Source organism: Phodopus roborovskii, unplaced genomic scaffold (assembly GCF_943737965.1).
Source record: "Phodopus roborovskii unplaced genomic scaffold, PHOROB, whole genome shotgun sequence".
NCBI classification, from domain to species: Eukaryota; Metazoa; Chordata; class Mammalia; order Rodentia; family Cricetidae; genus Phodopus; species Phodopus roborovskii.
In genome coordinates, this window is record NW_026126618.1 from 1,550,064 (window position 1) to 1,610,054 (window position 59,991).

Sequence of the window (59,991 nt, forward strand, 5' to 3'; positions counted from 1 at the left end):
TTAAAACCTGAAAAGCTATTTCTTTTTTTTCCCAAAAGTTACATAATTAGTAAAAAGCTTAATCGTGCTGTGCATAATCATTTAATGCAGAGAGAAATGAGATTCACTTTGATTACATAAATAGCCCTATTTCTAACAATTCTTTAAGTAGTAGTATTTAGCCAGTCTCTGTTTTCAAAGGTCATGCATTGTATGGTCATGTACAGAAAAGCTCAGCATGGGTGAGTCTATAATCAGGATGCATTATGTAATAAAAAATCTATTTTCAATGGAAGGAAACAAACAAACACTCTTGGTTTTCTTTAACGCTCCCAGATTTTCAGTCCCCACGCCCTGGAGTCAATGTTTGACCTAAATTATCCAATAGTCTCCTGGCAGGCCAGAGGCCAGATTCTCTTTGCCCAGAGCTGCACTCTGTCCATGCACTGACAATGGGAATGCTAACGTGAGCCACCCTAACTTCCAGCCAATCCCAGTGTTTTCCACCCTTCACCTCCCACTCTGTCCTCTTGAGGTGTGGTACCCGGTGCCTTCGAGTCTGCAGCTTTCCCCCTGGCTGTCACCTAAGACTTTGAGTCAGTTCCTCATAAGTCAGCTAAGAGTCACACATCCCCATAAAACATACTAAATATCACTCTTCTCCATGTGGTTTTTAGACTTTTAATTACAATTTTATAAAGCAGATGTAAATTCCTACATCTGATCTGTCGTGTTTAATAAGCCTACCTGGGTGACAGAATAATTCTCCATAAATACCATAGTGGATTTTGAAGAATGAGCCCACTGGGCACCCATACATGCTGCAGGACCTGTGACAAGTTATTTCTAACCCTGGATGCCTAAGGGGGGAAAAAAAAAAACTCAGTACCCACGGAAAATTTCATATATCCTTCCCACCTCCCTCTCTCCCCCAATCCCTCCCCATTTCAGGGTTAGCCCACCCCTCCCCCCATAACTACCGGGTACCCAGGAGAACAGGAAACAGGGGCCCCTGGTTCTCATTCCTGCCCAGCTGAGCGGTTGGTAAGGAGAGAAGACACTGGCTCAAGTGGTTTTCACCCATGCCTTCCCGAGGCCTGGGACAAACTGCCAGGCTCCCTCCTTCAGCTTTCTTCACTGAACACTAAAGTAAGCAGGGCTCTGTCCAGACTCTGAGAACACCACTGTCTGGAGTTACTACCACACAGGAGATGCTGAGGGGAACAAAGGAAAGACAAAGAGACACGCCGCAGATTCCGTTAAAATTACACTAAAATATGAACTTAACCTTAAATTCAATATTTAATTGGTTCACTCATTGGATGAAATCCTATTTAATTAGTTTGAATTAAGAATTAGGGCTGCTGTTTAATATAGCATTTGCTTGCCATTTAGGAGGTTCTACGTTACATCCAATCCTCAGCATAAAAAAATTAATGACTAGTTTATTAATTTTTAAAAGGTTGTTTGTTTCTGTGTTTACATATGAGCACCTGCATGTATGTATGTGTACGGTGTGTGTGCCTGGTGCCTTCAGAGGGTAAAAAACGGTGTTGGATCTGCTGGAGCTGAAGTCGCAGGAAATTGTGAGCCATGAAGGAGGGTGTTGAGAGCACTTGGTTCCCTGCAAGAGCAGTAAATGTTCCTAACATGGAGCCACATTTCTAGCCCAAAATGTATCGATCTTATGTGAAAAGTAAGGAATTAGACTGATGGTGGGTGTCTGTTATCCTAGCTTTCAGGAATCCGAGGCAGGAGGATCGCTATGTGTTCAAGACTAGAGTTGGCTACGGAGTGAGTATGAAGATTCCCAGGGCATTTTTCCCAGTAGCAGTGGAAAGGGTTCCTTCTGCCAGCGAGCGTCCTCACTGACATTTGATGGTTTTGATTGATTTCTCAATGACAGTCGTTCTGACCCTGTCCAGATAGAAGTCCAGGTGGCCTGGTTTCTCGTTGCCCTGATGGCTGATGACATGTTTCTTAGCCATTTGTGTTTCTTCTTTCCAGAACTCTCTTCAGACCTATGGCTCATTTTGTATTGAGTTGTTTGTTTTGCGATGCTTTTGTTTTAGTTTTTTGTATATTCTAGATATTGATAATGTATTGGATATAGAGCTGCCCTCAAATCCAATCAGAAAGCAGTTGGTTACCCCCAAATATTCATGTTTCTACTGCAGCAGTAGAGCATCTTCTTGGCAAAGTGAATTGGCTGTAAAAAGATACTCAGAGAGGTCTTTTAACAGTGTATACTTGTAGACAAATGCTGCTGGAAGCCTTAATCAAATAGACTTACCTCTGCAGTGAGTAGCAGTGAATGCAAAGACACCTGACTGTGAAAGATGCTGGCAATAAGTGAAGATGGAGCGCTCACCCATAAAGACATTCATACCACTCCTTCTAAAACTCATGAGACACTGTATGAGAGAGGGCAGGAAGGTTGTAAGAGCCAGATGATAGGAGGAAGGGCTACGGAATGCTGCCTTCTGGGCACAACAGCCATTCCAATCATGGACTCAAGTCAACTGTGGGCATAACAGCCATTCCAATCATGGACTCAAGTCAACTGTGCTTATCCACTGAGCCTGCTTTACAGTAGACTTGTCAACAGCCTACCAGCACTGGGGAGGAGCCCAAGAGACCCTAAAAAAGAAATGATTTAAGACATACTATTTTCAAAAGAATTCTCCAAAATGATTTCTGGATTTCATAATGCAATTTGTATACTGCGGCATCTCTATTGTTAATTTTTTTTTATTTTTAATTACCTGTCACTTCAGTGTACCACATTTTATTCATATCCATAAAGGGGAAATCAGTATTTTATATAAACACTAATAGAAATTGTCATACTGAGCAAAAAAAAATTTTATATATGGTTATACATGAAATACTTACGTTCTAGTGTTCTCCACTAATACACTATAAACACCACTTCATTTTTTTAAACCTTGTGCTGAGAATCAAACACAGGTCCTTGCTTACCTCTGAGTGATGTCCTCAACCCCAAAACACTGCTTTATTGTAGCCAATTATTTTAGAAGTAAATCCATAATTGCTTTGCTTTTCTCTATGGTGTAGCATGTTATTTTTAATATTCTTTTTATATTCATATTAATATATATATTAATATAATATAATATTCATATTAATATATGAAATAATTATTCTTAGAACTTTTAAAAATGTTACATATATCACTCTTTACATTCATTTTGTACATTAGAATTCCTTCCTCTGTCACAGATTATCTTTAACTGAAATAGAGCTTTTATTATTTTTATAATCACTACCACCCCATTTGCTTGCCTTTTTTTTTTCTCTCTCTCTCTCTTAGAATCTCAAATAAACATATTTTTTCTTTAAAAAAAAAAAATACAAGAGTAGAAATTTTGGCAGAACCAGAAATATTTTTAAGATGACAGCAGAAATAAGAGCCAAAACTTTCTAAAACTGAAAATAACTCAAATTAGAAACACAATGGAAGCGCTTGTAGCAGATTAGGTCTTATAAAAAAAAAAAAAAAAAAAAAAAAAAAAAAGTCAGAAGAAGATCTCCTGATTGACACATAAATAAGCAAAAGGTTCTGAAGAGAAGAGATGGAAAGAGTCTTGAGTTGAGAAAGCAGAAAGGAAACGTGTATGAGCGTATGCGACATGAAAGTGAGGGCGGTCCACGGAGAGAAATGCGTAAATGGTGAAGGGGAGGGAAAACAGAAATCGGGGAGCAAAGGGAAGGGTCAACTAACTAAGGAGGGATGGGAAAGCCATAAGGAAACCTGGTCCTTGGTAAGCTAATTTAAAAGTAAATTAAAGCAGGGTGTGCTGGCACAGGTCTTGTTAATCCTAGCACTCTGAAGGCAGAGGCAGTTAGCTAATTAATTGGAGTTTGAATAGAGATACCTTGCATTCCTAGATAAAGCTGATTGCTCTCCGATGTCATAAGTGAAAATTTCAGTGCTGGGTGGGCTACCTCCCGATGAGTTGCTGGTCAGGGAGCCCCCTGGGGTCTCTGAAACAGTACAATTTCACTGCTGCCAGGTACCCACCAAAGCTAGAAGGAAGACCCTATTGCCAAAGGTACCAACCACACGCACGGTCTCATCACAGGAAAAAAGATAGAAGCTTCCTCCTTTCAGGCTATCCTTCACAATGCTAGAACTTTCCGTGCGGCCTGCCTGCCGGTAGTGGGTGGGGTGGGTGAAGCATCGGGGACAGCTTTACACAGGTGTGAACCCTATGTCCTACCCTCAAACTGCCAGGCAAGATGTAGCCACTTGTGAAACACTGCTATGGCAGTTGCGAGGCAACCAGTAACTTTCTAGTTGGAACGGAGGGAAATTCGTGCCTTGTACTGTAAAACTGGTCACGAAATACAGGTCCTACTGAGGAAGCTACTGCTACTGTTTTGCTAAATGGAAGGATGTGTATTGCGAGGCAATCAAGATTCACTAGACTCAGTACAGGTTAAGAGAAGTTTATTAGGGGGAGAATGCACTTACACAAGAAGCTGCTGATCACAGCAAGTTCCAGCTCCAAGGATTCACCCTGGCTGCCCTCTGTGACCCTCAGAAATAAGAGAGAGCAGAGAGCTCTGGGGCCCCAGGACCCCAGACCTAGTCCTACCCTCCATCAAGTCCCACACCTGTGACCATGCCCAAATGGGCGTGGCCAGTGCTACAGGCATAGGGGTGGATATCTCACTACAGATGAGCCTATTAAATTGCCTCCCAAATCATGTGTATGCCTATAAATTAATGTAGCTGTCAGCTTTAATCAGAGAAGGTAACTTCAGAGATGCATTACTGATCAAGGTAACAGCTAAATGCTCAACCGTAAGTGTGACATCTCTATCGCCCTCTCCAAGACTTCAGGAACACTGTGGAAGAGGAGGTCGGGGTGCGGGGAAAGACCAAGGGGAACGAATAGAATTGTGGAATGTTATCTTCCAGGGATGCCATGGCTGTTGCACTCTCTGATTCACGGCTGCTGTGATTACCTGCAGGAGACCTGTACAAACGTAAGACAAATCCAACATCCTCCCCATTCACGCAGAGGGGAGGAACTCACAAGGCCCCACCCCTCCCTGGGGATCTACAAGTAGTTGAAGGTTGCTAAGGATAAAAGGATGTTTATAAGCACCACTGATAAGATGCTAGGCTCGTGTAAGCAAGCCTAATGAAAGCTGATGATCATAAAACAACAACAAAATAAATGTAGAAGGGGACTAGATGGGAAGTGACAAAGAGGGCCAAAAAGGGGGCGCCATATAATGGGGTGAACATGATCAAAAGACTTTGCATGTGTGTGTTCCTGAAACTGTCACAATGAACCCTACTATGAATAATTAATATATGCTAATGATTTTTAAATGAAACAGCATCTTGAGAGATGATGTGGAGTTCTCCGAAGCTGAGTCAGATATGGATCTATAGACAGAAAAAAATAAAGAAACCTGGCCAAGAGGGAGAGAGAGAGAAAGAGAGGGAGGGAGAGAGAGAGAGAGAACTCTGGAAATTGTAACGCAAAGACAGTTCTAAGAGATTTAGCTTGAACACAGGATAACATGCATACCCTCCCCCCAAAAAAAATGGAAAAGAAAGGAAAACAACTTTGTTGAGTTTGAAAGGCTGGGTATGAAATAGAAATATTGGGCTCCATATTGGATTTACATCCAGGAAAACATAATAGTCTGTTATTTTTAAGACATCATTAATCATTCTTCATCTCACTTTCAGAAATAGCAAAACTGCCACTGTTTGCAAAAGTGCAATCAAGACTTTATTTCAGTCACCCAGCATGCTCAGGACCCCTCCTGCTAGAATCAACACTCTGCCTGCAAAGGGTAGCTCTACAAATGGACAGCAAGAGGAAGACACACAAAACCGGTGAGTGTCACTTGTCAATGCTGTTCAAGTGTAGTTAGTGGCCCGGTGCAACCCGCATGGAAAGAACATCACACAAGGCAACATGTTTTATAATGTTTAATGCAATGGTCCAGCCCACCATTAAAAATATACTGTACGTGCAAGTTATAAGCAAAATGTATTTCTGCATAACATCAACACTAACAGTAGATTGGGTCACAATCTACAACTGCCTACATGATCATCATGAGGCTTTTTCATAATATAATTTTTATACTGTATTAACACACAAAGAAACACTGGTTGTTATTTTCTATTTTTTTAACTTAGAAAACAGTGCAATTTTCATAGTAAACTCTGTGGCCAATGGATGAAATGACACAGCATTTTTTTTGTTTACAAATGACATGATCTCAGAAGAATGAAAGATAAGGATGATGAGACAACTATTTCTTAAGTACTTCTGTATGCCAGGGAACTACATGGATTCACACAATGAGGAGATTTAACAACATCCGATAACACAAATTATATACAAGTAAAAGAAAGAATATTATTTAATGGGAAGTCAGGCATTCTCTCTTAAAATCTAACATTGGCCTTTTTATAAAGTACATTATAACTGCCTAAGTACAACAAGGGACCAGAAATGAAATGGGAAAATCTAGAGAACAAATAATATACTATAACATACTACAAGTAAATCTGTATTTTATCACCATATTAAGTTTCCTCCTAAAAATATAAACAAACTTTTCAAAACTATGGAACAGGAAAATAATTTTATCTTCTAATAACCTCTTACATGCCAACACTGCGTTTTTAATTGCATTTGAGAGTATCCATGTTATTGCCTAACACAATCACAGATGAAGTTTTCAACACCAGTTACAGGTCTGATTGCCTTGGACATTTTGACTGCAGTATTTCTCTATGAAACTATTGCTATCTTTTTATTTTCAGTGAACATTCCAGGTACAGTCATTATGAATATTTTGGTCATAATCTTATATCATCTGACCGTACTTCCTATTATACTACTGGCAGAGAAAGCTGGTAACACACACTTGTTTAAACAAGACTCTTTGAAGAGACTAGTAGCAAAAATTCTCCTGAGTCTAATTATTTGATTATTAAATGTCTTAGGGGCTACTAGTTAACTTGGGACATGGCTTAACCACATTCCGGGTGCTGTAGAGAGATTAAATTTAATAGTCAATCTTCATACACTTATTTTAAACCATTTCTGGAAATGGAGCTATCTTACTTAGCTTTATTTTATTTATTATTTCTTTTTGCTACTCTGTGACTTAAAAAAAAAAAAAACTATTGACTCACCAAATTGTTTGGTCCATCAAGTAATATAATATAGGATCTTAAGAGTTCTAAGTCCAGAATTTTATATGTTTGAATGTTGAATGCCCTCTGCCACATAGTCTAAATATTTACACACACACACACACACACACACACACACACACACACACACGCCCTTGACAAAATGGGAAATTACCCACAAGACAGCTGATTCCGTTTTTAGTTTTTGTCATTGAAGATGTCCCTACACTGAGCAGGACCCTTCTTTCCTAAAACAACCACTCATCTGCCAGTCTCAGTCTTGGCCCTGAGAGGACAACATTGGGTGGGTTATCCGGTTCCTTTAGTGTTCCTAACTGTAAAATGGGTACAATAACTATATGTAATAGGGAGTGGAAGTTAAATAAGTATGTTCATAAAGCACCTGGCACAACAGAGGGCCCTCTGTGAGTGGTTTCCCTTCATCAGGTTTAGGAAGCTTTCCTCTGCATGGGTATCTTAAGAGATGTGGTGACAGCTACGATGTACTCTTCTCCAGGCCAAAAAGGGATTTCTTTCAATGCTTATTTGAGCAATAAACTACTCCTTATTCTTCTAGTCATTTCTTTGTGAATAACTAGTTCTTTGAGAGAACGCTCAACAGCCAACACCCATCCTACCCCGCCCCAGGAAAGATATGATCAACTATTTTATCAACTGAGAGCAAGAGCCATACTCATATCTATGGAAGATGTTTCTCTCTCTTTTATCTGCTGTTGACTTAATCTCCTCCAGACACCTCCAGGGTCCCATGATCTGGCTCCCTGGCAAGCCAAGGTATGGAAAGTCAATGGGAATGGATACTTCTGCTTGTAAGTTGAGGAGAAAATGAGCATTAGGATGCTTCCGAGAAGTTTCCTTCTTCATTCTGGTAGGACAATGCCTCTTCCTCCTCGAAGGCAACTTCTCTCTGTTTTCTCCACCCACTCTTCTGGACCTCGAAATTCTGAGTGGTGGCGCCATAAGACATCTTCTTTCTGGGACTGATGATAGCCTCATGGTTGAGTTCTGTCTCCTCAGCTAATTCATCTTGGTCGATGATTCCACATTTCTCCTCAGAGAGACTCTCTGGATCAGCCCAGTCCTGTTTTTCCCCGGAAGCGAAGACCCCGTAGAAGATGACGCCACTGTAGTGGACCAGGGCTGCTATGAGGAACACGTTCTGCCATTCCTCACGGGTCTGACAAAGGAAATATCCAATTACGGTTTTGAGCAAAAACAGAAGTTAACGGTGAGCCCTAAAGTCCTCCGCTGGAGTGAAAATACCTGCCCCTCAAAGGCTACATTGTGCTTCCAGGTAGGACATAGGATAGGATCAATATCCAAAATCTATACTTAATTTGAGTGCTTGTAAATGAAAGTGAAACACTACATTGAATGCTATTTTGATATTTCAAAATAAGTATGTAAAAGGTACAGGTCACTTGTAGTTGAGGAGATGACTCAGGGTTAAGTCCCCTGGATGTTTTTACAGAGGACCCAGGTTCAATACCTAGCACTCATATGGTAGCTCACAACTATCTGCAACTCCATCTCCAAGGGACAGGATGCCCTTCTCTGCTCTGGCTTTCATGATATATATATATATATATATATATATATATATATATATATATATATGTAGTATACACATACTCAAGCAGACAAAACACTCACTCATGTAGAAGAAATATAAATACATTTTTAAAGATAAAAAATGAGTTTAAAATGCACAAAGGTTTCATAAAAACTAAGTACCACAGCCACGTGGGTACTGGGAACAGAACCCTGGTCCTCTCAAAGAGATCCTCCTTGGAACCATCTCTCCTGCCCCTTTGAGGGTTCTTTTTAAATTTATTTAAAAAAGTTTTTTTTTTTTTTTTGGTTTTTGGAGACAGGGTTTCTCTGTGGCTTTGGAGGCTGTTCTGGAACTAGGTCTGTAGACCAGGCTAGCCTTGAACTCACAGAGATCCTCTGCCTCTGCCTCCCAAGTACTGGGATTAAAGGTCTGTCTCGTTTGTTTTACATCTGACCACAGTTTCCCCTCCCTCCTCTCCTCCTATTCCCCTGCCCAACACACTCCTTCTCCTTCTCCATTCATAAAGGGGCAGGCCTCCACGGGCTTGAACAAAGCATGGTACATCAAGTTGAGGCAGGACCTAGCCCTTCCCCTTGCATCAAGGCTGGACAAGGTGGTTCTTAAGAAAGCCCATTAACGTGTTGTTTATTTTCTCCTAAACAAGGGGAAAGTTGCACCACTACTTTATGTGTGATGTCCTAAGTCTGGGCTGTCCTGTTTTAGCACGTAGAATCATAAAACAATCTTAAAACATTCATTCAGTCTCTATGGCCTTTACTTTTCTCCTCCAAACATTTATTATTCTTGGCTAAGAAGATGTGAACTAGATAACAACTGGTCCTGGTGCCACCAATAAACAAGAAAGCAGAAGGAGGGGAGGAAGGGGAAGAGGAGGAAGAAGAGGAGGAAGTTGTCCAAAACTCAACCAAGGACAAGGACACACTTAACACACAGGGGCTAAGTCACTGAGGTCTCGGTTTGTGCGATGCTTCTATCCTGACATTGTAGCCCACAGAGAGCATTACCTTGTGCTTGGTCATTGCTCCGACAATGAGGGGGCAGACCATCCCAGACAAGGTCCCCACTCCATTAGAAATCCCCATGAGAATGCTGGCGTAGCGTGGGGCAATGTCCAGGTGGTTGACATTAAAACCTATGGTAAAGCCAAAACCTCAGTGTCAGAGTTAAGAACGGAATCCCTAAAACCCTGTGGGAAATGTGTGGCTTGCCCCCCAAGGCTCACTAACCAGTCTGATCTTCTCTAGTACATGTTTAATGGATAGTCTACCTAGAAGGTCCAGCTGGACACTGCCAGGACAGGCTGTCCCTGAATAAAGCAGGACTGTCCATGCTGATCAGCAATGCTCCTATGGTAGTGAGAATTATAGAAAATATGTCCAGCAGATCTGGATCTCCAAACCCTAGATTGTATCTATTGAAAGCAAACAGTCAAACATTACAGAATAGAACCTTAACTTCTGATATGGCTTCTCCCAGCCCACCGCTAAAAGTCCTAAAAGTCCCCCATAGAGGAGTCTGCCTTGGTGGCCATTAAAAAGGGCATTTCCAACTATTTGCATAGACATAGACAGGACTCTCCATAATTTACAAATGGTTTTCATGTTTCAAATTGTATGTTCTGGGTTCAAATCTTATTTCCATCATGTAATCGAGTATAGGAATAATATTACTACTTATCTGTAACAGGTTCTGTGACATGAGAGAAATATAGACGTGAACACCTATGGTGAGCAGCTACACTATCCCAAACACACAGTTCCATGGTGAGCAGCTACGCTATTCTAACCACACAACAGCTGTTGGGCTTCTGCTATTACTGCTGTTCCAGGGAAGCATCCCCCTGTCTCCCTATCGTTAAGATCTTCTACCAGAGAACATGTTGCTGGATGAGGCATGATGGCAAAGTGCCCTGTCAGAAGGAAGGAGCAAATCAAGTGGAGGAGGAGGAGTGAGCGTAGCTAAGCATTGAAAGAAGCCCAAATCCCCATAAACCAGCTCTACCCATACAGCCTAGGGGTGCATTTTAGAATCAGATCTCAACCATGGTACCATAACTGAGATGCTATCTGGACTAAAGATGAAACTCTCTTGGCCCTCAGTTTCTTCCTCTATAAAATGGAGTGATCCTTCTTATAAACCCATTACAGGGATTAAACTAAATAATAATGGATGTTAAGTGAATGGTACCTAGAAGGGAAAGCCAGGTCCGTGCATTTCTACTTCTAATTCTTTTATTTTGCATTTTATTTATTTAGAGACAGTCTTAAACTCACAGACTTAGTTATCTTCCCGCCTTAGCCTCCTGAGAACCTGGGATCTCAGGTATACACAATGCCTAGCAACATGCATGGATGTGAGGTGTAGGCAGCCATCTGTCCTGTTGATCACTGTTTCCCCTGCACTGTCGAAGTGTGTGGCCCACAGGAATCACTCAAACGCCTGGTTTATTTACCAGCAAAGGATTATGGGTTTGGTTCAGTCATGCTTCTGCTTTGTGGGGTACATTTTTATATATTAAATTTGTCCTTGGACAATTTCTTTAAAAAAAAAAAACAGTTGAGTTATTTTCTTTCTGGTTATGTGTATGTGTGCATGTGTGCACACACAGTTACCTGCAGAGGCCAAAAGAGGGTGTCAGATCCCCTTGAACCCGAGTTTCGGAGGGTTATGAGGGTCCTGACGTGGGTATTATGGGTATTGGGAACAGAGCTCAGGTGCTCTGAAAAGCAGCAAGCACTCTTAACTGCTGAGCCATCGCTCCAAGCCCAGCCATGTTCTTTGACAATTTCATACATGTATATAACACGTACTGATTACTCTCTCCCCCCTACAGCCCTACCTACCTCCACACTCCTCTACAGAGCTTTCTCACATCCTTTGTCTTGCTTTTATGGCATGCTGTGTTTAAACAGGCTGCTGTCTATCTGAACATGGGTTTGGAACTATCCACTGAAGCCCGATGGACAACTGAAGACAATGGCTCCCGCTCTCCAGGAAACTATTCATACAGATAATAGCATAATGGAGGAGTAGAGGGTCCCATTAGTCCTTCACCCATTCAGGTCTGATCATTGGTTTGGTTTTTATTTCTCTGTTCTGTGGGGGGGGGTCCCTGAAAAGAAAATCTTCATCCAATTTGGGTAATTTTTTTTTCTCTACCTACATTCAAGGAGAAATTTTAAAAAAAAAATACGTTCTGCAATAAAAACACCTTCTCCTTCAGATCAAAGTACCAGTCAACTGGAACATAAAACAGCTGCAAGATCAGTTAATCTTGCTGGGATTTGAATGTAATAAATACTTCCTAGAAAAGAAGCTAGAGATAAGAGGCAATTAATGTGATTGTTGGGCATTCTGCTCTGATACAAAGCCAGCCTGGGCATTTGCATCCAGCTGAAGAGAGTTTGAAGAAAGCCACTTAGGCTTCTATCGACACACTACTGCTGGTGTTCAGACAGGAAAATCACTGAGAAACTGGGACACTGATGGATTTTTGCAGCACATGAAAATATTACATGCAGTCTGGGAGATAGGTAACTGAGGAACTGGGAACAGGAGACATGGCCTTCCCTAGGGAAGAGCATAGGAGCTGGTTGTCCCATACCAAACAATCATCCATGAAAATATACAGGCAGGTAGCATTATACAGACTGAAACTACATGGGGATATATATACATATACATGTATATATATATATATATATATATATGTGTGTGTGTGTGTGTGTATGTATGTATGTGTGTGTGCGTGTGTATAAATATATATTTATACATGTTCATTTATGAATTCAATAACAATTAGTTTAAAAACAGACCCTGAATTTTAAGGAGAATGGAGAGTTGTATATGGAAGGGTTTAGAGAAGTTGTTCTCCATCCTTCTGGCAAACTCCCATCTCCAAAAATATTTACATTACAAATAATAACAGTAGGAAAATTACAGTTATGAGTTAGCAATGAATGTTTATGGCTGGGGTCAGCACAACATGAGGAACTGTTAAAGGGTCACAGCGTTAGGAAGGCTGAGAACCACTGCTTTGGAAAAAGGAGAAGGAAAGGGGGAAATGTAATGATTAAATTATAATCTCAAAAAAAAATTAAGGGGTTTAAAAAAAAAAAGTGTCCAACATGGAGTAAAGGCAGCTGCCGTGGTTGGAAGAATGGATTTGGACTTGCTTTGTTTTAACCTCTGCTGAGATTTAATTAGCAACCTTGGGAAAGGAAGCAATGGGAACTTGAAGGCTTGGGTAGCTCTGGGGACAGGGCACGAATCTCTCCTGTATGACAGACCTATCAAGGGAAGATTTCCCTCCGCATCCTGCTGGAAGCACACCAGGTTCGCTGTGTTCTTGCAGTGTAGACTGCCACCAGGAATGACAGCACACACTTGTAACCTGGAACCGGGAGTCAGAGGAAGGGGGATCCAGAGGTCAAGGCTAGCCCAAGCTATATACGAAGTCCAGCATCGAGCTGGGCTACAGAGAAAAACTGCGGGGTGTCCCTCGGTGACAGAGGACTTGCCTAGAATGTACAAAGTTTTGTGTTCCTCCCCAAAACTGAAAGATTAAAGTGTGGACGTGGATCGAGGTCACTCTGCGGAGCTTGCTGGGAAAGAAGAGTCTCAGGCCCCACTCTGGATCTTTATTAATCAGGGACTATATTCTTTTAGGCTGGGGTATCTTCCCTGTATGTGAACATTTGGGAAGCATTAGCCGGCTCACACTGTGCGGAGTAATCGAATAAAGATACCAGTCAGCACCCAAAACCTTGCTCCTCACCCAACACTTGATGAGACCTTTGCGTATGCTATTTTTCCCAGAACATAAATTCTGTGAGGGCAAAACTGTAATTGTCCTCTGCAGTATCCCTGTGCTAATGAGGTAGGTGGTATAAGAAAAGGAATCAAAGACCGCGGGGCGCCCTCCCAACAACCTAGACCATGCCGTCCCGGGCCTCCAATCTCCAGATCAGAATTGAAAGAAGTTAGCAAATTATTTATACACAAAGCAATCAAGAAAGATCTCAGCCAACTCTGTGTGCTTCCAAACCCAAATTCTTGGCTTCAGATCTTTCCTTTTCCCTAATATACCTACTAAAAAGCTCTGTTGATGTTGATAGATACTCCAAGCCTCTGTCTTAGGGTAGCTTGGGAAACAAAGTTAACATTTTTTCTGTTCTGGTGTATTCCCATGTTGTTTGATACTTAAGGTGACTCCGGGATAAAGAAGGGCTTGGAGGCAGGCATGTCTGTGTCTGCCCCTAACTGTGTGACAATGGGAAGAACCATTTTTATTATTACTATTTTTATTGTTCAGTAAAATAGTCAAAGACTCAGTTAAATGTTGCTATCACCATTTGCTTCACAATGTGGGGCAGATGCAAATTATAGAAACAGATAACCTATTTTACATTCTCACAGGCTTGGCATAGGGATTTTTCTGGAGTCTATATGCATGATGTGCGCGCGCGCGGTCCTCTGCAAACAGTAAGCTGGTGTCTGCTCCTGTCAAAACCCCCTGGGGTGGTTGTCAGAACATCTCACATAGGATTTGAGCATCCTCAGCATGGAACCCATGCTTGATCACAGTAAGCCCGTATCATCATCATCATCCTCATCATCATCATCATACCTACTTGTTCTGAAGGACCTCCACTCCACCCCAGACCTTAACCTTCTTGTTCAGAAACTGTAAGCAATGGAGCAAACAAAAACAAACAAACAAACAAACAAAAGCAAAACTCATTGGAAACCATAGAAAACTATAGAAATTACTCTAAACGTTTCCAATGTTTGTGGCCACATGTCAAATGGCATGGCCATTTGAGTTAAAATTAGCAGTCCTCTACCAGGAGTGGGTCTGTCAGGTAGGGTGAACAGGGGTTAGCCTGGGATACATGTCTGAGCTCTGCTTATGCCTCAGGGAAATCAGCTGCACTTACGTGTTTTCTCCTGATAAAGTTAGTAGAGACAATAACAACCAGAACGGGCTGTAAGTATATCCCTGGTGGATCTTACGTCACCCCACTTAATAAAACTGTGCAGTGGCCACGTTCCTTGGGAACCCCTGAGCTACTAAATGAAAGTACTACAATTCCCTTATGCTTCCTTCCTCCTATGACTTGGTGAATCTATATACTCGATTCTGAAAAACCAGGATGTTTTACCTGAAATAGCAAAGCCACTGAATCCCACAGCGAGTACCAGGAAGGAAATAGCTACTCCTTTGGTGTGGGAAAAGCCGACCACCAGAAGCAGCGTTGCCTCCATGCCAAAGCCTGGAAATAGAAATGCAAGAACTGTCATGTTTCTGTCAGTCTGACAAAGCTATTGAACCTAACCCATTTATCATGAACCTGAGGTTTTTAGTGCTTACATCCTAACAGTGTCTACAATATCTCCCAGGGTTCGTGGATGCATGGCTATGCTATTGCCTAAGTGTGCTGCAAACTTTCTACCTTATCCTTGAATAACAAATGGTCCTGGTAGGGTCAATGATGGTCCTGGGATGGGAGATGTGAGTAGTTAACCCTTGGGTAGTTGCTTTCTGCCGGCCTGCATGTACCGCCAGTGACCCCTTTTGTCTACATAGGTTGTGGCCTTCTCCATAAAAATAACATTACAACATTCCTGTAATATTTTCTTCTAAAAACAAAAAAAATTATAATAATCATCTGAAATAAAAAGTCCAGTCAGGTGTGTTGGCTCAGGTCAAGTTACAATGATCACAGATTTAAGGGCAGCCTGGGCTATATAGTAAATTGAAAGTCAGTCTATCAAATAGTGAGACCTCCATTTCAATTTTTAAACAATGAGACCATGCAGAGTTCAGTACTTGGAAGACAGAGGTAGGTAGAGCACTGTGAGTTCAAGACCAGCCTGGTCTACAGAGTGAATGCCAGGTCGGCCAAAGCTACATGATGAGACCATGTCTCAAAAGAAAGAGAAGGGAAGCAGGAAGGATGGGAGGGAGGGAGGGAGGAGGGAGGAGAAGGGAAAGGGAGGGGAGGGGAGAGGAGGCTGATGGTAGCTCAGTGGTAGAATGCTCACCTGGCATGCACAAGACTCTAGACTCCATCTCTAGTGAGGGAAAGGAAGGACTAAATAAGTAAATAAAGCAAAGTAATGTCTAATGCCAGTGAAGCGTAAGTCAAAAATTGTCCCTTTCACTGGTTCACCAAGTCTTCAGGCCTCCGAAAAAAGTGTGAGATGCTCTCACAGAAAGTATAGTAAGGGAAACATACTTTCTGTCCTTTTCATCCAGAATAAATGATTCCAGCATTGTCAAAAAAGATGAGATAATTATAAAGACATGCATCCCCATTAGAGAGCGCGCTCATCTAGCAGCGGGCTGAGAGATGGCATAAATACCGCTTGCAGTACACAAAGAGTGGGGGATAATTAGAGTGGAGGGTCCGTTCTGGAGACTAGCTGCTGAGTCCACACATCTCCCCACGATCCTCCACAGTCACTTCCAGGACAACATGACCAACCGAGTGTCTGTTCCTCTTGTTTTCAGGCCTGAGAACCCAAAGCACACCACCCCTCCGCTCCCTCATCTTTCTCCCGTTCTCTGATGAGTCCTCAGCCTAGCCGAGTTTGGGGATTAGACTGTATTTATACTGTCCAGAGACCCTGACTTTAGATTCTGCCTCAGAACCATGACCTGTGTCACCTTGGACTAGTTATGCTAGCTCTCCAATTCCTCATACTAAAGACAGAGCTAACCAGATGGCCTAAAGGAACACTGGGAGGTAAAAGGAAGTCAGGAATATGAGATTCTGGAGTAGCGCATGAGAGCACATGTGGTCGCCAGACAACCAAGCAGAAACGTTAGAGCCACCGGAGACTTCCTTTAATCCTCAGGGTTCACATAAAACTGTGTGCATTCAGCCTACTTTGAAGAGGGGTCGGTGGCCATGGGGAACGTCCAAACAAGCAGATTATGAAGCAAGAAAATGCATTCAGGACCTAGATTGCCAACGTGGATTATTGGCAATTCAGAAGGCACGTTTAAAAAACGTGGAAGAACATTTCAGAAACAAAATTGAGATTCTGAAGAAGAACCAAACAGAAGTGTCAACAGACAGGACCGAGCATAAGAAAAAAATGTCAGGGACAGAGGACAGGGTCAAGACTAAAAAAGGTCAGAACACGCAAGACTACAAGAGCATGACCAAAATTCCCAGGAACTCTAAGACACATTCAAGAGACCGAAACTAAGGAGCCACGAGGTAAAAGGAAAAGATGAGATAAAGAAAAAAAAAAGAGTGGAAAATGTATTTGATTAATTTATAGCAGAAAGGTTCTCAAATCTAGAAGAAGAAGTAGACATCTAAACAAAAGAAGTATCTAGACTCTGAAACAGACACGGTCAGAGAAGAAGCTCTTCACATCACATCATAGGCAGAATGCCAAAGCTACAAAGCAAAGAAGTGATATTAAAAACTCTAAAGGAAATGTCAACTATCAATGGAAACATCAGGATAACATTAGATTTCTTGTCATCAAACCTAAAACCTAGGAAATCATCAGATGATGTTCCAAGCCCTGAAAGTAACGTCTGACCCAGCTTGCTATATCCAGCAAAATTATCTTTTTAATTGATGGGAAAATATGAAGCTACCAAGATAAACACAAAGACAGTGATATGACAACCATGCTAACATTGCAGAAAATACTTAAAGGAATACTATACTCAGAAAAAGAAGAAAATCCCATTTATTCATCTGTGGATTAGCCTACTCATGAAATTAGTAGCTTCATGGTCCAATCACTTCTCAATGGTGCTACTAGCTGGGGACCAAACCTTCCACACATAGTCCTTTGAGGTCATTCATATCTAAACTCTTGATGCAGTGAAAACAGAATGTGAGCAAACACCCAGTAAAGAAGATGTGAGTGAACAACATCCCAGACACAAGATATGTTCACATCTGTCCAGGACTAAGATGAGCTGGTACAGAATGAGACAGACCAGTGAGGTATCTATTTTATTAGCTTCCAGTTGCTGATGTAACAAATTACCATAAGCCTAACAGTTCAAAACAACATACATTTATTATCATACAGTTCTAAGTCAAAAGTCCTAAGAGGGCCATTTTAAGAGAAAAGCAAGCTGTCAGCACAGCTGTGTTCATTGTGAATTTGTTTTTGCCTCTGCTGTCTCCTAGAGTCTGCTCATGATTGTAGCTTGTAGCTGAATCACTCTGACCCAATTCTACCTCCATGACTCTTGACCTACTGCGTCCTCTATTAAGAAAACCTGTAGTTACACTGGGCCCACCTAACTAGTATAGGATGATCTCTCCATCTCAAGACAGTTTAATTTAGGGCATGGAGATATAGTTCAGTTGGTAGACTGCTTGCCTAACATTCACAAAGTCCTGGGTTGGATTCCCAGCACCACATAAACTGAGTGTTGTGGTGCATGCCAATTATCTCAGTATTCAGGAGGTAGAAGCAGGAATATCAGTGGTTCAAAGCAATCCTCTGCAATGCAGGGAGTTTAAAACCAGCCTGTGATATATGGGATTCTATCTCAACAAAAACTCTTCAAGTTAGCCACATCTGCAAAGTCATGGGAGACAATAGAGAGTACCCTGACTGCCATGCCCCAAATCTTCATCTCCTGCCCAGCCTAGGGTGGGTCTGCCCCTGCCATCCTTCAATCTCCTATAGAACAGTTCAGACCCAAGAATCCCTGAAGAGCTGATTCCTGTCTCTCCCATTACTCACTCTTTACTCCTGCCATGTTGTGAGTCAGATCGCCTCAGCTCTTGTATCTCTCTACATAGTTTCTTCATTCATAAATGGGTCTGCCCCCTCTAATCTGGAGTCAGAGCATGACCATATCAGTTTAAAATCCCACTCATGACCTTGTAACCATTGGGGATGCTTCCTCTACTGCCCACTCAGTCACTGTCTACCAGTTCTTTGGAGAGACAGCAGTTGAGAGGACAATGGGTTCAGACAATCCTGTTACCTTGCACAGGATCGGCCACTTGGAGAAGCTATTTTATTTGACCTCACTTTTTGTTTCTGCCTGTAAACTTCATAGCACATACCACTCCACAAGGCTATAGTGAAGATTAAGTAAGACAGTACATGTGGAGTCACTTGAAAGCACACACTTAAAAACATAGAGCTAAGAAAAATGGAGAGGTTGAAAATGTGAACAGTTATAAACATTGTGACTAGTTTTGATTTCTTATGTGTTGTCCTTTGTGTTTTACCCAAACATATGTGTATACACAAATTGAAGAAGAAAAGGAAATAAACTATGTAAACAAATAATAACTGGAAGGATATGTAGAAAAGATAAACAGCAAAGAGATACATAATCAGAAGTTATTTTACTTTGTCTGCAGAATAGAAGGAAAGGGTGTTTCTTGAGTTTTAAGTGTGTCCTGATCCATCAGTCATCAACTAAGTTGTCCACCCCAGATTGTACTGGCTACATAACCACTTGTCAAGGACGCGGCAGACAACACTTAACTACCTACAAGCAGATGGACTCAGAGGTCTTCAAGATCCATTACATTGTCTAGACTCAGCCTGACTGAGGCTGATGGAGCCCAGTCTCAAGCTAAGCAGGGTTGGGTTGTGTTATTGCCTGGATGGGTGACAACGTCTGGGCTGGCTTTAAAGTGGGTTCTGCATTTCGTTTGTGCTAATCCTACAGAAACCATTTGAGCCTCTTGGCGCAGTACCTCCACAGTTCATGATCTTTCGGACAGCAGTTGTGGTTAAGATCTTTCTGCTTCTTAAGCAATCAGCCAATTGTCCTCCAATGGGTACCACGATTGTCATCACCATATGCGGGACAGCAGACAAGAGACCCACCTGGAAGGAAAAGAGACAAAGAGCCAACTTAAATTCTTCTGGGAGATCTTAACAAGTTCCTCCTCACCCCAGTGCACAGCCCCACAGCCATTCCCAAGTTTGGTTATCTATTGTAGGATCCTAGGAGGTTTGAAATTCATAATCATTAGGCAATTAATGGGGGGGGATGATTTTGTGTATGGACCAATTGTCTTCTCCACCTGGCTGAAAGTTCCACTGGGCCAGAGACAATGCTTAGTCAACACAAGGCCCGGGTATCCAGAATGAGGCCTAGCAGAGGAAAAACATACATTTATCCATCATCACATGACTATGCTTCCGGCGGCGGCTTGACAGCGCCTGCAGCTGATCAGACATCTATCTACCTGTGCCTGGCTGCAGTTCTTTCTCTTGAAGAAGAGGAAATTTATTGTTTCATGATGACTGTTTTGTTTCACTATCAAAACCTCTTGAAACACCTAATGGCAACCACTGGAGACTTCTATAGGAGGTTGGTTTTAAACTATCCCAAGCAACATTGTTACGGCTATGTTCACCATTGTGAAACACAGGGCTAGTCTGAAACATTAGCCTCAATGTTTTTTTCTGGCAGCAATGAGCAGTTTATTGCATTTGTTTATTTATTTAGTGGGAAGTACTATGGTCATAGCACACATGCTGAGGTCAGAGGACAAATTACAGGAATTGAGTTATTTCTTCTACCATCTGAATACGGGGGACCAAACTCAAGTAGTCAGACTTGACCATAAGTACCTTTACCTGCTGAAAAACCTCACCAGCCCATATAATGGGTAGTTTAGAAGGAGAAAAACATACTCCATCAAATACTTTTATCTTTGAACTAATATTCATGTTTTCACTACCTTCAGAAGCACCCTGAGATTAGATAGAGGCACCATCTTTAAATGCAGATGAGTATATCTTTGATCCTTACTAATAAGAAATTAAATAGTCAGACTATTGTCTGGCCTCCGGGACGCTAAGTGTCACAGAACTTTATGAACGATAGCCATTTCATTACTTTATCATGTAAAGTTATTCTCGGTCAGATCAAGACAGTTAAAGTTCATTGGAAGCATCTGCATGTTTACCTTGCTTATTGCAAACCCAAAGACTTCTTCAAAGTAGGCAGGCTGACTTATTAAGAGCAAATAAAAGGTCCAGCTTCTACAGAAGTTTGCCACAATGATAGCATAGACAGGCAAGGATGTGAAGAACCTTTTCCATGGTGTATTGAATTTCTAGGGAGTAAAAAAGACCATGAGCTTTTGAGTCAAGACACTGACATCATATTTCTGGAAGAAGGTGTGTAGTGCATAGGGTCTTTATGGAAAACCAGCAGTGTTAAGCACACAGGCTTGTCTCTTCAATGGAAGACATGTGTATACCTGTTTTCCACCCAGGAGGCTGAGAGTGGATGTGGATAATAACTTGGTGACCTTTGCTATATGTAGGGCCAGGCATCACTCAAATCTCCCAGACTATTATGCTTATCCCAGACTCTCCATCATTAGACTTTTATCTTGAGCATTGTTTCTCAGCCAGTAGAAGCCATCCTTATGGGAAATGTCACTTGTACTTTATAGCCCAATGACCTCTACACTATCTGTATGACTGAGACCTCACTAGATCTTAGTCCCTTAAGCCGTAGAACCCATGGTAGAGATCGCATGTACTTTGCAAAAAGAGTTCCCACGTAGTCATACCTTAAGCTTCATTGTGCACATGGTATTAAGATAATTATTCCCAGGAGCCATTTTTACAAAATTGTACTGCACTTAAATATGTCTAAAATAAAATAGACAGTGTCAGACGCTGGAAGTTTGAACCAGCAACAGCTAACTAGACTGTGCTGAACTGGATTTCCGTCTCGCCTTTCGTGGATCGTCCCTTTGCAGGGACCCCCACAGGAAGGTAACACAATCATGGAGAGAGACACACGCGAGAAAGAGGCTGGCCTTTACCTTCCATCTGTACTTACACTTGGACTGGCCAAGTTGGTCCCTTCTCCTATACTTGTCTCTATGTAGGTCCTTTCCGCGTTGGATATTGTGGGGTGAGCTGCTGGGCACTCATAGGCCTGCAACAGCCAAAATATGTACCAAATGATCCCAAACATACCTGCAGATGAAAAGACAAAGATCTCAGTGGCATGGCCTCTTCTTCCACCTCTATAGTTGTTAATTTTTATGATAGCATATGTTCATTGAGGAGAAAAATCTTGGTTTTCATCGTATTGATGAAGACTTAAAGGAAGGCACTATTCTGCTTGTTTAAAAATGCCAAGTATTGAACTGGTCACACGCAGACTTCCCAATTGTATAATGAACTTATCTTTGTATTTCTGTTTTCACATGGTAAGCCCTTAACATACCCTTATACAGTAAACTATATCTCTGTGTGTCAACACTTGAACTCTTGAAACCAAATCACTCACCGTAAATGTAAAAGACAGAGGCCCAGCCTATGTACTGCACCAACACTCCTGCCAGTGGCATGGCAATGACTGCCCCAGCATAGGAACCTGGAAGCAGAAATGATTGGGAGACACTGACCAACCATCGTACGAGCCCTCTTCGCCCAGGCAGAGTGTGTGATGAAGTCCAAGCCAGATGTCTCCATGACAACTGTCTCTGCATCTGAGCTGCAGTATCCCAGCCCCCAAGCGTGCCTTAAAACATGCGCAGGAGAGGAAAGTCTTCAGGATGCTCTTTAACTTCGCTGAGAGGGACATCCAAGGATTGGACAAAGTTTGCTTGGGTACCACTGTTTAGAATTCCATGAGCAAACGGAATCCAGAGATGAGAAAAAGTGTAAGAGAAAAAATGTAATACAGCCAGGCACAGTGCTGGGTGCTAAATACAGCAAAAACAGGAATGTGGAACCTGCTTTTGGAGCTCCCAGGGCCCTACCTGGATGCTTTCATAGCCGGGAAATAGGAACTATCCCAGCTTCCTAAGCTGGGACTGATCTCTAAGACAGGGACCTCGAATGTGGCTGTGAGATCCGAGGAAGGAGAAAGACTCATTCCAACATAAGATAGGAATCCATCTCGTCTCTTGGGGGAGTTATCCATGCTATGGTGTAAGCTGGAAATGGTCATATAAATGCCAGCTGCCAATGCTTTTCTTATCTACAGAATAGCAAAGGACATCTTCTGAGACAGGCTATCAGGTAGCTTAGGTTGGCCTTGAACTCATTATGTATGACTTTGAACTATTGATCTTCCTGTCTCCACCTACCAGGTGATAGTTTTGTAGGATGTGTCACTACATCTGTCCCTAGGTGGTACTGGGATCATAACCAAGATCTCCCTGCAGACTAGGCAAGTGCTCTCTAAAGTGAGCTACAACCCCGGCCCTAAGGCACATTGATTTTTAAACTTCAGAATTCTTCAGAGCAATAAAACAAGCACTCCAGACCATACATACATTAGCAAAGAAATCTCTCTCCTTACTTTCTATCTCTGTCTTTCTCTGTCTCTTTCACTCAGTGTGTGTGTGTGTGAGAGAGAGACAGAGAGAGTGTGTGTGTGTGTGAGTGAGAGTGTGTGTGTGTGTGAGAGAGAGAGAGAGAGAGTGTGTGTGTGTGTGTGTGTGTGTGTGTGTGTGTGTGTTTAGAGTGGTCTTCTGCTCTGTCCCAGGGAGCAGTAGGGTAAAGTTTGCATGATGCAAAGGTGTGCTTACGACAGAGAAAGTCAGAAAGAATGACCAGGTACTATGACTGCTGTATTCTAATTGGTGGGCCAAGCACACCCTGGACCCATAATTTTTACTCCAGTTCTTTCAACCTGATGAGGGACACACAAATATTATCCCCCATTTTATAGGGCAAGAAAAGGATAGGGTTTTGTTTGTTTGTTTCTGTTTTTTGTTGTTGTTTTTGTTTTTGTTTTGTTTTGTTTTGAGACTGGGTTCCTCTGTGTTGCCCTGGCTGTCCTGGAACTCACCAGACTGACCTCAAACTCACAGAGATCCACCTGCCTCTGCCTCTGCCTCCCAAGTGCTATGCTCAACCACCACCCGGCTTCTGTGGTTTTTCAACCCTGCCTCCTTCACCATCAGATGCCAACAATCCCCCACTATAAGGAGCATCCTTTCACTGGGGAAACTACAATGGACCCAGACCACCTCCCCTGTCTACCAAAGGCTCTGACCTCCAATTACAGCCCTAATACCACCCCCCATCCCTCACTCACAGCCCCTTGAGCTTGTTCCAAGTGAGGTATCCAGTCCTCGGGGAGTGCTGTGCTGTGGGCAGGGGAGGAAGCCATGCAGGAGGGGAGAGACTAGACATGCTAATTTCACCTCTTTTCCCAAGTTCAACCAACTCTAAAACAATGGGCTGCGACCCCATGTGTTCTAGTCTCTTCCGAGACCAGTATGTTGTAAGACTAAGAATGGGTTAACCTCAAGCTTTCTTTGTAGAGACGTTTTCCTTGGACTGTTCTTTGAAACCACACCACGCCTTAGCTGGAAAACATCGTAAGGCCTGAGACCTTGACCAGGCATCTTTCCTTGAGTGGAACCATTTTTAAATCAGCCCTTTTGAGTCTATAAAACCACTCTGAGAATGGGGAGCGGCTACGAGTCACTCTCGTTTTTGCTGGCAAGTCAAAATGAAAGGTCTTGCCAATCAACTGTCATAGAAAGTAAGGCCAAGGGTCAATACCACCAGCAGTGACTGGGAAGTCTTACAGCTTCTGGGGTTGGTTGTAACTTTTGTAGAGTGGAGACTCCCTCTGGAAATCAAGAGGATGGACATAAAGCTAAAGACATCTGAACTATGTGCTCTTTTGAACTAGACACAAAACAGGGACACAATCAAACTCCCAGGGAATAGTTTATGGCCCTAATAATGGTTTAAGTGAGATATGGAGACAATAAGAAAGAGAGTTAATGGGGCTAGAGAGATAGATCAGACGTTAAAATGTATCAGCTGCTCCCTCAGAGAACCCTGGTTCAATTTCTAGTACCTACCTGGCAGCTCACAGCCATCTATAACTTCGGTCTCAGGTAAGCCATTGCTACCTTCTGGCCTCCATTAGGCGTCAGGCATGCACATGGTATGTAAACATACACACAAACAAAACATCCGTACACATAAAATGAATAATTTTTAAAAGAAAAATAAGGACCCTCGTATTAATAAAGAGGAAGGTTGATTTCTTCCCTTAGTAAAGAAGTTCAAATCAACTTATGCTTGAGAATGTAGATAGCTTGAAAGAACTGGGTAGTTATGATGGATTAAGGCAACTGCCACCAAGCCTAATGACCTGAATTCAATCCTGGACCTACGTGCTAGGAGAGAGCTTCAACATATGCCCCGGTATGTGTATACACCCACCCCCCCACACACAAATAAATTATAATTCTAAAAATAAATCAGATTGCTAGGAGTGGTGGTGTATACCATATACTCACAGAGGTAGGAAAGTAGTATTATGAGTTATGAGTTAGAGGCTGGAAGGCTATCCTGGGAAACACAGCCAAATCCTGACTCAAAAAACCCTCCAAAGATCAAGTTCCCACAGACAACTTGAATGCCTATTTATGTACCAAACCATCTTCATAACTAGAGAAGCCAGCTGAACTATGCAAGGAAATATTAAGAGGCTTAAAGAGAAAAAGAATTTAACAGCTCTAAGAATTCTTTAATTATGAGTAAAAACAAAATCTGATATGTGAGACCATGCTGATAAAACAGTGGCCCACAGAGACAGTGAGGTGAGAATTCAGAGATTTCGCAAACCATCTCTACAAAGGAAAGGATTTTTGTCCTTTTGGTGGAGAACCTAAAGCCCAGTGGTTACATACTGCAGTCAGTAGTTAACAATAGTGGTTAACAAAGGTTACCTGGGCTCTAACAGTAATTAGCATTCAGTGACCAGGTCTACTCAGTTATTGAAAAATGAAGCCCAAGTCAAGGAGAGGGTGGGATGTTTTGTACCTTTCCAGAATAAATTCAGGGAGCGGGGCTGGCTGACGCACTGTGTAATCCCAGCACTCTGCAGATGGATGCGGTAGGATCAAAAATTTAAAGTCAGAAGGGGCTGTGTGACACTCTGCCTCAAAAAGGTGGGACAGGGCTGGGGAGATGGATTCTCAGTGGGCAAAGTCCTTGCACAAGCATGAGGATGGGGATTCAAATCCCCCAAACCTTTGTAGAACTGGCATGGGTGGTGAACACCTGTAATCCCCAGGGTCCTACACCAAGATGAGGGGCACAGACAGGAGAATCTGGAAAAGTCCAGCCATCCTGGCGTATGCATTAACAAAGCAACAAAAAAACACACAAGGTGGAAGGTAAGGACAGACACCAGATGATTTGTGTGTGTGTCGGGGGGTGTCCACATATACACCATGACATGTACACACACCGTCGCCACCCCACCATCATCCACACACATACAGGTAGACAAAATATAAAAACCAGTAGTTAAGAGTCAAATCCTAAGGCTAGAGAGCTAGAGAGCCAGCTCAGCAGCTAAAGGCCCTCTGGTCTCTTGCAGAGGTCTGCTCAGTCCCACCGCACACATGTGGCTGCTAACAGCCTCTGTAACCCCAGCTCCAGGGGATCCGGTGCTCTCCTCTGCCCCCCTCAGGCAGGCACCAGAAACACATGTACACAGACATGTTCAGGCAAATTTCTAATACAATAAAAGATGTTTAACTCTTTTCTTAGAAGACTCAGAAATCAAATATAAGTAAATAAAAAATGTTTACTTAACACTTCCTAAGAACATTCTAGTAAAATGGTAAAATGTTTTTAGGGTTTTTTGTTTGTTAGTTGTTTTTTGTTTTTGTTTTGTTTTGTTTTTGTTTGTTTGTTTTGTTTTTTGGTTTTTCAAGACAGGGTTTCTCTGTGTGGCTTTGGAGCCTGTCCTGGAACTTGCTTTGTAGACCAGGCTGGCCTTGAACTCACAGAGATCCGCCTGCCTCTCCCTCCCAAATGTTGGGATTAAAGGCGTGCACCACCTTGCCCAGCTAAATAAAATGTAAAATGTAAATGACTCTCTTTAAGGCTGAAACTAGTTTTGGAAAAACTTACTTCTTTTCTTAACTGCCTTTAATACAACAATAATGGTCTGTCTGTAGAAATTAAGTCAAACACTCCTATGTTCTAATCCTAACTGCCTGGCCACACGGTAACTTCTGTGAACTAAGGTACTTTTGCCTTCCTGGGCCCCTTCCTCTATAAAAATACGTTTCACATACATTTTGTAACTGCTGGTAGCTCTCATTTCTCTCGATAGTCCATACTGAGAAAAAACTGCCGGGCACTGACTCCTCCCTGCCATGCTTAGGAGAGAACCTTGGAATACAAGGGTCACAGAACCGAGAACTGAAGTCACATCACTCTTGGGGACCTCTGGTCTGCTTGCAGATGGAATGATGGGCTCCATTGTGTGTGTGTGTGTGTGTGTGTGTGTGTGTGTGTGTGTGTGTTTTAATCTGGAATATAACGTCCACAGTTAAGTCCCACAGAGACAGTAACAACATACTAGTTATGTGTACTAAGGGAAGTTCCTTTTTTATATAATTTTTATTTTAATTTGAAACAAGCTTGTTTTACATGTCAAACTCAGTTCCGCCACCCTGCCCACCTCCCCTGTTCCCCCCCCACCAACCCCTATCCCATCCCCTTTCTGCTCCCCAGGGAGGGGAGGCCTTCCATGGGGAGTCTTCAAAGTCTGTCATAGCATTTGGGGCAGGGACCAGGCCCTCCCCCATGTGTCTAGGAAAGTTCCATATTTCCAGTCAAGTGGTCTCAGCTCTGCAACCTTGCACAAGGCATTATATTTTTGCTTTGTTATGAAAATGGAAGGGAAAGGGCAAAACTTGATAATCCCATCTCTTCTACTTTAAAAATATTTTGTTGCATTCTTATCTATTTATTTTGTGTGTATATTGTTATTCAGGCATCTGTACTGGCCTGCCCTTGAGGCGCTAACAGGATCCATCCTCAGCTGTAGCCACTAAGAGCACCACCTGTGCAAATTCACTGTTCCCTTTTAAAAGGGTCCTGCCCACCTCCCGTGTGTGTGTGTGTGTGTGTGTGTGTGTGTGTGTGTGTGTCTGTCTGTCTGTCTGTCTGTCTGTCTGTCTGTTCTTCTCTCCCTCTCTCTGCTTCTCTGCCAGTCTCTCTGTGCCTGACCCTGTCCCCAGGGACTGGTCTCCCCTCTCCCCTCCCCTTTTTCCCATTCTCTTTCCCCTAATTAAAAAAACAAAAAACCTCCACGTGAGCTCTATTAAGTAGTCTTTCTTTCTCTCGCTGCTTTTTAATTACAGCACATGTAAGGGGCATGCACAAGCCATGGCACAAAGGTGGACTTCAGAGGCTCACCTACTGGACTACTGGAGTTGTCTCCTTTTACCATGTGGATCCCATGACCTGGGACCGCTCAGTGAGCTTTAGCCCCAACCCCAGCGACTATTTATTTCCCTTAGGAAGTCTGTCATATGGGAGAATAGGTTCTTTTCGAAGGTTCTATATAGACTTCTCAGTTACTTGAAGCCAAAGGGCATTCCTAAACCAACTTATGACTGTAACACTCTTACCACAAAAAGAAGTTGTGGCCAATCGGCTTCTCTCCAGGGGCGGTGCCCACTTACTCCACATCCCATGGCAAGCTGGGTAGGTCACACCCTGGCAGAAAGATTAAACACAGATGGCTACATTTTATTCCAATTCCTTTCTGTGTTTAAAGTGCAAATGCTACTGCTTCACATAAGCTACAACACAAAACTACAATGTGTATACATTATCAGATACAAAGTCTATCTTCCTCTCAACTTTTCCTGTTGGAACCCAATCTCCAGTGTGGTGAGGTGTGAATGTGGCCATTGGGAATACCAAGTGCACCGTGTTAGAGACCTCGCGAGTAGAATTAGTGCCCTTACAGGAGAGACCCACAGCACAGGCAATGTGGGAATACAGAGATGATGTCCTATTGGTCTACAACCCAGGAAGTAGGCCCTCATCATCACTGACCATGGTGGTAACACAGGTCTGGGACTTCCTAGGAAACAAATGCCTATTGTCTGTGGTGCTATGTTACTGACAACCTAACAGATTTTAATTAGTTATTTTTTTTAATTTAACTAATTTTGACTCATTGCACCAATCAAAAATATAGTTCAAATGTAAGAGTGGAGGAGTGTCCAAAAAGATATTTATATTTAGCCATATTATCTATATACCTATGTATATTTCTATGTTTCACATTATTAAAGAATATGGGTGTAGGAAGTGACTTCCACAGTCAGCCAACTGGGCTCCTCATTTCCAGACACAGAATCTGAGGTTCAGATTCATTCGACTGGGTTTCAGCCTCGGTCTTCACACTATGAAGTCACATCAGCAGTTATTGAACTACAGTGAATATCCTTCCAACAGGACTAAAGCTAGACTGGATACTCAACAACAGTCTACGTTTTTTCTGACTTTTCATCTTACACAGGGTAACTGGGGACTGAGCCTAGGGCTTTGCACATGCTAGACAAGTATTTTATTACTACTATACCCCTGTTCCCTCTAAGTGTTCTTCTGCAACAGGGCCCCTCTAAGTTCCCCAGGGAAGCTTGAAACTTGATAACCTCCTGTCAAGCCCCTTCCGTAGCTGAGATTACAGGCCTGCACCAAGGAGACCCACTGCATTCTTTATTACTGTTGGTACACATATCTCTTATATGTTTTAGGTCAAAATGTAACCAGCACACCCAACCCGTAGTTTAAAGATGCAAAAAGGGGGTCTTATTGAGAACCCTAAAAACTGAGAAAAGGGGATCTTCTTCAAGAGCTCAATGTTCTAGAACACCACACTTCCTCTGGCAATGTGGAAAACTGTAAAGAAAAATGTCTCTCCTACCTCCACCAGGCCCTGCAAAATCCTCACACACATAACACAGCCATAATGTACCCTGGCTGCAGAAGGGATGAATATGTTCAGAGTTGATGTCAAGAAGATGGCAGCTCCAAAGACCCTAGGGGACCAGAGCACTGTGTTATTGGACAGGATGACATCAGGAAACAGCTTAAAGGTTCACTCAAGACCATGATGGAAATGAAGAGAAATTAATTCAGAGAAATAAACAGTAAACTAGAATCTGCTATGTGCCCGGCTAGTCTCCTGGGCTACTTTGATTCTCAACTTCCAGTCCATGGACCATATGTGATCTATTTCATATTATAGCTATTACAGCCCAGGCTATGCTTAAAAACATATAAAGGAGACCACGTTTTGAAACAATACTCTAATAGACAATATATTTAGATGTTTCATTGTCTCTATTTTCTTCAGTTCTATTCCCTTCTGTTCCTCCCTCTTTCAAATAAAATCCCCATTAGTAAATCACTATACTGATTTCACGACCATGTAAGTTGTGATTTCAGAGATTAAAAAAAAAAAACTGTCTTGCAAAATTTTATATACTTCATGAAGTTGACGGTTGACTTAAGCAATGTCTCATGACGAATATACTGGAAGGACCTGGATGTTTGGTTCACTCTTTTTCTGGAATCTATTCAGTCTACATCATTTTCCCAAGATGGACACTCTTCTCATCAAAGACGTGTGGTGATGGAAAACCCCCTTCCTCTTTAGACGGCTCACTCTGCTCTGAAGAGTGATGTTATAAGTATCTTGTGGTGTAAAGGCAAGGCCTGGGTGCTCACATGACAGCAATCCTACTATGCTGACGATGTCAACAGAAACACAACTCAATCCAACATTTCATTTCTCAGATGAGGAAACTTCCCAGCAAAGAAGTGGGTCAGTAGAGTTAATTCCGTAGCCAGTGTGGGGTCATGGACCACTTCCCCAACTCACAAACAATTATTCTTCCTACCACACAATCACTTAATGAGCTACAGGGTAAATGACACTGTGGAGAGACAAAAGCAGATAAAAAAACAGTTCCATTTGGGATCAATATCTCTGAACTGCATCTGCCTTAGCGGCTCCCGTTTTCCACTCTGCACCCCTATGCTGAGAAGAAACATCCAGACTTAACAGAGCCATGAGGTCCCGATATGGCCTCAGAAGTACTCATTGTGTCCATTACTCTTACCTGTTGGCAGCAAACTTGTTTGAAATGAAGCCACCGGGAATTTGTGTCACAATATAACCCCAGAAGAAAGATCCATGGATAAGGCCCACCGTCTCTGGGTCCCAGTTAAACTGCGCCATCTGAAAACAAGAATCAGATGCAGCTGTGTTTGTGAGGGACAACTGATGGCATTTGTCTGTCTTCCTTTTTCAGCAGGTATTTCTGGAAGGCGCCTTGGTTGCTTGGGTTACAGCAATGGGGACGTGAAACAAAGGGTCCCTGGTCCTACAAAATTACCTACCTTCTGGTGAGAGGGAAGAGCTGCATGAATTTTGGAACATACCCACATGTATGCAAAATGTGACATACCAAATAGTCATGTATGCTGAGGAGAAAGTAAAACAGTCTGTGACAGAAACAAGCCCCCAGTTCTGCACTTTGTTCAGATGCCAGTGCGGTGACAATAACTATACTCTTGGGACTCTCAAGTCCTTTCCTCTTTTTCATTCTCTTTAGTATTAGTAAGAGCTACAGACGGAGTTTAGTGGTTAAAGCACACAATATTCCAAAATGTGGGGGGGGGGGATGGTTAGCATTGTATTATCAAATGTATTTTTGTGGGGATGTAAGGCTCTAGATTTAATCCCCAGGATAAATGCTAAACAAATAAGTACTTCTTGTTGTTATTGTTTTGAAATGGGTTCTCATTATATAACCCAGGCTGGCCTCAAACTTGTGGTTCTCCAGCCTCAGCCCCCTGATTTCTGGGAGTACAGGTTTGTACAGCCATGCTCGGCTGAGCCTCAATTCTACTGGCTTCACCCAGCTGTCAACTGTCAGATGACACTGTCTCCTTCTCACACTTTTCTCTCTGAGAAGATGGAGTTTCTGGTCTGAGAAAGGACTGACGCCTGTCAAAGAGCACTGAGGCCTGCTGAGAAGTGACTTCCCACATCGCCTGAGCCACTCTGAATAACAAGAGTCAAACAAAGACAAGCCTAAGACAAGCAAATGGCCAATAGCCTTACAGTTAACCACTGGGGAATTTAAATATCAGGGAAATACAATCATCTCACCCTATTTGTCAGGACAGTGGGTGGTGGGTGGTGGGTGTGTGCGTGTGTGCGTACATAAAAGGAGGTAAAGGAGGATTGGTGAAGATGTGAAGAAACCGGAATGCTTTGTGTCACTGATGGGAATGATGGTGCAGTTATTCATCATGAAAACAGTGCAGAATTTCCCCACAAACTTAAAAAAAAAAAAAAAAAAATGTGACTTGGAGTAGTTCTCCAAGAGATATGAGAATCTCAAAGTCATCTGTACTCTCGTGTTCATGATATCTGAGATACTCTCTACAACCACTGACAAATGGATTTGGACAGTGTTGTCCTTTCAATGGAAAAAAACATTATGTAACATCCAACAGCCTGGGTGAAGCTAGAAGAGAGACGTCATGGGAATTAAGGCAGCCATAGAAAGAGAAATGCTGTGTGATTCTACCTACATGAAGAATCTAAAACAGGCAAATTAAAGAGGGAAGAGTGATTTAAAAAAAAAAAAAAGGGGGACTGGGGAGTGGAGAATTAGCCACAATGGATAAAACCTCTCCCTCAAGCCAGTGACTAAACATTTTCACCCTGTTGGTCATCCTAAGCTGATGCTCAACTTGTTCTGTGTGGCGAGAACAGCTGCCATGAATTATTCATTTGCTGTTGTTGTTTGTTTCAAGTGAGGTTTTAGTTCTTGTTATCAAGGGGATTCTTATTGTTTGGAGATTAGATTTTTTTTTCCCTCCCCCCCCCTTTAGTTTTTTGTTTGTTTTGGTGGAGGGGTCTGTTATATTTTTGTTTTTGTTTTTGAGACAGGTCTTCCTATTAATCTAGTTTGTTTTTTAACTCAACATTTAGCTGAAGCTGACCGTGAACTCTGCCTCCTGCCTCACTCTCCTGAGTTTATAGGCATAAGCCACCATGCCTACTTCCTAAACTCCTATTCTTGATACCAGACAGACTGATGATATAAGGCATATTTTAGATCTTAATCAGATCCCCTGAGCAACATCGTAGAAGCTGGGGAGCCCACACTAGCATTGTTCCTTCATGCTGTGAAAACATCTCTTCTCCACCCTCATTAATCAGACTCTGTTGACCTATTGGCTTTTCAGGTGGCAAATGCAAACAACATCTCATTTTGCTTTGTGCCTCAGCAGGCAAATTCTCATCAGCCAGCCTTGCTCACAAAAGGGCTGGAAGAAGGCACGATACACATCTGAAATCCCACCATCATTCCTTTTTTAAATGCATTGAACGTTTCTGTCCCTCCTCACTCCACCACCATCCCCCCAAATAAGCGGGGTATCTTTTTCAGACAGACTCAGCTGAGAATCAAAAGCAGACTAAAGCATCTCCATGGCACTGCTTTGCTCTGGCAGAAAAATCTCTCAGCTACAGAAGGGAAAGCCTGCGTCCCAGCTAAAGACCTCTTTGTCATGAACGGACATCAAATTTCCCCCAAGACAGTCCTTGGCAGGAGACTGTTCAAGGTGATGCTAACAGATTTGACATCAAAGAGAAGATGTCCCTGCCTCAGAGTCACGCAGCACTCAGAAGCAGTCCAGACTTCATGTCACCCGATGTCTCCCTACTACGAAACCCTGCCAGTAACACCATGGCTTCCCAGACACCAACATGTGAAAGTTGGGTCTAAGCACACATCCAGACATCCAGAGAACCACCAGGTGCCTCTCTGAGATGGACGGTCTCTACCACGGCCATTTCACCCCCATGTTCAGGTTAGGGAAGCACAGATTTGGGACTGTGTTCCCGGGACATGTTCCCATGTATTCATCCCTTAATTTACGAGGCCTACCTCGGACAAAATAAGACTAGATTTCTGCTCCTCGTATCCATAGAAACAGTTTAGCAGATAGCGCCAGTACTTCCCCCGGACAACACCAGCCTGAGAACTTTGGCCAGGCCTCTTACCATTGCACAGTAGTCATAGATTTGTGGAATGTGAACTTAGATGGGAAAAAGGCAGGGTTATTTTTTAACTTAACATATAATATTTTTATTAAGAGTTTGCTTTCGTGAAACTATTTTGCAAAACAACTTCTTGTATAATATCTGGGGTAAAACTTTGGGATAGAACGCTCTGGGGTGAGTTGCTTTGCTTCAAGTTTCTAAAGTACGTCCTTTCCCTGGAATTCCTTGTCAGTGGGTATTTTGGCAAAGTTGCAGTCAGGTGTTCTAACAAACCACAGAAAAGTCGTTACTTGTATCTCCTCTACCTGCTGACTAAAATTTAGAATTTCTTCAAATATAAACACAGTTAAAACATGGTAAAAATCAGTTCCACTGCGGCATCATGAGTGACATCCAGAAACGTGCTCAAATGATATTACAGTTGTTGCTGTGATCACAAAGAGTTGTTTATACTTCCAATAAAATTATAGCAATTTCAGGAACTTTGCTAGATGTTTGTCATCTGATGCACTAATAAGGAAGCCCAAGTTTCTATATCAAAAATTTGATTTTTAAGTATGTTATACATTTTAATGTAATTGCCTCCACTTATAATCCTTTGCCTTTTATGCTAAGAATTTCAAACGTTATTTCTGATCGAAGGTTCACCAGGTTGTTCCCAGGGTTTATAGCACAGGAAAGTGAGGGTCTCATGGCTCCGTTCCTAACTCTATGATTTGTCTATCTGCAGACATTTGCATACAGTGTTCCTTTTTCCTCCAACATTCTTCTTCCTACCTGACCAAACCTCTGTCTGGTTCAGCCATCACTTTCTCAGGAAAGTCACAATATCATAGTCTTGGTATGCTCACTCCTATAGGAGCCCGAGAATCTAGTGCAGTCATACTGACATGGCAATCAAATTGTCACGTATACTATATGTCTCCAGGAATCAAGGTCCCTGTCAATGTTATTCAGCCTCGTCCAGGATCCAGTATGAAGCTGTCACACTCTATATATTTGTTACATTAATTAATGTATTTCTCTCTTTGCTTTTACACAACTATCACACACACACACACACACACACACACACACACACGCACGCACACACACCCTTCTGCTTTAGCTCCATACTGACCTGAATTTCTGGTTTCCCATCCACATACACAGTGCTATTGTTGACCATTTCCACAATGGCCACTCCAAGGTTGCACCGAATCCCAAAGGAAATGCAGAATCCCAGCCCACTCATGATAGCGATGATATACCGCTTGGGGATGCCACAGCAGCTGCAGTCACAGACTGGGAGATGTGTCCTGGGTGCTTGCACGGGCCTTCCTTCTTCATTCAGCTCAATGTTATCTTCCTCTTCATTGGTCCCATCGATTTTTCTGCATCATAAACAGAACAGACAGAGAATAAAAGCAAGTATTCAAGGTGAGGGAAAATGCACGAAGTAAAAATAAAAACGACACAAGAAACAAAAAGAAGAAAACCCACACAAGGACACAGCTTGCATTTTAAAAGTTATTATTTATCATTATTATTAAAGGAGAGGATGGTGGCTAAAATGATTAATGTTCTGGATATTGTGTTGGGCTTTCATGACACCAAATTATTCAGACCTGCTGGGGTTGGCGGTGTACACCTGTTGTCCCATCAAGGGGCGGCGGGGACAGGAAGGTCTCAAGTGCAAGCCTGGGGGACACATCAAACCTGATTGCAGCCTGGACTGCAGAGTGAGCCCTTACAGAAAAAAGAAAACATGCCTTTTAAATGTCATACAAACACAATGACGTGTGGTAGCCTGGGTCTACATAGTGAGTTCCTTGACAGCAAGGACTACATAGTGGAACCTTGTGTCTCAGAAATAAAATAAATTGCTGGGGTTTTGCTGTGTTTTGTTGTTGGTTTGGCTTGGTGGTTGTGTATAGGCAAGCCCAAAGAGGAAGGCTGACAGAGAAGCCACGCTTCAGATAATCAGACAGCCTGTGATGACGGCAGGCACCTTGGCCGTTATGAGTCTCCATTTCTTCACCAAACAATAACCACAGTATGTTACAGAGCTGTTAAGATTTTACGCTATGAAGAACAAGACATTACAGCCAGTGAAGTAGTGAACTTTGACTAAATGATAGGCTCTATCTATGCCGTCCTTGATGTTTTCATGTGTTGCTTGGCTTCTGTTTCTTTTGTTCTGGGCTAAGCACAGTGCTATTTTATATGCCTCTGTCTGCATGCTTATCACGAGTTCGAGAATTTCTGCTTTCTTTAGTGTAGGGTGTGGAGAGTAAACATTCCACACTGTGTATGTGTGCATGAACAAATGAAGACCTACCCACCTGGTGGCTGTGAACATGCAGAGGGCAGGAGCCACGTCCTTGTCCTTATCACCAGCACTCACCACTTTTCCTGAAGACAATGAATCCTCATTCAACCAAGTGGAATTGGGGGTTAGCTCATTCCATCCTTCCAGACTTACAGCCCTTAGAGATGGGGTGAGAATCTATTCATCCCTGTCCCCAAAACAATCTCTATAGAAATGATGAGGGGTACATTTGGTCAAGATAAAGGAAAAAAGAATTCCTTTCTTAAGAAATAGAGGCCGTTAATTATCTGTAATAGCTGTTTATACCCCTCTGGTTTCTCTCCGTGTTTGCCTATGGGTCTTCTTTCAGATTAGAGAATCTTCATTCTTCCTAGGACGACAGCCAGCATCGTTGTTTCTCCAAATATAGAAATCTGCAGACTGGGCTGGGGCCCTTTCCACACTAGCGAGGTTCCTTCCATTGTTCTCATGTACGATTGTCTAGTAAGCATCTAAGCCCTGGAATCCAATTGCTCAAGACACTCTGGACAGCCTTCGGGCATTTTCAGAGCAGTTAACTTGTCAGTGAATCCAAAAGTTCTATAGAGTATGGAGAAGGCTTTTCACTTGGGAGGAAATAGCTCAATATCAATCACACACAGTGAGTAGAACACACAGATCATTCAATGGGTGTTTAAATTCCACTCGCTTGCTGGCTTGGGCAAGTATTTATGGTGAGATGCCAAGTAAAATGACGGTAAGTTCTCTTAAGACTGTGTTGTGGACTAAAGGAGTGTATATATATATATATATATATATATATATATATATATATATATACACACAGAGAGAGAGAGAGAGAGAGAGAGAGAGAGAGAAGGAGCCATTGCCCATTGCTCTGTGGTCACCAACAGACGACTTTGAAGCAAACCATAATTGGTACTAACAGACAAGAAGAGAGAGTAATGATGTTCCTTCTAGAACAGTCTAGAGGCATCATATACTATGTTGCACACTGCTTTTCTTCTGCGGGGAGAGCACCCAGGCTTGGCCCTGCTTTCCTGACTTCCAGCACACTTTATCAATGTTGATTGCAACCAAGCCCTTTGCGTGATGGAATGTGCTGCTGGATGGCAGTGGAGACTGCATCCATGTGTTAATACGTTAAGTATGTCACATGGCCTTCTGGGGGTTCTTTATGTATTACACTTAAAAGAAGCATTTAAAGGGTTTAGCTATTATACATATATAGTGAAGAATTTGGAAAATATAAAAAAGAATCTTGGGACCAGAGAATAAAGCCAAGGATGGTGTCCTACGCCCTTAATAAGAAGCTATGCAAAAGACACACGAGAGGACAGAGCCCAAGAGCTTAGTTAGGACTTGGCAATAACACAGGAAGTTCTGGTGGGGATGGTGTGCAGGGCCTGTCATATGAGCCTACTACCCCAGCTACTCAGTCAGCCTGGGCCGTCGACCTTGCTTCTGAAGCAGAGTAGCAACAAACTTCCAGGGTTGGTGCATAGACCTAGAGGAGAGCACGTTTCCCAGGAGCAGGCCCTGGCTTCATTTGCTAGGAAGAGGAGGAGGAGGGGGGAGAGAAAAGATGGAAAGAACAGGGAGGGAAAGGGGAGGAGGGTGGCTAGAGGAGAAGGAAGGAGAGAACATAGGTGGAGAGGAAGGAAGGGGAAGAGAAAGGGAAGAAGGAGGAAAGGGGATGGGAGGGAGGAAGGAGGAAAAGAAAGGAGGAGGAAAGACAGGAGAAGAAATAAGAGGAGGAAGGGAGAGCAGGGAGAAGAGGGAATCTATTTCCTGGCTACGATTAGAAAAGAGGCCTGGGGGTTCAAACCTCAAAGGTTCACATCTGGACCCTGCCCTCTTGCAAACAAATCTAACGGTGAGATCGTAAGGAATTGTATGGTGATTTATATAGTCAGGGACCTTCAGGGAATTTCTGTAGACTATTGCACTGGTCTATTACAACCTACAGATAACATGGTTTTTAGAGCTCATTAGCAAAAAATTGACAATTACTCTGGGTGCCTCATAAAATACATGTCCTTCTGAGTATGACAAATAAATGCTTCAAAGATTTATAGGTGTATGCACACACACACACACACACAGGCATTCTGGAGCATTCCAAGTTAAAAACAAATCTACTTCAGTTTGTACTTTCTGCTATTTGAGGACACACAAAGCCTTGAGGCCCTCTCTGAGCTTTGGAGATACTGTGTTCCACACTAGAGAATACTGTTCTGACATACTTAGTGCATGATACAACCCATACACTGACAACTTAGTTTAAATGAGACCAAAAGGCCCAGAACTTACATAGGATGCACTAAGAGCCATATCACCGCCACAGCCTCCTCATCCAACACACCTAGAGCACTATTTGAGGGAAAGTATTAATGAGCTTTCTAACAAAATCTCAAAGGAAGGCAGTCTAGCTCCTGGCATGCAACTGAGCTGAGGAAAGATGGAACACCTCAACACAGAGTATCCAGAGACCACGCAGCCAAAACTCCTTCTCGTGAGCTTGCACAATCAAAACTATGAAAATGTAATGTGTGGGCCTGGAGAGATGGTGTGGTAGTTCGATGGGAAAGGCTCAGATATTTGCATGCTTAGGCCCCAGTTGATGAACTGTTTGGGAAGGGTTAGTGGGTGTGGCCTTGTCGAGGAGGTGTGGCCTTGTCACTGGTTTTGAGGTTTCAAAAGCCCACACCAGGCCTAGTCTCTGTCTCTCTCCCTACCTGCTGCCTGTGGATCAGGACGTAAAGCTCTCAGCCACTGCTCCAGCACCATCCCTGTCTACACCCCACTCCCTGGAACTGTAGGGAGCCCCCAATTAAATGTTTTCTTTTTTAAGAATTGCCTTGGTTCTTGGTTATGATGTCTCTTCACAGCAATAGAACAGCAACTAAGACAGATGAAGGAAATGCCTAAGTCTGTGGGAAGGGATGAGCGGTGTATCCCACTCACCATCACTCGTCCAGCACACTGGAGGTCTTCCGATTCCAGCTCACAGCTCCACAGGTCCTGGTTCACCAGGAAGAACTCTCCCATTTGGAACTCAGTGGAATCCCTTCCTTTTTAAGTGTGTGTGTGTGTGTGCGCGCGCATGTGTGTGGTCTGTGTGTGTGGTCTGTGTGTGTGGTCTGTGTGTGTGTGGTCTGTGTGTGTGTGCGCGTGTGTGTGCGCATGTGTGTGTGTGCATGTGTGTGTGCGTGTGTGTGCTGATTTGTACATGGGTGCAGTGCATACAGAGACTACAGGAAGTGTTAATGATGCAGTTACAGGCAGATTCCATACAGCTGTGTGAGTGGCTACTGGGATCCTAACTCAGGGCCTCAGCAAAAGCAGTACCCACTCCCAACAGCTGGCCATCCCTCCGGCACCTTGGAATCACCTCTAGGCTAAGGTCACGTGTGAAGCACAAAGGACCTCCCATTAAGTAAAGGGCAGCAACTACTGCCTGGCCACTTCGAGGACCTCATCAAAGATGATAGAATAAGACCAAGGATCACCATAGTGACAAGCAGAGCAAATCCTGGTCCTCAGAAGAGATTGAGACTGTGGTCTTCATCATGAAAGAAGAAATAGGTGGCACCTGGTCACCCACTCCTGATGCTGGTTAGTCTGGTCTGAACTGCAAATGGACAGGTTCATTAACCACGACCAAGAAAGGAAATATTAACCTGACTTCAGATCCCTCGGGGTCCGCTTCCCAGAGGAAACAATGGAATGGAGGCATGAGGAGGAGAGGCCAGTCGCCACCGTCGGAGCACACTAGTTAGGTTTGCTGAAGGAGGCCTAGGCAGGAGAATCACGAGTTCAAAGCCAGCTTGGGAGCTATTTGCTCTGGAAACTTCTCTGGAGGAATCTCCATGCATGGGGGCATGGAGCAGACAAACCTGCATGCAGTGATCGTCTAAGAGAAGCAAACAGATCTGAGTCATGCAGGGCTGCGCTGTCCAGATGCTGCAGTGCACGTAGAGGACCACCAGGCCAGCACGTGCCCAGAGAAGTTGCATACCACCCTGCTGTCAGGGATGCTAAGAGATCAGAGCTCCTTCCTTCTATAACTGCCCACAGGGAAGTGACCTCCACCCCTGCTGACGCAGCCCACAGCCACTGACTGACTTATACAACGTGCACAAGCCTGGGCCCTTGGTGCTGGTTACATTCCCAAGCCTCCCACCCCTCACCCCCACCCTCCACCCTCTGCCTATTGCCCGAGACTCCAGCTTAGCTTGACCCTTTCTCCGTCCCTGCCCTGCCTTACCTCGTCCACCGCAAAGTGGGTGTGGGAAGGAGGGTGAGGTGGGATAGCTCTCCCTGGGAACAGCGTGAAGAAAAGCCAGGCCAGACGCGCCAGCGGCCTGGGTAGTACAGAGTAGACTGAGAAGACCATGGGGGACGGAGCGGAATTGGGTGGGGGGCATTGTGACCATTGGTGAAGTGTGATCTGACATGGCTTAATAGAATCACCTGGTGTAGCCTACGGTCATGCAGATAAAGGATGCCGCAACGTTTGGGACCCAGGCTCACTGGATCTAGAGTATTTTTAATACATAGTCTTTGTAAGTGCATGTGTAGCACATCTATTTATCACACAAATGCAACATTAGCATGTGTGAAGCCCCAGGTTCAATTCCCCAAATCCCCCATACACACACACACACACACACACACACACTCACACACATGCTCACACGTACACACTCATATATACACTCATACATTCACAGTCATACATACATTCACACGCATTCCCTCAAACCCACACCCTCGCACGCGTGCGCGCGCACACACACACACACACACACACACACACACACAGGGGTGATGTCACAGAAGCAGAGTGTAGACTAATGGTCATCAGAGGCTAGGAAGGGAAGAGAAAGGATGGAGCATGGGAGGACAGCAAAGGAGGTGTCCATAGTTGACAGTAACTTACAAACTACAAGTTCTCCTAATGCAAAGAACGCTGGATGCTTGAGATGGAAATGCTATTTGTCTTGATATGAAAATTACATTGTAAAATCATCATACTGTAGTCTGTAAATATGCACAATTATTATGTGTTAATTAAAAATAAGGTACCGGTGGTGGTGCATGCCTTTAATCCCAGCACTCAAGAGGCAGAGGCAGGCAGATCTCCGTGAGTTCAAGTCCAGCCTGGTCTACTGAGCAAGTTCCAGGACAGCTGTAATGGAACCCTGTCTCAAAAAACCCAAAAATAAAAATAAAAAATAAGGTGGCAAATGTAATTTGGTTCGAACTTATGGTTTGAAGCCCAAGCTGCACTACCTGTAAGCTGTGTGCCCTCAGGTAACTCACTCAACCTCTCTGTGCCTTGATTTCTTTATCTATAAAATTGAAATGGTATGAGATACACACACACACACACACACATACGCGCGTGTGTGTGTGTGTGTGTGTGTGTGTGTGTCCTGGAACTAGCTCTTGTAGACCAAGGTGGTCTGAAACTCACAGAAATCCACCTGCCTCTGCCTCTAGAGTGCTGGGATTAAAGGCTTGTGCCGCTGCCGCCGCCACCACCACCGGGCCAATTATTATATTTTTATAGATGAGCAACCATGGGATGCCTTCATTGTCACTGAAGCTGAACAAATTTGCTAATTTAGGGCCATGCATTCCAGGTTCAGTGCTTTCTGTTTTAACTCCACACTCCAAGGCATCTCTAAGAGCAGGCATCTCTGTTTCCCCCACACTTCTAAACGATCATTGTGCCTTCGGTTGCTGCTTCTCCTCCAGGATGGGCTAATGATGCCTGGCCGTAATCAACCCCATGTGAACTCTCAAAGGTTTCCCTGCCTGGCGACCACTCCCCTAACCATGATTTTAAAACATCTCAATAATTCCATTGGGATGGCATTCTCAGTCTTAAACATTGCAGCAAGACTGCCTGTAACTCCCTTCTCAATGCCCTTGCAAACAGAAAACCGTTCGCCCTTGGTTTTATTGTTAAGCTTGGGTGCTATCACCTGGTTTTCTGTGAAAAGCAACAAGCAGAAGAGGAAATGACCCCTGTATGCTGGACTCCTGGCAGGATACTTTCCATACAACCATCTTGTAGGCTTGTGGTAGAGCTGTTCTGGATAATTCTTACACAAAGATCGAGGGTCCGCTAGATTGCTGCTCAGGTATTGTCTTTCCTTCCTTTCCCTGTCGGCAATGCCCACCTAAGCTCCACCAGTGAACACACTGGATCTTGGATTTGGTTTGTTTATTCTAAAATCATCCCATATGATGTCAGCAATGACACTGTCCGGCATTTTTTAGTGTACTACCCTAACAATACACGAGCTGTTCTATGGTACAAGTACCCAGACCAGCAGTTCTCAACCTGTGGGTCGTGACCCCTTTGGGGGTGGCGCATCGGATATTTACATTGTGACTCATAATGGTAACAAAATTACAGTTATGAAATAGCAATGAAATAATGTTATGGCTGGGGTCACCGCCACATGAGGAACTGTATTAAAGGGCTGCAGCAGCAGGAAGGCTGAGGACCACTGTTCCAGGCGCTGGTCTGAGAGCCTTAGATTCACATCTGCATTTCAAGTTAAGGCTGTGTAACTTGGAAGTTACCGACTCAGTTATGAACCTGAGCCAGCTGACTTGGTACACAAAGTTCTCTCCGTGTGCATCATCCAGCCAAAGTGACGAAACGGTTCTTAGGATAGACATTTTCTACTTTAAAAAAAAAAAAAAGAAAGATAATTTTTCAAATAAAAAGCAATCCGTGGAAAGTTGCTTAAGATTAAATATGGTTATAATAAGATGGGAAACAAGCACCCTTTCTTCGTTTTGATGAAATCCAATGTATAATAATTGAAGACAAAATCTGGCTATATGTCATTCATGGAAAGAATGGGAATCGTGGGAGGAATGGGTTGATAAGAGCTTAAATGAGGCTCAAAGTTACCGTTTCTGATAAATAAATCCTTTTTGTCATGTCTTCACAAACTCAATAGAGGGTGTGGCTACAGTGGAGACCCTGGTGCAAAGCCAGGGTTTTCGTTCCCGACACGGCCAGACTTCTTTGCTATCCCTTGAATAAGCCCATTGCACTGTGTGCTTTCTTTTCACTGTTATAATCAAGAGAGAGCCACCACAATAAGATGCTACCTGGAGAGAGACCATGCAGAGGGATGAAACACTCATTTTAAAAAACATTATAATCATTGTCTATATTTGGCTCATGTGTTATCACTGAGATGAGTTTTCATCAGCTCATGCTGTTCCGGTATGTCAGAGGGAAGCCTTTCTGTTTTTAATTACTAAAGTAAGAAGCTTGCTGTCCCCATCCCCTTCTGGGATGAACCCTGATGTGGAGTGACACAGTTAGAAACTCAGCACCAAGAGGAACATAAAATATGAGCGATGGGAAGAGTCTCAGACATCGTCTAGACTACCAAGAAGTGGCCTTTATAAGCACCAAAGCTTTGACATGTGTGTTAAAAGAAGAAGCCAAATCACGTTTTCCACACTAGGATTAGAAATAATCATTCAAGCACACAAAAAAGTATATCGAGGATATTACTCACAGTTCCATATCGAGTAATAAAATAACCATGTCACTATGCACATAAGGGCTACTGATTAATTCATCCACAAAACCTGAGAAGACATTTACTATTGTCTAAAAAATGAACAAATTAAAATGTGACACCAGTTCATTCATACATGGCAAACTCCCCTGCTATTAGGAATATATTTTACATTAAAATATTTATTTTGGACATGGACTAAAATCTCCTGAATTCACTGACAGCCTTTGGATTTTCCTGCTGCTCCTATATACAATTTAATGTCTAATGTTTTAAGGTACCGTGTTCAAACTACCTTGCAAACACCCTGCTTTTTGAGAATGACCTCATGAAGAGCCTTGTGTATTGTGTATTTTGTGTTTAAAGCTAGAAGAAAAAGGCACTGAAAATATTTAACTATCATAGTGAGTATCTCAAGTTACTTCAGCTCAAAGCACAACTCTATCACTGCTACTGAACTGACATGACATACTGCCTGCAAAATTTCTTTCTGATTCGACGATAAGCATGGCATGTGTAACACAATCACCAGCATGAGTTCTAGTCTTTTCAGATAAACAGAGTGCTTGTCTTGGTATTTTCCCAATATGAGCTAACACTCCCACCCTCATTCTGGTGTTCCCGAGGATTGAACCCCGGACTTGTGCATGCTAAGCAAGACCCAGGACTTTGCGATGCATCTCTTTTTTCTGTCTCCAGGCATAACCTTGGCTCCAGAAGAAAGTCCAGAAACCGTTTAACCTGACCCACCCCTTTCCCATTCAAATACACTTTATAAACATGATTCAAAATACCCCAGACATTGGCAATAGGAGAGTACTCAGAAACAACCCTGGCTTGAGCTCAGAGTTTACCTTTGGAAGGTCCCCAGCGACTCTCCCACGGTATTCTTCACTCCTTCCTTCCCCGGTTTCAGAATTTTCTCTTTGAAGGTATCAAACGCTTTAAACGGCATTTTGAATGGAGTGGGGGACCTCGGAGCCCTTAGCAGACAGCCTCAGGAGCTGTCGTCCTGGCTCATTTCCAGCTCAGGGGCACTGTGCTTGCCCTTGAGGAGCACTCGAATTTCAGTTCTCATGGAGGGAAACTACTCAAAATCAAGAAGAAGGTAAACCCAGCCCAGGTGTTCCAACAAGAGGAAGCCCTCTCTTCTTGCTCCAGAATAAACAAGACTGGGGGTGGGCGGCGGGGGGGCGGGAGGGGCCTGCTGGTCAGGAATCCAGCCAGCCCCTTGCAACAGCTCCAGGCTGAACAGCAAGCAGCCGCTGTCTCAAACAGGCACGCTCAGACTGAGCTCAGCCTGTCTCTCTGGCTGCTGCTGGAGAAGCTAAAGTGTGTTCCAGTGCACGAGGGGACCTGAGACCAGCAGCAGCAGCCGCAGCATCCAGCATCGGATGCCAGCTCCAGCCCCTCCTGCATTCCTCAGCTTGCTGTGGTGGTGCTGTCAAGCTCCTTCCTGGGGGTGATGCTATAGAAACCAGCACAGCACCTGCCCCTCTGCAGCCTGGACCTATTAATGGGCTCTCCGCCAGGCCAGGGCAGGAGCCCGGAGCGAAGTGTATGAAACATTTACAAGCCCTCTCCTTTTTTGAGTTCCAGCCCCACACGCACGCTCCCGGCCACCACTTCATGCCTTTATTCCCTTCAGGGTAGCGGAGAGGCAGTTTTTCAGCTGGGTACAAGCATGGTTACGTTGTTCAAGGAACAGCTGCCCTTCAGGCTGAATGCGCACCCCAAGGGAACATGAAGGAGGGAGGGCGCACAGGCGCCTTTAGGGCTAAGCGAGGACCCCTGAGCTTGTCCTAACTGCCTGCTCTGAGCTCCTGGATGATTGTCTCAAGATAAGTAAAAGCTTCACCCTGGCACCTGAAACTTCTCTGGAGACCCTGCCCCTTGCTTCCTTTCCCTCCGTTCTCCATAGCAATACTAGCTTCAACTCAGCAAGCTCCCTGTTGCTTCTGGGGAGTTCTTCAAATGATAGCCCTTGCCTGGGTAACCTTCCTTGCAGCTTCAGGAGATCCCTGTCTCATGAAGGCAGCATTTCAATGCCTCATAGATGGGGACAGCTGGCCTTTTCCGTGCCACCAAATTGCCTGGCCCGGAAAGACTGTGACCTAACCCACCTGCTGAACCCTTGTGGAAACAGCCAGTTGCTTCCATGTTACAGGCTTCAGGGTGACGCCTCCATTACTAACGGTGTCATGAGACAATAGCCTTGTCTTGGACGCACTGATGCTCCAAGCCAAAGACTGCTGTGAAACGCCATGTGGGTATATAGACCCCCCCCCCAGGATCCCAGGAACTGTTTCCACAAGGCTGGACATGTTCTCTACACACGGCAGTCCAAGACTTCTCCAGATCTGAACTGAGTTAAATTAGCACTGGGTGTTAATAGCGCCTACCAAGGTCTGCCTGTAGCCAAAGCTGCACCACGCACTCGATCCATACACCATAGCGATTGTCCTGCTGTGGCTTTATGTTTAGAGAAGGCTTATTTTTCCCAAATTTTAGTGACTGGAAACTGAGGCAAGAAGTTAGCTGTGTCTGAGATCACACAGCTAAGTATTAGCATATCCAAACAGCCTTGTCGATTTCTTCCAAAGTGGACAGTACAATGACTTTTTGTAATGTTCACCAATTTATACAATCATCTCCATGAAGCCTCATACTCACCGTTAATCTCCGTTCACACCTCCCCTTCTGGCCCTTGGCAGCCATACATGTACATGTTTCCACAGATTTGCCTTTTCTGACCATTTCCTCTCAATAGAATCATGTGTGATTTGATCTCTTGTGGCTGGCTTCTTTCAGAATGGGAGATGTCCAGCTCACCGCAGTTCCTTTTTGCTGTTGCTAACATTTCATTATGTGGACACACTGCCTGTGCCCATCTATTGATTTCTTGATGGGCATTTCACTATTCTTCTTTTGATTGTTGTGAATAAAACTACTATGAACATTTGTGTACGACTTTCTGTTTTTATTTCTCTGGGGTAAATGCTTAAGATTCCAAGGCGACATGAAATGTATATTTCACTTTTTAAGGAATTGCCCAGTTGTTTTTAAAGTGGCTGCAGTATCTGACGGTCCCTTAGACATCCAGGGTTCTCCTCCCTCCATCTCCATGCCAAGGTCTGCTGTCTTCTTTCCGTGTAGCTGTGTGGTGGGTACAGCAGCATCCCTTTAACTGCCTTTCCCTTCTGTGTGACTGCTGACGCTGCCATCTCTCCACATGCTTAGGAGCCATCAGCATTGTTTTGTATGGGTGGGCAGGGCAGGGTGTGAAATTTCCGTTTGGACACTTTACATATTTTAAATGGGTTCTGCCTGCTGCTTAAGGATGCCATGGGTATGTGTTCTTTCAAAGAACTTGTTAGATATGAGTTCTGAAAATACTCCCTAGGCTTTGTCTTTACACTTTCTTCCTTCCATATGTTGAAGGGCAGACTTTGCGTATTTTGCTGAGGTAAAAATTTTTCCACTTTTTTTTTTTCTTTCTTTTATGAATTTGCTTAAGCTGTTCCGAGGCCTCGTGGATTTTCTCCTGTGTTTTATTCTAAGAGCTTTATTGTTTCCCCACTGAAGTTTAAGCCTGTTGAGTTTATCTTTATGCATGCTATAAGACAAACATTCAAATTCATCATGTGAAGACCCCATTGCTTCAGCATCATTTGTTAGAAATGCTATCCTTTCTTTTTTAATGCATGTGTGTGTGTGCATGCATGTGAACATGTGTGTGTGTGTGTGTGTGTGCTAGATGACAGCTTCCTGTCATCCTCAGGGTACCCTCCACCTCCTCTGAGGCAGGGTTTCTCACTGACTGGAAGCTCACCTAATAGGCTAGCCTGACCAGCCAGCCAGCCAGCCCTCCTGGCTCACCTCCTCGCTGGGATTACAAGTGCATCACACCAGGCTGGGTATTTGTGTATAGTTTCAAAGCCTGAATTCAGGTTTTCATGCTTAAAAACAAATATTTGTGGCCGAGCCATCCCCTCAGCCCAGAAATGCTGCCTTTCTCCCAGTGGATTGCATTGGCTCTTTTATTTTAAATATCAATTGAACAAAACTGTGAAGATCTATGGACTCTGATTTTTGTTCCACCGATCTGTATATTTAATATATCAATATCACACTGTCTTGAGGGTAACCTTATAACTTTTGGATTAAAAAAAAGTTCTCCAATTTTTCTCTTTTAAAAAGTTCCTTTGCTTTTATTCTACTTTGCATATGAGCTTTAGGAACAGCTTTACAGTACACACACACACACACACACACACACACACACACACACACCTGTTTAGCCCTGTACACTTTTTTTTTTTTTTTTTTTTTTTTTGGTTTTTCGAGACAGGGTTTCTCTGTGGCTTTGGAGGCTGTCCTGGAACTCACTCTGTAAACCTCGAACTCACAGAGATCCGCCTGCCTCTGCCTCCTGAGTTCTGGGACTAAAGGCGTGCGCCACCAACGCCCCTAGCCCTGTGCTCTTGAAGGGATATTTTCTGCTCACCAACATTGCCAATACAACCCTGCACCACACAGAACCCTAAGGCCCCAGGAACCCATATGTCTACTCCTTCTCCCATCAAGCCCCTCAAAGATCACTAATTTGTTCAAAGCAAGTGAAGCCAATACTATATGATAAAGCAGCCTATTCCACAGAGAGCATCCCCTAACAGAGCTCCAACTCCCAAATAGTTTTAGGCTACTCATATCTTACACTGTGTCCTGGGAGCAGAGCTCAGCAAAGACCACATGGGTCTCTTCAGGTCGGCAGCTGCTGGGAGCACCAGCCAGTCCTGCAGGAAACAAGGGGCATGAGTCTGTTGTTGCTGCGGATGGTTGGTGATAATAATCACCATTACCTGGGAACATTTTCCAGGTGCCAGACTTCAAGCATTTACTATTGACTGGTTCACTGAATCGCCACCGCTATCATTGAGAAAATTGAAGCACAGAGAGGTAAATAAACTTGTAGAAGCTCACACAGCTAAGAAGCTCACCTGATGGCATTAGGAGTCTTTAGAACTTGTCTCTTAACTCTGCACTAGAGCTGTTGTTAGATGTGCAGCCAGTGGTTATAGCTTGGATCTGGAGTGCCCACAAAAACAAAAAACAATTGTAGTTAATTATAACCTCAAGAATAAAGCTATTTAAAATAGACCTAATTAAAATAGAGCACTAAATGATGTTGACATAATTTGCAAAACTTTATCAGGCTTTGTAACTTTATAAGTACTACAGGAAAATATTTCTCTTACAAACTTCTGCATCATTAACATTTATTACAAAAAAATGTAGAAAAACATAGTCTGTATATGGCTATGACTATGGATGTTAAAGTTCAGCTTGAAGGAAAATACAATTCATATGAATTTTGTTGTTGCTGTTGTTGGTTTTAGTTTTTGAAGCAGGGTCTCACTATGTAGATCAGGTTGATCCCAAACTCACAGCAATCAACCTGCTTCTGTCTCCCAAATGCTGGGACTAAAGGCGTGTGCCACCACCACCTGGAGATGTATGGAATTTTAAAAGTTATATTGGAAGTCAGTGAGCCATGAGCTTTCTTCTTGCTATAATTCAACTACTTAAAGAGTTGTACCTTTACTTTGGGGGCACATCCCCCATGGAGGGATACTCCCTTAACCTAGAGACAGGAGAGAAGGCCTAGTCCCTACTCCAGATGACTTGACAGATTTAGATGACCCCTCCTGAAGGGCATCACCCTACGTGTAGAGTGGGGGGTGGGTGGGAGGGGATGGTGGTTGGGGGGCATGAGAGGGTGGGAGAGAGGGAAAGAGGGAGGGAGAGGGAACTGGGATCGATATGTAAAATAAAATTTTAATATAATAAATATTTATATATTTAATTTAATAAATATTTATTATATTAATTTAATAAAAAATATATATGTAAGTTGTACCTTTGTTCTGCCACTTTCCATTCATGGTGACACACAGGAAACTTAATTTTTTAACCAATGAGCTTTCAAAACTGTTTGTGTGCTTTCTAAATCATATATTTATATTATTGATTCCACTTCTTATTTTTTCTTGCTGTAGGATATTAAAGTTTCTGTTGAAAGATGAAAAAAAGTCAGCTAAATAGAGAAGTAAACAGCAAGCCAATGCAAAGCATTTCTCCTTGGTCTCTGCTTCAGTCCCTGCCTTGAGTGTCTGCCCTGGCTTCCATCGGTGATGAACTGTGACCTGGAAATGTAAGACTAAACAAACACTTTCCTCCCCCCACAACCCAAATGTACATGTGGTAAAGGCTTGCTCCTTAGCTTGGCCTTAACAGGTCCAGAGGAGGCAGGGCCAAATGGGAGGTCTTTAGGTCATTTGGATGCTCGGAGGAAACTGGAACTCCAGTCCTTTCCTCCTTTGTGTCCCAGCCAAGAGGTAAATGATGCCTTCCAGGTGCATACCTTCACAATAACAGGCCGTCAGAGACCCAAAAGAAAGGGGTCCACTGAGCATTAACCAATGCATCCAAAATCAGAAGCCTAAATAAATATTCTCACTAGTTGGTTACATTAGCTATTTGCTATAGTAGCAGGAAGTTAGGATTCACACAGCCAGACTTTTCAGAACCAATGCTTATTTATTCAGAGATTCCTTGGTTCCTTTTCTTGAGGGTCTTCTGGTGACTTTTTAGGCAATGGTGATACCATGTAAACAATATTTCCCTTAAAGAAACAAATAAGCCTGAACAAGGAAAAGTCCTCAAGAGTAAGCAGACAGGCATGGAAGAGGGCTTCCTTATGGCAGGGGAGATGACATAAGCTTTCAGGAAGAGATAGTGAGGCAAACAAAAACACTTGGCAACAACAGCATCATGCCGGGCTTGCGGTGTGTGTCATGTTGTATGAACTTGTTAATGTGGGACTCTGTGTCTCTAAGACCTTTACTGTGCACCTATCGGTAGCTAAGTTTATAGAAGTTTTTAAACATAGAGCAGGATGCTGGTGTTCAAGATTGCACACCAATATGTTGGTTTTCATTAAAGTGTTTGACTGAAATTAAACTGATGGCAAAGTGAAAAGCGATGATTTCCTAGATCCTGACTTAGGTCCACCCCGGACTGGATGAGATACCCCGTCAGGAGGCGAATCCATGTCTTTTTAGGTTCATGGTCTCACCTCTTACAAACTAGAATTGAAAAGAAGATGTGACAGAGACCATCAAAGAAGCCATTACTATTCCCATTTGACTTATCAGAAGCCTATTCAAGAATTCCCATTTGACTTATAAGGAATCAGAAGCCTATTCAAGAATGTGTCCCAAGTTATCTTTTTTGTGGAGCAATATGTGAGTCTGGTGACAATCCTCAGTTAATTCTGCAAAACTTCTCTCGGCAGTCTCTTCTGAGTCCCCTCAGTGCTGGAGTTTGATTAACATGGCCCTCAAGAATTTCCTCAGAAAAAGACTCTCTGGGAGGGGTGGAGATGATACAAATGCAGTAGTCATGTGTGAAACACTCAAAAAAATCACCCCTTTTATAATAAAAAGAAAAGAAAGAAAGAAATGAGCTGGAGAGATATCTTAGTAGTTAATAGCACTTACTGCTCTTCCAGAGGACCCAAGTTCAGTTCCCAGCACCCACAAGATCACAGCCACCCGTTATTCCAGCTCTAATGCTGCCCTCTTTGGGTCTCCAGAGCACCTTCACACACACACACACTCACACACACTCACACACACTCACACACTTACACACTCACACTCACACACTCACACACACTCACACACTCACTCACACTCACACTCACTCACACACACTCACTCACACACACTCACACACCCTCTCTCACAGGGGGGGGTAGGGGAGACAGAGAAAGGGAAAATATTGGAGCCTGCATGGGACTGAACCAGGCCCCCTTTGCATGTGAGCTACAGTTTCACAGCCTGGTCTGTTTATGGGATTTCTGTCAGTGGGGTCAGGCTCTATCCCTAGCGCATGAGCTGAGCTGGCTTTCTGAAATCCATTCCATATGGCAGAATGCCTTGCTTAGCCTAGATAGGCGGGGAGGGCCTGCTCCTGCCTCATCTGAATGCACCAGCCTTTATTGACTCCCCATGGGAGGCCTTGCCCTTTCTGAGGAGTGGGTGGGGATGGGTTTGGGAGAGAGGGGGAAGGGGGAACTGTGGGTGGTATGTAAAATTAATAAATAACATATTTTTAAAGGATTTACTGTATTCATTTTGAAGCACCTTTACCTTCCTCCTTCCGGCTCCTTTAAGCTTTGTAGCTTCCCACAGGCACTCCACTGCACCTCGTGAGGAATGAAAGCAAAGGAATGCAGATCCAGGCTTCAGGCAGAGATGGGACAAGAACCATACTGGGGGCTGGCAAGGTGGCTCAGGAAAAGCACTTAGCGTCCACTCTGGACCCATCACGTTCAACCCCAGAGCCCAAGTTAGATGACTTAGCATCTGTCATCCCAGCATCCTTCTGGGGAGATGGAGACAGAAGTATTACCCAGAGGCCCATGGCAGGAAGGCAGAAACAAGACAAGCTCTGCCTCGCCAAGAAGAAACCTGACTCTCAAAAGAGATCCTGTGATTTCCACATGAGCATCGTGGTATGTGTACACATGCCCTGCAGCCGCAACCCCGCCCCCCCCCCACACACACAGTTTTTATAGCAAGCCAAGGGGAGTGGCACGTGTCTTTAATTCTAGCACCTGGGAAGCAGAGGCAGGAGGAGGGGCTAGCCAGGGCTACACAGTCAGAGCCTGCCTCAAAAGCACAAACAAATAAATCACACCCAGAGTTCACTTGCTTCCTGTCCTTGGGGGCCTCTAACACATTCCTCAACCCCATTTAAAAGGCATCACTCGCCAACAATGGGATTGTTCTTCCTCCTCATGTATCACCTGCTGCCTGTGCGCGCGGTGAGCAGGTGTTGGTTGGGGAGAACAATGAGCCCCTGCCGCCCCCTTGAGGAAATGGGAAGAATTGCGGTCCTTTCACCGTGTATCAGCATACCATAGGGAAAAAATGACTTTGCTTTATACGCCATGAAGAATGACTTTAAGAATGTCGAAGATACTTAGGTGGCATCTGAAACCAAAATAAATGATAAGATCTGGTAAGTTTATTCCCCATGGAGAGATACTCCCTTAGCCTAGAGACAGGGGGAGGGCCTAGGCCCTACCCCAAATGACTTGACAGATTTTGATGATCCCTCATGAAAGGCCCCACCCTCCCTGGGGAGTGGATGGGGGATGGGATGAGGGGGGTCAGTGAGGGGAATGGGAGGATGGGAGGGAGAGGGAACTGGGATCGATATGTAAAAATAAGAAAAAAATTAAACAAAAAAAAGAGAAAGATCTGGTAAAGTTAGTAAATTCAGTTGTATCATCATGCTGAAATGTCAGAAAAAGTCAAGATTACAAGGCATAGTGAGTCTACCACTTTCACTTTTCAATTTAGTGTGTGTGGTGTGAGAGAGAGAGAGAGAGAGACAGACAGACAGACAGACAGCATGAGTGTGGAGGTCAGAGGGCAGCTTGCCTGAGCTGGTTCTCTCCAGCCAGGGATGAGGCTATCAGGCACCTTCACTCGCTGAGCCAGCTCAATGTCCTGCCTTCGCTGTGACTGGGATGTAGATGGAACCCTGAAGGACCAGATAGTATCATCATGTTGCCTTCTTTTGAGGTCCTCTTCTTCTAACCGCAAGCCAAATATCCCTAACAAGGGTTTCTCCACCAAAGAACGCACCTGGAGAACTTGGGGAACAGTGACATCTGCTGGTTGTTTGTAGATGCAACATGTTCATTCACAGCAAACATTTCCCCCCAGAAATCAGCCACTGTCTTCAAATAATGTTATTCTTCATACATATCTAACCCACGTGAATTTTTGAACTTCCGAAATACTGAGAATACGGGTGGTTAGGTACAAATAACTCAGTCAATTATTTATTCTACTATTTGATTTGTTGCTGCCTTAATACAAAATATTTTAAGCTAATATTAATTTCAGTTTTCTTTTATCATCAAAAGTTATTGGAAGAGGGCTGGGGCTATGGGTCAGTCGGTACAAGTGCTTGCCACACAAGCCTGAGGACCAGGGTTCTGATACCCAGAGGGCATGGTGGTCACCTTCGAGCCCAGCACACTGGAGACAGGATCACCCCAGAGCAAGCTAGCTAAAGTGAGAGATGCTGCTTCAATATATAAGATGGAGTGACTGAGAAAGACACCCAAAGTCAACATCTGGCATCTATACCCATACACATGTGCACACACACACACACACACACAAACATGCACGCACACGCACACACACTCACACGGGACTTTGAAAGTTATCTAGACAAATCCCATCCCCTGTGCCGGCAATTTAATCTGATAAAGTGTGGTTCCTTGGTAACCATTTGCTAGGACAAACACCCTTCTAAGAGGGCTCCACATACCTGGGCTCAGGCCCTCTCTCTTCTTAAAGCGCTTGCCTAAGCTAGCCCACGGGCCTGCTCCCCACGCCCACCCCAGCCTGTGTGGCGGTTCTCAGACCAACTGCTTACTCAGCTGTGCAAACCTGAGTAAGGCCACAACCCGTCCATATTTGTGCCTCAAGATTTTCACAATTCCAAGTCTGTAAGACCTTGGAGGCTTAGGTTTTGAAGGATGAATGCATTCAAAGTGTGCTCAATGGGACATTTGCTCCTCATTGCAGCAGTTTGGAGGTGTATGTCCACTGTGAGGAAGCTGTGGGTATCTGGGACACACACCAGAAACCTCACACGCTCGCGAGGTGTGACCCTCGATTGCCAGAGAACGCTTGCCTTGCTTTGCGAAAGATACACACTGAAACTCATTCTGTATAAATATCTGCTCTAATTCCAAAGCAGGAGTGTCCATGGGCATCGTGTGATTCTATTTATAGGAAAGGAAATCATGGACTCAGCCCAGTGGGTGAGAGAGAGAACACACTGCTTACGGGGACCTAGTGTGGGTCCCAGCAGATGTTACAGAGCATCTGACACTCTCTTTTGTCCTGCAAGAACACCTACAGTCACGTGTACAAACACACCCAGGCACACGCATACACGTATAACTTAAAATATTTATATAAAAAGGGAAGTAACAGCACATACACACATGCCACAGGCACACATACGCACACACGCACACACGTACGTACATACACACAGCTGAAGTCAGAAGGTAAGCACTGCACCCTGTCCTTTAGTGACATCCTGTATGTTTGATGTAGTACCGACAATCTGGCTGTCCCTTCTTGCTCTCCATCCCTGATTCGCTATTTGGAGAGTCTAAAATAAACAGAGCAACCAGTTGGTTAGAAGAAGCACATTTACTCAAGTCCCAGTTTCTCTACCGTTCCTGTGAATAAATGCCCTGACCAAAAGCAGGGGAGAGAGGGGTCTGCTGAGCTTACAGTTCCATGTCATCGTTTATCGTTGTGGGGAAGCTATCGAGGGAGCTTGAAAACGGCTAGTCACATCATATCCACAGCCAGGGACACAGGAAACAAATGCTTGCTTGCTTGTTCCTGCTTAGTCAGCTTCTCCTATACCACTCAGAACTCCCTGCCTGGCGAACCGTGCTCCCCACCGTCGGTGAGTCCTCCCAGGCCATTTGCTTAAGACACCCCCAACATGTCCATAGGCAATTAAAAGTAGATAGTCCTTCACTGAGACTTGATACCCTAGGTTGTATCAAGTGGACAATTAAACCGACCTTTACTACCCGTGAGCTGAAGCTGAACATCTGTCCTTCATGAAGTCAAAGCAGCCATTTTATGTTAGAGTAAGCCAGCCATTCCTGGCAACAATACTGGTTTCACAACACAGTTCAAAGCTAAATGTGACAGAGCTAACCGCCCATGGTCCAAGCTCAGCCACCCAGGCACAGAGGGCTCAAGTGAGTTTAATTCAGAATTTCCAGAAAAGGGGATACTTATGATGAGCCTATTCATAAACATTTCTAAAACTGAGATTTTGAAGATTGCTCTCTGGTGTGTGTGTTGGGGGTGGGGTTGATGCTGATAGAATGTCCTCACAGAATCGTAATCACTGAAACTGAGACAGAAAATCACTCCTTAGGTGTGAGCAGTCTCCTGAGGACGCCTGCCTCCACGGAAACCTTTCCCTCTAGTTACAAAACTGACCTTGAGTAACTAGGCCTGGTGACACATGCCTGTAATCCCAGAACCCAAGAGGCTGCTGCAGAAGGTCACGAGGTCAAGGCAGCAAGACTTTGTCTCCAAATAATTGAGCGAACACACAGAGAAGGGTTTTTTGGTTGTAGTTTTGTTTTGAACAGTTGTGGCTGTTTCTGACTCATGAACAAACAAGTAACTTCAGCCTCATTTACAAAGGTTAAAAAAAAAAACCAGCAGCACTCAAATGCACTTTTATCTGGCTCCAAAGTCCAGGCCTTGCATGCTTTTAGCATGCCTTGAGCACACCTCACTTAGGTGGCATTTCATCACTGAAGGTAGGAAGGGAACACACATGCTTAGAGACATCATAAGGTTTAAACTGGCACCATTGTTGATCTTAGGTCCAAAGCTGTATCTTTGCAGAAAAGCCAAATGCTGAGCTTAAGAACAGCAGAAGGTACATACTAAAAAGGGAGGGTACAGCGATGCCGTTGAAGCTATCAAATAGATCTAAATCATCAGAACATTTCAAACACTCTCAAAATCGATCTTCCTTTGAGGCACAGGGTCAGCCTGCTGCCCTCAAACTTACCGTAGCCCAGGCTGGCCTCCAATGCACAGTGATCTACCTGTCTCAGCCTCCTGAGATCTACCTGCCTCCCAAATGCTGGGATCACGTACCTGAGCCACCATGCCCAACTCAGAACTCTTCAAAGGGGAAGCTTCAATATAGAGCATGCAGATCATATCCCATGCCTTTTGCTAGAGTGTGTGTATGCCACGGGCCCACTTTAAAATAGTTTTGTAGCAGGGTCAGTGTCACACAGGAGATGGAAATCACATTATCTGAACAGGAAAAATTTTAATTACATTTATTCTTTGACAATTTCATGTATAATGTATCAATGACTCCCACCCATCGAACCCCGACACACATCCCATTCCCATAGCCATGGGTTGTTAGTTTGTTTTGTGAGCCCCTGAGTATAACCAGGACCATTCACATAAGATGGTTGGGAGCTATCCAATGGCTACATTAACTGAAGACAATTCCTCCTTCACCAGCATCCACCAGTTGCTTCCCAAGGAGGGATAGGGTCCTGAGAGCATCATCAATAGGAAATTTTTAGTAAATTATTAGCTAGAAGCTGGTCAACTAAAGAGGAGGAAGACACCAAAAAAACAAAACAAAAAACCCACCCAAGTAGCAGGTGCTTCAAAAGTGCTAGGCGTTTTAAGGCAGGGCACCAGAGATGGGGAGGCTCGGGCCCATTACCACACTCCCGTTCGTTTCCACCATAAGGAAGACCTTGCTGAAGGGCACGGGTCAGAGTGGCAGGGTTGGATCTGCTCCACAGTAGCTCTGAGGCAGCTCGGCTCTCGGCTCAGGTTCTCTTAAGGAATAGAGTCGTCTAGTGATGAAGCCTCCCTGCTCACAGATGGGCTCCAGTGCTCCCTCATGATGAAGCCTAGTGTTTGAGAGCAAGTGTGGACCATCAGGCTCGGGTGCAGTCTGGAGCTTGGAGCTAAGCTGAGACACGCCGCAGTTTGCTGCTGAGACCAGCTCCCCTGCGTAAGGCACTATCTAATAGGCATAACCACGCTATCTCATACAGTGGCTACCAGCCATGTGTGCAGACTGAGAAGCCTAATTGAAATGGGCTAAATGCAAAACACATGTAAATTCTTAAAGAACCAAAAAGTAAGGGAAATAAATATCTCACTGATTTGTTATATCCATCCATACCCAAACAGGATTTGGGGGAAAGTTAAGTAAGATACAGCGAAGTTAATTTTACAGTTTTAAATGGGAACACTGAAACCCCAGGCTGCGAGAGCACTGGGAACGTGGAATGGAAAACATTTCTAATATCCAACAAGCACCATTTAGTGAGATGGCTGTCCCCGAAGTACTGTCGCCTGCCCAGGTTCACCAACTCTAATTCTGTGACATTTGGGTGCTGCCAGCGCCACCGATGCCCAGTTCTCCTGTCATTCAACTTGGCAGCCCTGACACTTGACCGGAGATTCTCTTTTCTACATCTTCAGCAGCGCTTTTCCAACACACGTACTTGTGAGGCCAAAGCAACAGAGAACAACACACACTCGCTACATACATCAGCCTCAACTGAAGCGTGTCCAGAAGAATTCACCAAGGAGAGGCCACTGAGTTAGAGCGCCAAACTCCGGGAAGTCAGAAAACAGCGTCCACTCCTAGTCTAACCTCTGTGGGCTAAGCCATGCAAGTCTTAGGCCTTCTGTTCCTATATTCGATCAGAGAAAGGGATGGCACTGAACTCCATTTGTTTCAAACCAATTTGTGAAACCCGTCTAAGGTTTTAAAGATTTACTTATTTTACGCTCTATCTACATGTTCAACTTTATACCAGAAGAGGGCATCAGATGCCACCATGTGGGTGCTGGGAACCGAACTTAGGTCCTCTGGAAGAGCAGCCAGTGCTCTTACCCACTGATCCATCTCTCCAGCCTTACTTTCTAGGGTTTTAATAACTAACCGTAAAATAAGGCACACTGTGCTTACTAAAGACATTTTCCCAGGTTTTTGCTCCAGGTACGTATTTTACATAGTGGTTGCAATATAAAATGTGTTCTGGCCAGTGTGGTGGTGTAAACTTGTAGTTATGCCATTCAGGAGACTAAGGCAGGAGGAGCCTGAGCTACACTGTGAAACCATGCATCAAGACATGTTCTAGCTCGAAAGACACGACAGTCTTAGGTAATATGGATTGTTTCAGGTTCATTTGTCTTAAGAGTAAATAACAAAATTACAAAATATGGGGAGGAATGGGAAGGAAGAATCAGAGTGGTTAAGTCAATGTACATCGTATATATGTATGAGCTTATCAAAGAATAGAGGATATTTTTAAAAACAATTATTTAGCATTTAATACTCAGGAAGCAGAGGTAGGTGGATCTCTACGAATTCAAGGCCAGCTAGGAAAAGTGAGACCTCAAATTTTAAAGCAAATAATCCAAACAAGGAATGGGCATATTTACTGAACAGATACTTCTCAAGCAGGGGGAAAAATGAAATCAGAATGTAAATTGGCGAGGCTTATCCAAATTAGACTGATATAATACCCTGCTTGGTGCCAAGTCTTTTCACATGCATCCATCCACCACCTCTGCGACAGGACTTCTCACTGGCCAGCAAGCCCCAGGGGCCTCCTGTTTGCACCTCCTCACTGCTGGACAAGCATGGACCACCATACCCGGAACATCCATGCATTCTGGGGCTCAAAGCTTGATTCTCATACTTGCAAGGCAAGAACTTTGCTGACAGCTCTATACGCCCACCCCAATCATCAACGTTTAAACTAGCATGTAGAAATTACAGAATGTGTTTCAATGTGACATCGCCATTCATATACATAATGTATTTCAGTCATATTAACACTTGGTACCTCCTCTTGCCCACCCCCAACTCCTAAAGCCCTTCCTCTGCCCAACTACTCCTCTTCTGGAGCCTCACCCCCCTCCCCCCGGGAGTGTTTCATTAGGGTTATTTACAGGAACTTTGTCAAGGCTATGTCACCATAGAGCTCCTCCCCTATTGACTATGCAAATGTGTCTCCCTTATTGGCTATGCATAAGTCCTCAGGGACGGGTGGCCAATAAACATCTTCTAACACTTGTAAGTTACTTAAGAATTATGTGTTGGGGTTTTCAAGTAATCTATTGGCATATTCAAAGTTTATGTCACATATAGATGGTCATATTATTTCCTCCTAATAAGGAATTTAACACTATTATCAAGTCACTGTATAAAATAAGAAGTCTGGAGAGATGACTCATGGTGGCTTGAGTGAGAATGGCAGCCTAAGTTCCTATGTTTGAGAGCTTGGTCCCCAGTCCAAGGAGCAGTTTGGGAAGGATTAGCAGGTGAGGCCTTGTTGGAGGTGGTGTGTCACTGGGGGTAGGGCTTTGAGAGTTCAAAAGCCCACACCCTCCCTCCCACCAGCTCCCTCTGCTTCAAGCTTGTGATTCTCTCCCGCACCACGCATCCCATCATGATGGAGGACCCTGAGCCCCCAGTTAAACGCTTCCTTTTATAAGTTCTCTCGGCCATGTTGTTTTGTCGTGAAATAACTAAAACAGATCTAATACCCTCTTTCTGGACATTACAGGCATTGCGTGCACATGGCGCACTTATACCCATGCAGGCAAAACACCCACACACAAAAACTAGGAAGAATGTCTTAATAAACAGTAGTTTCTGAACTGTTGAAAAGAAATGTTCTTCAATAACAATTTTATTCCACATAAAACATTTAGAGTCAGGTGAAGTTGTGACGATTTGACAAATGCCACT

At 43.7% G+C, this 59,991-nt stretch overlaps 1 protein-coding gene across 1 annotated transcript; it reads right to left on the reverse strand.

Annotated features, from left to right (window-relative positions):
* Nucleotides 1–8,033: 8,033 nt before the first annotated feature.
* Nucleotides 8,034–44,577, reverse strand: Slc17a8 (solute carrier family 17 member 8). Its single transcript, XM_051206282.1, has 12 exons — nt 44,385–44,577; nt 34,775–35,027; nt 30,692–30,810; nt 29,491–29,605; nt 28,181–28,268; nt 22,057–22,143; nt 21,601–21,740; nt 20,711–20,860; nt 19,487–19,619; nt 14,942–15,052; nt 9,782–9,909; nt 8,034–8,378 (listed from the first exon to the last, which is right to left on the reverse strand). The coding sequence occupies exons 1-12, from the start codon at nt 44,483–44,485 to the stop codon at nt 8,034–8,036; spliced, it is 1,770 nt and encodes a 589-aa protein (XP_051062239.1). The 5' UTR covers nt 44,486–44,577.
* Between the last annotated feature and the right edge of the window lie 15,414 nt (nt 44,578–59,991).

What these genes read in the sequence shown, in the direction of transcription:
- Slc17a8 (XM_051206282.1), bottom strand. Translation starts at nt 44,485, where the DNA reads ATGCCGTTTAAAGCGTTTGATACCTTCAAAGAGAAAATTCTGAAACCG. An exon ending in TCGCTGGGGACCTTCCAAAG is followed by an intron (nt 35,028 to 44,384) that starts GTAAACTCTGAG and finishes TTTATGATGCAG; the next exon opens with AAAAATCGATGGGACCAATG. An exon ending in TTGGGTTTGCAATAAGCAAG is followed by an intron (nt 19,620 to 20,710) that starts GTAAACATGCAG and finishes TTTTCCTTCCAG; the next exon opens with GTGGGTCTCTTGTCTGCTGT.